We start from the raw sequence: 72089 nt of genomic DNA, 5'->3' as shown, positions 1-72089 counted from the left end.
GCTTCATTAATAGTTGATGAGCATTTCTCCCAAACACTCTCCACAGCAGTAATTTATGCAGACACTTCTCAAAATAGTTTTAAACCCTTTGTCCGCTTCTAAGTGCTGATTGGCACAGAGAGCCTCATAGCATTGTATACACTCTCCTAAATTTGCCACAGCAGTCAGAGTGCCGGTGAGAAACCTAGTAGGCTGTATCTACCAAAATGTCACGGCACAACGAGAGTAAATCTAGCCTGACCTGATGCTGTGTGAACAGCTTCTGATCGCTACATGTTCACTGGAGCTAATTTGAAATGAATAAGATTTAACAGAATACAGCGGGAAAAAAGTGAGATTATCTCGCCTACCCACAACACACTACGTTTTGGGCAAACAGGGCTGTCAAAGCCACTGTGAACATAATCAAAACGTAGATTAAGATAAGATACACTGTTAAGCAGAGCCTCTGTTTTCTTGTTCAAACTGGCAAATGACAGCAAACTTGTGAATACATATACAGGAAGAAGATGGTGAAGTACAGAACTCACTTTAGAAGGTAAGCCGCAACCACAAAGAACAAGTAGAAAGCAGAATATTGAATCCTTGCACCCATTTCATCCTGAAAGTGAGAAAAAACAAACATATTATTTAATAAAAACAACTAAGATCAGACTTAGCTTTAGAAATCGATCTTGTTACAGGAGTGCTGCAAAAACACATCAAATGTTATTAAAAGCCCTCTAATGCTCACATCATAGAGATCATCACAAGAGTATTATGAATGACAAACATGGGCTCAACAGTAAAGAGAGAGAAAAAACAAAACCAAAAACAAAGAAAAATTTCTGCGAACAGTATTCTTTTGACGCCTTTACAAAAGCAGATCAAACATTACTATTTTAACAATATTCTCCTCTTTTTTTTTTTTGAATTTTGACAAGTCGAGTGCTAATCGCAAAGAAAGACAACAAACAAACATGTATCTACTCTGATCTTGACATGAAAGTGATATATGCGCCCAAACGTGTACTGGTATGCAGTACATTTACCACAAGTCAAGTGATAACACTGTGTACTCCATGAACATGAATTTAACCAGTTGGAAAATTGTCAGCAAGTCCCGACTCACAAAGACTAATAATACTCGCTAAATATATGGCATATACCAGCGCTTTTCAACCGATGGGCTGCAAAGCTCGAACAGGTGGGATGCGATGTCCGCCAAATACAAAATGAAAAGAGATTGACATCTGATCTACCTGGGCCTCAAAGAAATTTAGTGGGAGCCAAAGCTGGCCTTGGGTTGACAAAGGTTGAGAAGTACGGATGCATACAATACATGTACTTGAGGGACTCTGTCCACCGTATGTGCATTTTGAACAGCAAACTGAGTGATTTCCTTAACTTCACATATCAAATCACACATAAAATGATTGACCAACATCTGCAATAAAAAAATGATGGATTTGTGGCTCTCATTTTGCTGTTGACTGTTAAAACAATAGGTGATCATTGCAGTCAGTGAGCCCAATCAAAGGATATAATATTCTTACACAATCATGAAAGCACTCACCTTTTTAACTTTCTGAAAATATAATTCGGGAAAAGCGTGGATCCAGTAGGCAATCTAAGGGGGAATGAATGACACATTGGGATTCATGATAATAAATTTTATCAAACATCACAGCAGATCCTCTCCTGTCCACAAATTCATCATTTTATCATTTGAAAAAAAAAATATATGAATAACGAAAGCAGTACACTGTCAAAAGGGCAGTGTTCAAAACATTACATCCATTTTTTTTTTTGGCCATATGTCCATCTACATTGTATCAACATATTGTTCTTTAACTTTTGAATGAAACTGAAGAATCTGAGAAATGTCTGCATCTTGCCCTCGTCACAGAAACAAAAAGAAAAAGAAATGACTCTAAAAAATGCTGTTTGATTTCTGTATCTTAATGCTTCCTGTTTCTACAACTTCATGTGTACCTTCAAAAAAAAAAAAGGAAAAAATGGTCTGCAAGCACACATAAGCTTGCAGCTCAGCAAAGAGGATAAATGAAGAAAGCAGGAAAATCCAATAAAAGAAAATCTTGCAATGCTGGTTGTCCATGGGGCAGTTTTAACACACTCATAAATGTACATCCTTTCAAGCACATCTCTCTCTCTCTCTCTCTCTCTCTCTCTCTCTCTTTGTTGCGCTAAAGGTTGTACAGCGCTTTTGCGAACATCACATAATTTTGCATAGTGGAAGAATAATGTCTCCCAACATCGTAAATGAAATTTCATGCAATACTAGAAAACTAGCCCCACGTCATTTGAGAATATGCCTCCTTTTTGTACCCACAATAGCATTTGGAACACTATTGTTTTCGGGGTCTGAATAAATTCACTTGAAATATGTAGCACATGCATTTATTTCCCCATCATCATCAAGAAGTTTCCCATTTCTATTATTTTGCGGAAAGGTGTGAATAACCTACCTCTACAATAAACAAGTTAATAATTAAAGGCATTTTTTTTTTTATGGGGCTGTAAAAGAGACAAACAAACTTTAAAGAATGATACAACTAGAGAACATTCACCCCCAGAAGAGCATCCTCAAGTAAACCTCCCCTTGGTCCAGAAGAAAGGAGAAAAACAATGGGTAATCTTATCACAAACTGTCGTTGCAATATTCTCTCCTCGAGATGATGTGTCTTTTGAGAGGAGCAGTAATGAATCATTGGAAAAACAAGTGTAAAAAAACTGAAATTATATAAAAACTTAATAGCGAAACGCAACTACTGTACATGATAGAGATCCCCAGGGAAATTTACAACTCTTTACAACTTTGATAAATTGCTCATGCCGCTATAAATAGTGGTCATTAAATCATCAGCATACAAAAAAAAACAACAACTATAAAATAAAACAACTTTATGCTGCCATCTACAGACTGTACATGTCTATTAAAGCTGAAGTAAAAGAAGAGAGAGAGAGAGAGAGAGAGAGAGAGAGAGAGAGAGTGCCGAGACAGTAAATCAACAACCTTAAAATGGCATAAAGAAGGTGGTTGGTTTTTCTTGTTTTTGTCGCTTACCTGAATTATGAAGTAGAATTTTGATCGGAAGGAGAGAAGCGTGTGAGGGTAGCCTTCCCACAGATGAGACAGGTTCTGTGTGAAACCCTCCTGCAAAGAATAACAGCAAGACAGACTTGGAGAGAGTGTGTGTGTGTGTGTGTGTGTGTGTGTGTGTGTGACCTCTGACCCCTAATGCAAAGGTTTCCTCTAGCAGGACTCACTCACAGCTCTATTCCCAAAGGGTCTCGCGCACAGATTGATACCAGATTTGTCCCTGGCTATTACGCTATTATCGCTATCGTCTCGCCTTCACGGTTGGGGTGTGAGCTTGCAATTACTGCAGCCATGTCTCATAAATTTAGATAGGTTTCTTTGCAATATATGTGAGATGTGCAGTGGTTGACGAGTGAACACAGCACACATCTGCCCAAAGTCTTTAGACTTGACAATTGAGAGTGCCTGATCCTTTCAAAAGTTTTCTTATTATCTTGGGCCCTATCCTTTGTAGGGCCAAGCGCCCGTTTAGCCCACTTGCCAGAAGTGAGTTTTCTTTGTCCAGGGCAGGCACATGAGTGGGTTATTAAACCATTAATAAACATTTTCAAAATACAGCCAATGAAATATACAAAACATCTACAATGTACCAAATGAAAAAGACTTGAACTCACAGGAGATTATTTCACATGGGTAGTCACATTATGTTCATACACAAGCTAAGTGAACAATGAAGAATTGATATGTCATCCATTGCTACAATTGTATATCTTTGTTTCCCATATCATGCCAGAGGCTATCACAGAATCAGCTTAGGAACAAGACGACTCACATTGGCAGAATAAAACACTACGAACCCTTCAGCGCTGCTATGCAAAATCTCTTTTCCTAATAAATTTCTCTTTTACTTCATCCAAGTGACTTAAAGGGATGATATCGTATTGGTTGAGCTGAGGATTCAGCTTTTAACTTTTTTCGAGACACTGACAAACCACTCCATAAAATGTTAAAGAACATGCAATTCTAAGAGGAATTCAAAGTTTATCTGATGAAAATCGGTTTTGAAATGGCAGAGATATCCAAAAACAAAGTAAACCAAAGCGACCCTAATAAAAGGTGGGACATAGGATCTCTTTTTTTTTGACATCTCAGCCATTTCAAAACCAATTTTCATCAAAGAAACTATGAATTCCTCTTCGAATTATATGCTCTTTCATATTTCATAGGAGGTTTCTAATTATTTCAAAAAATTATCATCAAAAAAACGTTAAAAACCTGAAGCCCCACCTCCACCGAAACTGTACCATTCCTTTAAAGCAACTTTACATTAATATTTATAAACATTTGTTGTTTTTTTTCAATGTTCACAACAGAAAATAAATCAGACATTTCATGTCCATTGTTACACAGAAATCAACTGAGTAATTCAGAGGAATTGATGAATATCCAACACATCAAGACAAAACACTGAATGAAACATACTGCAAAAGTGAAAACCTCCCCCTCCCCCTTCACATCTTCCCTCCCACTGCCCCACCCACCTTACAAATTCTTATCCATGTACACGTAATCACATGTGGGACTTCATCATACACACAAACACACACACACACACACACACACACAAACACTCACACTTTTTTGTCAATCTTTTATTTTTCTTTCGTTTTCATATAAACAATAATATACAAATTAGTTAATTACAAAACAATACAAATTTCATTATGACAACATACAATGTAAACATGCACACACACACACACACACACACACACACACACACACACCTCACTGACCTTCATCATGATGTCACTGCCCCACAGGATGGAGAAGAGGTAAAAGGTCACCAGCTGACCCGACTCGTTGAACTTTGAGTGCTTGACCTTGGAGAGGTGCAGCTTGCGATTCAGTTTCTGCAGAGTCAGGAGCAAGCACAGTATGAAAAGGAGGGGGATAAAACATTGATTCAATTTGTACTCTCACACAACCAGGCTACACGCTATGCTAATATTTTGAAAGAGAAAATGCTGTTTTCTGTACTTTTTAAAGCTGTAGAAGACAAAAATCTGATGTGAGCTCCAACTATAAACATCCTACAGAATATTGTTTAATTGGAAATTGAACACAGACAGGTCTCGCTAAATTCCTATCAAGTCTTTGGTCATCGATATATGGTGTCTTTACTGCAGAGAAAATCAGTCATTCTTTTCACAACATCAAAATTACATGGTAACCTCAAAGGGAATGCTGTGTTGAAAAAAAAAATACTGATGTGATGAAATAAGCAGTCTGATATTACAGATCACACTTCCTATGATGTAATATCATTGCATGGCAATTCCAAAATGCGACATTTCCCCTGATTTATTCTACATCTCTCACAATAGCAAATAAAAAAAACTCATTCTTTGGTCTGTGCATCTGCCCAAACTTCCAGAATTGAAATACATGTTCAACAGCTAACATACTGGGAAACATTTCTGCACCCCATATTGCGATGAAAAGAAAGTTTCAGGAAATGTTTTCCCATAAATAATTGCACTACATTGATGGGAAAGCGATATCACATAGTATGCTACAATGAGAGAGGTCCCATACTGGGACGGCCTATTTGGTTTCTACTTTTGCCGCAACAGAATGCTGTAGGCCTATAAAAGAGTACTATCCAATTAAAAGCCTCTTCTTGGTCTACATTGTACAATAACAAAAGCCGGTAGGCAGTCTGCATTCATGTTTACAGACTGCATTCATGTTTATAATGTATCACCGGCTCAGGTCTACATAAAAACATCTACAGCCTTGTGTCTCAAACTATTACAGTGTACCAATAACAATCGAGACATCTGCGGAGGAAGACACAACAATATCCATACCACGCAGTGGGGGCGGATCAGTTTATACAGTAAACACAAAGTCTCCCGAGGACCATGCACAGGCAATTTCATCCTATCGATAGCAGCAACTCTTTGCTGATTAATGTAGCACATGCCGCCCACTTACACTTTCCATGGGCATTCTCAAAATTCTGTCAGTGATGGTATAATAATCTGATTCTTCAAGGAAGTACATGTACACTGTACACAATGTACCTGTAGTGTTTGCATGATATTAAACTATACAATATGACTTTTCACGTACAAATGTAACTTGAGCATTGTAATGGTACATCAAAGCCAATGAGAGAGAGCAAAATACATTAAAAGTTTGAAAATATTGCTCAGGAGTTTGTTGTAAAAGGTACTGTTTACCAGTCAGAGCAGTGATTTATAAAATGTTCGGGTTATCACATTTGATGCATACGTGTATGTGTAGGTTAGTTGTATCGCAAAATATCCTACCATACATTTTGCATTAAAACCTAGAAAAAGGAGATATCACTATTTTTCTGAGTAAGCCATAACTGCAGATGATTTAGACGAGAAACAATTTTATTAGAACTACTGTTCACATTTTGTATATTTAATTAACACTGACTATAGTGAGTAACATTTTTATATTGGTTGTTTCTATCCCTAATTCACAATTCTCCCTATCGCACATAGCCGATATCAAGCGATATCACCTTGCGATACCGATATCTGATCGATCGCTCTTGGGACGTACAAAATTGTGTACACTTCTGGTTTTGTGGTTTACCCACGTCACGTCCTTCATCTATAGATATTTTACATAATTTCGTTGTTTTGCATCATCGGCCCAGCATTCATGGGCCGCTTTGCAGAAGAATCCCATTCATCAAATGTAAAGTTACAGATAAGAAAATAACTCTATTATTCGACAGACTATAAGACAGAATTTAATACGAACTGTGAATACTAGTACTTCGGCGTTCAATGTGCATAAAAGCGTACATGTACATTTACACATCGCGCGTTCATATTAAACCGGAAGTTTATATCCCAAGAATTAAAGGTAAAAAAATTAGAGCGCCACACGTGTTCAGATTTGGAGAGCTATAAATGCGATAGGGAGAATTTAGAACAATTCTGAAGCACCAAAGCTGGGTTTTTGTTTCATCCGCAAATGCTACATTGTAACTAATGCCTTTCAGGGAGCTTACCCGAGGTGAGATGTTGCACAAGGTATTCTGTCATAAAATGCTTCAAATAGATATTGCTATTATCTGGGATGCTTGTGGATAACAAATATTTTTTACAGATATTATACAACTGTACTCTTCACCACAAAGGTGGAGGTAAAATTAATGGTCTGCAGACGTCATGGCAACAAAAAACTGCACAGAAGACATAGCGAATGACGCAATATTACAACGATGTGAATGTTGATAGATGACACCATAAACAATACATGCACAATTTTGTATGTACACTGTACATCTTTCCCCTTTTGTATTATAATGCAATAGACAGCATTCTAATCTGAAAGCAAAAATGAAATTTAAGTAACATCTTGGAGAATTAAATTTTCACTTTCTTTTATTGTCCCGCAAATTACCTCAGAAAATCTTGCAGCTTTCTAATCCAGTGAAAGCTGCACCAATACTTATAAACATTTCTAACTTTTGAACAAACAGTCTGATTATCCTCAAACTTTTCAGACATGTTCTCCGCTAAGGTAATACACTGTATTGTTGCATTCACTCAATCCACATACACAGTACATATTTGGGTGAGATTTGAACATTCTTTCAATGAACATGCAGCTCTCAGTTTTTGTATCAACCTCTGGGGACAATGACCTTACAATATCATTGGCGGTTCCATGACATTTGCTCCTGCGACAATTGCTCCCATTGTTTTTCGACCTTTTGTTTTTCTTTTTTTTTTCCCCACAAAGTTTATTACAGAACCTATTTTAAGCATAATTATGCTAAAATCAATTGATCTGCACACTAAGCCAAGCATAAATTCTACCCCAAAATATAACCCTAACCCTAATCCTAATCCTCACATGAAATTAAACCTAAAACCCTATCATAAACCTGACCCTAACCCAAAGTCCTTGGAGAGTACAAGACTTGAGCAATTGTCGCAGAAGCAAATGTCGTGTCACTGATATTGGCACGGTACATTGAAAATTTGCTGATGGTATTTACATTTAACCCATTTCGTACGGGAACCTGGTGGCCTGTGTATAAAGTCTATGGGCATTTCAGAATTTAGTTATGGAACGGGTCAAAAGGGGTTAAACAGGAACTGAACGGGAGTGCCTTACATCAAGGATGTACTCCTGAACCACGGCGTGGAGGACGATGCTGATGAGGAAGTAGAAGATGATGCAGAACGAGTCCCTGGCTCCGTACATGTAGCGTGTCTCCTCCTCTCCGCTCTCTGTGATGGGGAGAGAGACAAATACCCCATTCTTCACTGCGCACCTATCAGGGCACACACAACCACTGTGAAACCAGCTCGAAACATTCGCGGCATGAAACTTTTGCAAATTGCCACTGGCATTTAATGCTTTGTGTAGACAAGAAATTTTGTGTGCTATTTTACTTTCCCATATCTTGGCTCCTCACAAAATTTGTGAAAGATTCATGCACACAAAAATGTTTGGTTTATCTGACAGAATATCAAAATTTCACAATAAAGTAAAAATTCGGGTAAAAAAGATAATCATTTTCATATTTCTATATACTTCATTTCTTCGGATATGAATAAAAATTAACAAAATTATGATCTACACATCTTTACAATACTCATATAAATACTTTAATTGTTGTTCAGCTCAAATAAAATTTTGATATATTGAAAGACTAGAAATGTCGCTATGGCGACTGATGCCTCCGCCATAATGCATGATTCTCCCAATAGGTGTATAGTACAATGTCTTCACAATGTGTGATGACAGTTTCACATAACTGGCAAAATATTGAAATGACAGGTTTGTCAGAAATATCTTGAATGTTCACTTTCCTTGAACTGGGTTTGCTATAATTGTCTAAGAGTGCAGGTACACACATTTGGGGACTTGAGAATTTTTACGTGACTTCTGACCGACCCTTTTATAAGTTTATGCATTGAGTAATTTTGAAGGTATGAAGAAAGAGTGTAATTACAGTACAAAATAGATTTTTTTTTTTTTTGCATGTAAACCTGGCCTTTGACCCTTAACCTTTGACCTTTGACCTTCTGGCTGGAAATTTCCCAGAGAATCTCCATTAGGTAATACATGTATATATTAAGTTTTAAAACTAATAATGCAAGCATTGCACATACTAGTATATGAGGGAAATAGCAAAATTTTGAGGAGTTGACCTTGACCTCTGACCCCTGACTATTGACCCATGACTCCTTAATTCCCTAGATAATCCCTGCCAGTCAGTACATGCGCATGTACCAAGTTCCATGAAGATACACTGAACCATTTGCGAGAAAAGTGATATTGCAACATTTTCACCTAACCTTTGACCTTTTGACCTTTTGCCTTATGACATGAAACTCTCTCTGGAGAATATTTATGCAGTAGTACATGTCCACACTAAGTTTCAAGAAAATACCTTCAGGCATTGCATAGATATGGGGGAAAAAGCAACATTTTTAGCATTTGACCTTGACCTTTTGACCTTTGACCTCTTTCCAATGTCACTAAAATCTACTCAACTAATTGCCCCATCATACAACATCCTTGGACCAAGTTTGGCGAAAGCTGCTTCATCCAGTTTTGAGTTATCACGTAAACAAATACATTTTAGGATTTGACCTTGATCTTTGACCTTTGACCTCTGTCCGATTTCACTAAAAAACTAATCAAGTAATTGTCCCATCATACATCATCCTCAGACAAAGTTTGGTGAAATTTGCTCGATCCAGTCTTGAGTTATCGCGTAAACGGATACAATTTCATGATCTGACCTTGACCTTTGACCTTTGGCCTTTGGCCGATTTCACCCAAAATCTAATCAAGTAATTGCCCCATCATACTTTATACTAGGACCAACTTTGGTAAAATTCCAGTCAATATTACTCAAGTTATCGCGTAAACGAATGCGGACGGACGGACGTACAGACGGACGGACAACCCGAAAACATAATGCCTCCGGCACCACTTCGTGGCGGAGGCATAAAAACTGCATTTCAGTCCAGTTTAAAGTTAGTCTGAAAAAGAAAGAGTAAAATTTTATAAGCACAACAATAAAAATTTGATTAAAATCAAATAAAAATAAGACGAGTTATGAAATAGTCACTAAACTGTTCAAGGACTATTTTGTGAACATTTTATAAGCAAATCTTCATAACTTCATAACATCACACTTTTCACTATTGCGCTTGTAAAATTGTACTCTTTCTTCTCAGATTAATTCCCCTCAAAGGTTACCAGCTTCCAGCTCTGTTTTCCTACCTTTGGTTTCCTCACCTTCGGTACTGTTGCTTGTTATGTTGTATTGCATCATGACAAACATTGAAGCCAGTGGAGTCGTCACCTGTATGAGAAAACAAACAAACAATCAGCACATGCTCAGTTTTGCCAAACTTTTCTTCTTGTACAATGCACTACATACATGTAGGTCTGTATTTGACACACAGCTCGAAACTTTTTTTGCAGAGATGGCAACAGGTGCAAGTACTCCATTGTTGTTCAGCCAAACTACATGTATGCACATGTATGGATACTATGATGAAACACATTGGAGGTAATAACATCATACAGTTGTACATTAGAAGAAAGCTATAATGTAAACAATTTGGATTTCGCACGTACATGCTGTAGTTAAAAAGAAGCATGTGACATTTGAAAAGTACTCACTTAACTCAACCATGTGTGCCACGGTTAAGGTATCAAATTATGGCTAGAAATTGTGTGGGTGTTACCATGCTGGGAAATCTTCTTTTGCATACATTGAAGGTGGGCAGATAAAATATATTTGATGACATAATGCTCTCTATTAGGTACTTGTATAGTGTATCACAGTGATGACATCACAGTCTTTTGTTATAGCTTTTAATGTTGGAACTACTATAGGTGCAATCATGATTAGCAACACAAATGTTCACAAATATTCAGTCCAAGTGAGGTTGTTTAGAGCAAGTTTCTATGGTAATGAATGGCGATGACATACTGTGGTATTTTTGAATGTAGTCTATCAAATTAATGCATTTAACAAATTCGAATTTGTTAACATTGGGATGTGTTAAAAGATGGGCATATTTATTGGCCCATGAATGAGGCAATAATTATTCAAGATACATTTAATAATGCTTTTGTTTGTGTTGGTGTTTATGTATTCTTGTTTATTTTGTTTTTATATGATAATTAATACACCTACACTTGGTGTACATTTTCAAGTGGCTTCTCTCTGGCTTTAACAAAGACTACTCAAAGCAGAAGAAAGCACAACAACAACAACAACAATGAGTGCTATAGAGCCAGATCTCCCAACGATATTAATAGAACTTTATGACCATTCGCGACCATCACCTCGGGGTAGACAATGTACTACTAGAGTACAATGAAACTTGAAACCTCTCTCAGATCATGCAAGGCAATTCAAGTCTTTTGATAGTGTCGAGAGTACAGTATGCTGCTAAAAATCAGAAATGCAATGCATTGACAAAGAGACTGAAGCATTTATCATGATAAATTTGAGGTTTCCTTCAGTTTGTTTTTGAATTAATTTTACGCAGTCCCCCACCCCCAGCCCAAAGCACAGCTCTTGAAATAAAATACATATGTATGATAATTAAATGGAACTGGAATTACCTGTGGAACTGGAATTACCTGTGGAACTGGAATTACCTGTCGTCAGAAATTGTTTCAGCGCCATCTGTGGGATCATTTCGAAACCGTCTAACGGTTGATCACAGTGGCTAGTATTTTCGTCAAATTGTCTATGTGCTTGTAAATATCTGTAAATAAATTGTATTATAATGTAAATAGCACCAGTCTGCAAGAATCTTCAGTCTATTGAAGGAGGCAGACTTAATCAGAAGAAGAAGAAGAAGAAATGAGCATGTGAGAGGTGTGCTTGTGATCGATCTTGTAGCCTGTAGACCATTTAAACTGACTCTGAGAATTCCGCCAATAAGTCTAGAGCATTGATCCACCCTACAACACGCAGCATTCTGCATGATAGTACACCAATACAACTGCACACACAGTTGTGCAAAAGGTTGTTATTTGGCCCCACTCACAATAGCTGTAGATGCTTGCTATGATGTTCTACAAGTACATGTACATGGTACAATGTATATCATTACATGTACCTCCACAGAGGGAGGTTGTTTTCATTACCGTTTGTTTGTTTGTCTGTGCGCAAAATAACTCTAAAAGTAGTTAACGGATTTGGATGAAACTTTACAGGAAAGGTTGAAAATGACACAAGTAACAGATGATTAAATTTTGGTAGTGATCTGAGAATTTTTAGGGAATTTATGAAGGATTTTTGATATTTTGGCAGGTAGGGTCAATGAACTTGGGAGTTCAGGCTGCACGTACTACAATTTGTAGTATTTGAGGTTTTCATGCACGCACTAAAGTGCGTGCTCTAGTTTCTAGGGCGAGGCGCGCCGCGCAGCTGAGCGCTTATGACGTAACAAAGGCTTCTACAATTGGGAAATCAGGCGATTTTTCAGTGGGTGGAAATCCCTGATCTCTATGGAAGAGCAAGATCATCGGTGGAAAATAGCTGCTTCGCGGAGGTCTGCGCTCTCAGAGTGCTTTTCTAGTCTGGTCATGGTTTTGTGACCCACTTTGCTTAAAAAATGGAAATTCCCAGTTTCTAAATTCCACAACAAACGACAAGCATTTACAGTGTACATGTACATTGTAACACCAGATCTCCCCTTGGGAGACAAAAGTGCACTTAGCCTCAGCCTATGATAACCCATTTCCTACGAGATTCTAAAATCTGTGTATAGACTTTCTTATAGCACAAAGACCCATTACCACTAAGCTTGCAGAAAGCAAATGGGTTCAGATTGCCCTCCAGCACACAGCAAATCATATTTACTCAAATACATTCATAAGGCAAATGTAAATAAATGTGCATGTACGCAACAATATATAACTTCATTATAAAAACACAGCTATAATCATAAAATATCAAATCTTCATTTCAGTGCAAGAAATGGATCTTATGTACACTTTCTAAAAACAAAAGGAAGTATCAAATTTGCTGGGGTTTTAAAGGGGAATTTACCCCCAATTACACTTGTACATGTGGATTCGATAACAGAAAAAACAAGGAAAAGTAGAAATTACAAACGGAATCAAAATCGGGTTAGAAATGGCGAAGGAGTAGCATTTTGAAGCAAAATGTACAATATAGGTCAAAGGTCAAGGTCAAAGGTCACAATTGAAATTCTGTATAGAAATTTCAAAGCTCCCATGTAGTGCTATCATATAAAGCAAACAGAATCAAAATCGGGTTAGAAATGGCGAAGGAGTAGCATTTTGAACATTTTGATCACACACGGACGGACACACGGACGGACACACACACATACGGAGCCCGTTTCATAGTCCCCTGCTCGAACTCGTTCGGCGGGGACAAAAAATGTCAGTGGTACGTACTGTACATCAATGTATTAAGTGAAGTTTGAGAAAAACCTGACAATTCATTCAAAAGTTGTACATTTTCAAAGTTTTTGTGAAATCCATGTGCCGTCAGTGCTGGACAACTTGCACATTGTATGTGTGGAAAAAAAAAACATGAAGGAAATCGAACATATTACTTCCTACTTGGATTTCTATTTCTCACTCATCTGATTTTCAATTATTCTTACTGCTTCTGTAGAATAGAAAAAAGGAATTGTTTTCAAGGTCAATACACAAAATGTGTGTGTATAATCATGAACACAAAACTCTGATCCAGACAGTATAGAACCTACATTGTAGAGATGTTTTGTAAATTGTTTTCGACATACAAACTGTTGGCCTACCTGTACAGCTGTATCCTGACCTGTTTCTCATCATACAGATTGTGTACCCCTCATTTAATATTGCAATAACACAAAGGACTGAGCAATTTACACACCATCAGTACTGTCTGGTACATGGCTGATGGGTATGGCTTACGCCATAACCTGGTAGTACTGCATGTCTAGTTTGTAGAATGTACACAGAGATGCCAAGTTCAAAACATTTTTATGAGTGAGATTTTCACGACTCGGCGTCTTGACGCACGCACATGCGCGGAAGCGAGGCGACCAAGCAGGGGAAGGGTGTGGGAGGGGGTTGTTCCCCCTCCCACGGTAGGGAGCTTTTTCAATTTTTAGCTCTCACAATGGTGCGATCTGCATCTGGTGCATACTTAAGTGACTATTCTTAACTTATTTTGAAAGACAAAAGGGAAATATACCTTCAATTGCAACCACCACTTTAATCCTCTGAGCTATGGTCCCGATGCGAGAGAAAAATGGGTGCCATGAGTGAGATCGTGAGACGGACCCTAAATGTGTGAGTCTCATACTCTCACGCAGCATGCGTGAGACTTGGTACAGTGTAGCTCTGTGTACAGACTAGTACAGGATATTCAATTGGATACATGTATGGAATACATGTACAGCACAATTATTGAACAATGTGCAATGTAGACCTAACTGCGACCAGCAGCCCCATACGCATAGCGTAATGGGGCTGCGCACTGTAGCATTCAGGATCATGACAGATGAGTGTAGCGGACAAATTTCAACTTAAAATCTAAAAATTTCTTCAATTTGAAGACTTATGCACTTGTCAATGTAATGACGCACCCCACTACCCCCGGACATGGGTGCGTCATGGTCATTTTTTGACTGACCACACGGGGTTTTTGACGGACACCACAGTCACTTTTTTGACGGACATAACGCTGCAAGTGACGAACACCACAGTCACTTTTTTGACGGACAACTCGTTGAAAGTGACGCACACCTCGGTCACTTTTGTGACGGACATCCTCGGTACATTTGACGCACCCCCGTAAATACCGAAACGATTTTTGCATCCGTTTTATTCAAGCAATTTCATTTTCTTTTGGTTCGTACACATAATTTGTAAAAGTTTCGGCAAGTTTCCCTTACCATGTAAGCACCGTATTGTCATTCACCGTACATCACGCTGCTGCTACGATATTCCGAACAGTAGTATGTATTCTGTGCATGCAATCCATATTATGACAATCACATACAATTTGTACTACAATGTAGTATGTGCAGAATGCGCTGTGTGTGCGCGGCCATTGCTAGTGCGGTGGATGCATACTGCTGCAGCGCAGGTAGGTACACCACGCCACGGCATTCATATTCCCGCTCGAGTACTGCGTAACTACAGCCTAGTCGCGGTACGTAGAGATTCGCACAGCTAACAGCGTCGCGCGCGCGTCTGGCCAGCTGGTCGGGCTATCCCGCGAGCAGAAAATACATTTGTAGCATGCGGCAGGCAGTTCTTCTACTGCCGTTTCGACAGGAAAGATTGAACTAAGTTGTTACATCGCTGAACAGTCCCTGGTTTGAGATTGAGTATGCATGATTTCATGGGTTTGTTGGAGGGAAAATGTAAGGAGAAAGGGTGGCTTTTAAATTCTTTGCTTGCCAGATTCTGGCAAGCATTTTTTCCTCTTATTCCAAAACGCTTCCCGACTTTGATTTTCACTTGCCGCGGGAAAGCGCTCACTGTAATTTCACTCGCGGTACGTACGTGTATCCGGCGGGACCGGTAGCGTGCAAAAATGCGTGCAGTTTTCCATAGCCAAGTAACGTACCATGACGCACCCACAGAACTCTGTGTAAGAGTTCTGTGGACGCACCCCTCGGTTCAAAATAATGCGTGTTATTTTCCATAGCCAAGTGACGTACCATGACGCACCCCTCGGTCAAAATTTTGACCGACAATGATGGGATTTTGACGCACCCCTCGGTCAAAAATTTGACGGACAAAGCTGGTAAAATGACGAACACCTGGGTCACAAATTTGACGGACCAAACGAGGAAATGACGCACCCATGTCCGGGGGTAGTGGGGTGAGTCATTACATTGACAAGTGCATTACCAGTGAAGTTGAAGTATTGACAACAGGGTTCGTGCAACGTTTAGTTCTGCCAATAGTCCCTTTCTGTTCAAATTGATGACTTAATGTGACTTGATCCAGAGGAACCTGGGAGAACTACACTGAATTGACGGCCAGCGCATGCTCACACAGACATCTTATCCAGTCAATGGATTTGGGTTTGTGCGCATGTGATGTGTGCGCATGCGCTGGCAGTCAATTCAGTGTAGCTCTCCCAGGTTCCTCTGGATCGAGTCACATTAAGTCATCAATTTGAACAGAAAGGGACTATTGTATTGGCAGAACTAAACGTTGCACGAACCCTGTTGTCAATACTTCAACTTCACTGGTAAGTCTTCAAATTGAAGAAATTTTTAGATTTTAAGTTGATATTTGTCCGCTACACTCATCTGTCATGATCCTGAATGCTACAGTGCGCAGCCCCATTACGCTATGCGTATGGGGCTGCTGGTAATTAATGTAGACCCTACATTTGAGCAAATGCTGAGACAAGACCCCCTCCCCCCATCCCAGTCCTGGGCATCCAGTTCCCTCATTAACTAACCCAAAATATCAGTTTCATTTTGAGGTCAAAACTGTTCATTTTGAGGTCAAAACTGTTTGTGGTCCCTGCTAAACCCCTGGATTTCCCTAGTCCACTCTGGCACTGCACTGTCGAACATATTATCATATTAACATTTATTGCTGCATAAACAACCAGAGGCAGAGCAGAGGAACTATAAAAATTCCCTACAACTGGAACAGGGTAGTTGTAGCTACAATAGACACACACCACTCTGGTTCACCACCACTTAACGTTACAGTTACACTCAGGCCAGCCAGGACAAGTAAAATTAACCGTTAAATTTTAAAATCTAACGTTAGTGGAGAGTCTAATTTTACCTCTGTCCTTACATCTGTGTCCTGACAATATTCTAGAACTGATTCATGCTACGAGATAGATTAAGTCAGAAGAACAGGGAATTAAATGTATCTTTATAACCAGCACCTGAAAGTTGTCATGAGACAGCTGCTGCAAAAAACGCACAGTTACAGACACAGGACTCAGTACAAGCAAACATGCACAATGTGCAATGTGTAGCATGCCTGTTGCTGGTGTTGTAGTGCAGTATAAACTGTGGTGGTATGGTGTAGCCACCTCGCCACACATCACAGACTTTACCTGAAACATAAGGCCAACGAGAATGACCATTGCGACACACGAAACGATGTCGGCATGGTTTTGGATGATGAATTCATGGCTGAAGATAGGAGGATTCTTGGTGCTGCCTGGTCGTCGACGAATTGCCATGATTTTCCTGACGGTATGAGCTCAGTAAAAGCAGCCACGTAACCCAGTTGCAGATTATCACAGACGTGTGAGCGCATGCAGTGGTGATACTCCGTACGTTTACACACAATACACACAACACACTTGCTGTGCACGCTGAGAATTGGGTTTTCAACGTGGACCTGCTGCTTGTTGAGTCAGGTACGCTAGACGATCGGGGACTTTTCTCGATCAGCAGTGCATGCATGCAGCGAGCGCAGTAGCACGGGAGGCAGTACAGTGCGTGCATGGGCAGTTCGTTATCACACGTCGACTTTTTCCACTGATGATAACTAGCGCGGCTCTTCTCTATGTACATGTACGTACCCGTACTAGTTATCCTATGTACGCACGCACGGCTGAACTGTGACACACACCTCTGTCTAATCCCACACAGCTTTAGCTCCGCGCGCTCCCGATTCCCCATTGGCAAGCACGTTATCTAAATTTCCGTCTTCAGTCATCCTGGCTGGGCCCACAGAACTCTGTGGCTGGGCCCCGTTACATAAAAGGATGCTATCAAACATAACTCAGAAAATAAAATTGGATAAGTCCTGTATTATCAGCCAATCAGAATGGAGTATACGAAGACTTATGTTTGATTTTCTGACTTATGTTTGATACTAAAAATAGGATGATATATAGTATTGGATGAGGTGAGGATTCTGCCTTTAACTTTTTGCAAGATAAGTAGAAACCACTTGAATATGAAATGTTGGAGCTTACAATAGAAGAATAGAGGAACAGTTCATTCGATGAAAATCCGTTTTGATATGGCTGTGGTATCCAAAAAACAAAGTAAAACAAAGCGATCCTATAAAAGGTGGGTTCCACCTGTTATTAGGATCACTTTGTTTTGGATATCTCAGCCATTTCGCAAAACCAATTTTCATCAAATAAACTTAAATTCCTCTTAAAAATGCTCTTTCATATTCCATAAGAGGTATTATCTTATTAACTGAAAAAAAAAGTCATCATCAAAAAGCGTTGGAAACATGAAGCCCCATCAACCGAAACTGTACCACCCCTTTAACTTTCAGGCAACAGGGCTCGCAGGAGACATAATAAAAGTGGCGTATAGGGAAAACGGCGCCTGGGGCAAGCGCGAAAATTGCTCCCCTAAAATTTCTGAAAAAGTGTTCAACTCCAACCCCATCCCGGTATATAGGGACAAAAAAAAAAGTCCACAGGATATGCTTTTTCAAGCACTTAAAAGGGGTCTTTGGAGGGTGATTCAAATGTAATACATTTTTTGTAATTCAGCTTACAAAACATGGAATTCTTGTCATTTTTTGGTTATCAAATCTTAAAATTCTAATCAAGATATAGTGACGGCTTTATAGATAACGATTTATACCAACAAACTGAGGACTTGAAAAAATAGTCTAAATTAGTACGAGCGAGTGAGCCGAAATTTGCATATTTCTGTGTATCATAGGACACATTGCACTTATCTCATACATGTAGTTCGTTTTACTTGTAAATCATACAATACTGGCACACTGTTATAGTACGGTGGCTTGCCCTGTATATATAGATCATGCCACAATCATTGAATCCGAAAGCTTGCTAAAACTTAGATCAGTGTGAGCATTTTGTTCAATATGGTCGATAATTCAAGTAATTATTAACATTATGATGGCTGGTCCGGATGGATTTATGAATGTTATAGATATACTGACAAACTGAAAAAAAAAAATCACAAAGCATAAGAGTTATGTAGTGCAAGCGAGCGCAGAGAGTGAGCTCCTTTTATTTTTCACTTATTAGGTTGGCAAATAGTTATATCGTATAATTCTCAATAATGATAATATGGTGGCTTATTGATAAAAGGCATAATAAGTTGGAGAGAGGCATATATATTATAAGTTGTAGAGAGTCAAATTCGTGTATTATTGCAAAGGAAACGCTGGAGTTTTTTTTTTTCAGTACATAAATTTGGTTGTGAATCACGTTTTTCCTAGATGCGCCACTGCTAAAACTGCGCCCTTATATAGACCCTTTTTGTGATCATCGCATATAAGGCAACTGAATGTACCTTAAATTTGGCAGAACTGCAGAAAAAAGTGGAATAATTAAGCACCCTATATAAGTCGTCAAACATGAAACTTGTACTTTAAATTTCCCATAATGTGTCGCCCCCTTGTGTCCAAAAAATGGGTATTCAGCTGTAAACATTGTGTTTACTGATTGTTGCTGTTCTTGAAGAGTTTGTTCGCCTAAACTGATAAGTCCATATTTATAAAGGTCAAGAAAGAGAGAATAATAAGAATTTTTTTGCTTCTTTTAACCATAACTTCAAAAATGTACCTTTATGTAGTGACCAATATTTTCATTTAAAAGGTATTATTTTGTACTTTATGACAGAGACCGTACTTCAAAATCTTCAAAAATGGACTTATCGGTTTTTGCGAACAAACTCTTCACTTGTTGTTTTCAATGAGGAAATGTCTATGATGACTTTACGATTTGGAGGTAGCATATTGAATTGCTCATGAAGTTTATGGAAAAACTTGGAGGTTTTGTTTGTTTATCTTTGTCATGCATTTATTTGTGATTATGTATATTCAATTTTTCATCATCATCTTAAGTTCTTATAGATATTATTTGATTTGGTTTTTCTGCGCCCCCCCCCCCCATGTTCGAAAACCGTTGGCGCCCTCTTTTGATCCAATCGGCGATAGCTTCAGAACGAAAGAAATAATATATCATTGCAGCCGCTGCTCCGTGTAACATTATTTTTGCCTGCTAAATATAAAATGACATGTGTGAACACAATAAACATTGCCATTTTGTCCGCGTAATCATCATGTTTTGTCCTTATCATGTTCGATTTGGTTTTCTAGCCCCCATCCCCACCCAATCCCCCGTCCGGGGGAGGTTTTTTTTTTTTCTTCCTTTTTTTTTTTCGTTTTTGGTGCCCCCAAGAAGGGGTGGCGCCCAGGGCACGTGCCCCCCCCCCCCCCCCTTGCCGCCCCCCCCCCCCCCCCCCAGATACGCCACTGGACATACGCAAGGAGGAATACCTCTTTAAGTAGGCTCCTACTTGGTTTGAAATCTTATAGCAAGGAGCTCGTGTAACCTTCTTTTTTTTTCTAACGTCGTATCAAATTGTAATAAGTTACCGGTATGAAATCTTGATAGGCCTATCCTATGATAGACATAGTTAGACCTTCATTCCCCCCCCCCCCATACTGGACAAACCTGTGTTTGAATAAAAGTTCAAAGTGCAAAATATGGTTTCCAGAGACTTTCACAAGTTTCGAGATAAATAATAATGCAAGAGAGAGTGAGGGAGAGAGAGAGAGAGAGAGAGAGAGCTGCCGTGAGTTTACCTCACACGTCCTCATGATCGGTCGCAATGTATATCCTAGTAATGATCATAGGCCTACTGCTAGGCCTAAGCTGGGTAGGTTAACGGAACTGGTGGATACAGCTGATGTAGGCCTACTTTCGTTAATGTACTTGTAGGCCTATACACACTCAGCTGCAGCAGGGTATCGGTGTGATCAAGGGTGTGAACGATGCATATAGGCTTAATCTAGTAAAACCATGCGCAATTATAACTTTATTTATGAATACGTATAGGTTTACCGTTTGCCGGATTTATTGAGCAACATATAATAATATCCCGCTGGCCTCAAGTTGAGCAGTTGTTTTTGCCTGCCTTCTCACGACTTCGGTTTTACTCATTGTATAAAACAGTACTATTTTCGAGTGTTTTTTTTCAAGTTCATTCGGTCAAAATGGCAAAGAGTTATATCAAGGGCGGATCCACGAATTTTGTAGAGGGAGGAGGGCGCCTTAAAAAAAAAATGAAATCAAAATTCGCTTATATGCACCTCTGCCATGCAGCTCTAAGCTTATATATGATATTTTCAATAATGATTTGGATCAAAAATTTAATCCCCTGGTCTGGTGATAGTTGAGAGAGCCAAGTTATGTGATTTAATATTTTCAACTACGTGTACATTGTATTTCAGAATGTTAGCTTCTTTGACATTCCATGGTATTAACTATTTGAAAAATGACGTCACTTTTTGACATTTTTCAAATAGTACACTATCAGTTTGTAAAGTGATGTCACAATACTTTGAATTGTGAATTGAAAGGAAGTTTGTGTGACATCACTGGCTGGCGCGTTTCGTTTACGGTCGTACTTTGTGAAATAAAAATGTACTAAATAATGTCACAAAGCAACGGTGAATTCTGACATCGCAAGGCACACGCTTAGCACTTCGTAGTGACATGTCACAAATAAACTGTGACATCGTGCGACTTTTCGCCGCACATTTTACCCTTCTTTCGTTTAGATTTGTTATTCAAAATAGTACTTTAAAAATATATAGTGCCTAGTTTCGTGTTTCTGGGTTTTACAGGGCTGGCCTCGGTGCCTCACGGCCAATTATTATAGGGGATAAAATTCTGGGCAGCGCCCCCAGTGTATCTGTACTATTTGGAGTCACTGTCTTCTGCCTCTGGTTTTAAAACTCGCAGGGAAAAGGATACTATTAATTGTGCAAACATTGTATCTTCATTTTAGGTAGTGAGTTTTTTTTTTTCATTATTTTCTCGTGTGTGTCTGTGAATCTGTGTATAGCTGTATGGCGTTGATTGTGGTGGTACTGATATTAGCCACGGGTCAAAAAAACTAACTTATTTATGAACAGTATAAAGAAACGTGTAAATGAATACTAACATCCATAACTATAATAGTGATATTAATTATCATAAAACGACCTATTAGTATTTACCATCATACTAGTATATTACAATTTAGGGGCGCCTATCACCTGATAATGGAAATTGATAGGCCCTACACTAAAAACCCGTCTTGTATGAGACAAAAAAAATAAATAAATAAAAAGGACAATGATTGTGTGCCCCCGGCTAAATGCTGGTTAGTGATATAATGACGTGAGAGTAAAGATTAAGGTTAGGTTTAGGATTACAGTTAGGATTAGGTTCAGGATTAGGATTAGGGTTAGGGGAAGGTGAAGGGGAAAGGTTTGGGGTATTGTTCAGGGGATAATTGCCATAAACCCAAAATTTTATTACCATTATTGGACACGTGACTTGTTGGATAGACAGGTGTCACACTCAGTGGATGCATGCGATGGTATTCATAATACAGCGCAGCTCAACACTACCCTGCCTGACTCGACTGCTCAGGTCAACTCAAGCATGCATGCATGCAGAGCTCAAGGTGCTATAGCGCCATCTTGCGACATTATACGCTTACTGATCCACCGGCTAGAGATTACTACACGTGCGTTGTTATGTTAGCGATCGAGCAGCGATAACAACCTTTGCAGCTTTGTTCATTTTATGAAAACTCAAAAAGAACATTACCTGACCATGACGGAGTATGGTAAATGTTATTAAGTATATGGGGCATGCCGTATATGGGAGGCCAGTATATGCCGAGGCAGTGTGTCGTGATATTTTGGATGAGCCTTGAACCAACGCTTTTTCAGTCGCTTCTTCAGTTGAATCGCCCAAGCCCAGCGCTCAGCAATACACATTGACATACTAGTAGCAGACGATAATGCACATTATGAAGCGGGATTTCGACAAGGGTTCGGGTACCGTCCGGCGGGCGCCAACGGGACACCGACACATGAATGCACGCAGCTAGCTAGCTAGCTAGCTGCAGCTAGTGCGTGTGGAATTGGAAATGGCAATCAATGAGCATTGATGGGAGGGAACTGCAACTGCCCTGCAAGTGATCATTATTTGACATTTATTGGTAATATAGACCATCTATCTTTGTCCTATCTATTTAAAATGTTGTCAAGTGGACAAGTCAGTATTACTGTGTAGAATATCTAACGTTAGATGAGAATTGAATGAGATCTCTGCCTGCCTCTAAAAAAAGAAAAGAAATAAAGTCAGGCGTGTTGTACTGCATAGTAACAGGTAACAGTTCGTTCTAACGTGTACTATCTAGTATTAAGTACTAGAAATAGGTCTAACAAAGTGAGTACTAACGTTACTGTAAATATGTAACGTATATTAATATTAACAAATAAGCAAAGTCTACTTCGTACTTATTTGATAGAAATTCCTTGTCCTTGGTGTAATGTAAATTCTATGCCAATGCCAATATGCAATAATGCCAATGATCCTGATGTGATAGCCGAATTCCGAACTAAAATAGATCATGGTCTAACGTTAGATATTATAAAAAATTTAGTATGTTGTAACCTTAGGAGTAACATTTGACCTACTTAACTTAATTGCGTAAATAGCTACCCCGAGTTAGAGTTTCTAACTATTTGTTAGATCTAACCGTTACTAGCGTTAGACCTAGCCTGACCAGACCACTGTGTCTTCGCGACAGCGGCTGCGTGTAGTTAGCGTTAAACGTTAGAAGAATGTAGATCTCAGTACCATAATGTTCAACTGAAGAAGCGACTGAAAAAGCGTTGGTTCAAGGCTCATCCAAAATAATGGACTCCTGATCCTGGAGATGTGTAACGTTAGGCCTACCAAGTAACGTTAAGAGTTTTGTGTTCTAACATGTTATACAGTATAATGAAAATACATCTTAGGCCTAACTTTAATGTTACTTAGACTTTGTAGAATCTACTTCTGTTGCTATTCAAGGAGGCCCAATCCTATCAATTGTAGTAACGTTAGACTCTATATAGCCTAGGGCTAGGGCAGGGGTTCGACTCGTGTAGTACTAGTAGAGCTTAACTGCGACCAGCCCCAACGCGAACCGTGTACAAGGAGCGCCCCAGGGTAAAAAAATAGGGATTCTAGTAGGGGCCCTAGGGGTTGAATCTAATTCTTACTACAACTACCGGTACCACAGGTACCAGTTATTGTGAGTTAGCTCTAATTGAATATGTCAAAGCCAGACTTTCAAGCATTTTTTTTTTCCTGAGGTCTATCTGTAAAGTTTCAAATTAGATGTAATGGACTCCTGGAGATGACAATTATAACCTCACCTCCCTGGTGTAGACGTAGGTAGGTCTAAAGATGTTTAAACAACCATCTATAAGTTAGATCTTAGGTCTGTATTTAATGTTTAACTCTAAAAAGTTAGACAAAACTTCGTTCAATTTCGAATTGACCAGACCAGAGAGTTTAAGTACATGTATGACATCATCTCCGATTTGCATTTTGGCCCGTTCCTCCTGCAATTCTCGAAGATCGAGCCTTCAATGCCCTAAAATGAGATTCTTTTTGCAGGTCGACAGAGAACGGACAGGTTGGTAATCTACTGTGCGAAAGCAGTCAAGCAGTTCTAACCATTAATGTATCCCCTTTGTACGGTCAACTACACATGTGCCATCAAACAAAGAAAATATTGATCGGTCGCAATGCATGAATAGAAGAATGTGCACTGATGGGCTCAAAAAGACTTGTTCTACACAAAGTAGGCACCTGAATGGGGTCAGCGAAAGAAAATTCCTACTGAGCTCAGCTGTGATTAATGTACATCTTCAAATGAGTTTTACGACAAAATATATAAAGCGTGCACTACCATGGTACATTGGAAGAAAGGTAAATATTAAATACATTGCACTCCCATTACAACGAACACGGTTATAACGAAATTTCGTTATAACGAAGTAAATCTTCTGGTCCCAAAATTGTCACCATTAAAGTCTATGGTACAAAATTCGCTTATAACGAACACGGTTATAGCGAAATTCCCGTTATAACGAAGTCTTTTCCGAGCGCCACAGACAAAGAAAAACAAAAGAAATGTGCTCCGTTATAACGAAATGCGAATTGCTTTCGAAAATACGTAGCAGAACAAGCGTATAGCGTCTCTGCATGGGTGAACGCTTCACACCACTGTGCGTCACGCACAGTTTCTGAGGGGAACTTGCGTTTATTATTGTAATACAGTTACAGTTGAACCTCTCGTATCCGGACAAGTCGGGACCGGGGCTCATCCGGATAAGGGATTTGGCCGGATACGGGAGACTCAATGCTTTATACATGTACATATATATACATATATGTACTGATGTAGCCCATTGTAGTACCACATGTAGTAATGTGTATACTGCAACCTTTTCATTGTTACACTCAGTAACAGACTCCAAAATAGAGGTTTGTGTTTGCAAGAATGAAATCATTTTCTTTTATAAATTCTTGGGAAGATTTACCTAAATAATTATTAAGAAATTTATCAAGTATATGTAATTCATGTGTGTTTGTGTAGGAGTTCTCAAGGAGTTGGGAATCCCCCTTTCCTCCCGTAATTATTAAAAAAAAAAAATCACGGCGAGATTGCGTCCGTATAATAGAGAGATCCGGATAAAGGGAGGCCGGATAATGAAAGAGAGGTTCAACTGTATCCCATCAAATTTCACATACCGGTAGCTTTCCAGTGTATGATGAGTATTCAGCAAACTGAATATGATGATACGTGGTTTCCTTGTTTTCGTTATATACCGGTAGTGTATTTGTTCGGTTCTAACGAAATTTCGTTATAATGAAAGAAAACTGCCGGTCCCGAGCATTTCGTTATAACGGGAGTGCACTGTAGTGCCATACACACGGTTTTCATACAAAAAGAAAACTGATATACAATGTGTGGTGTATATTGATAGAAGAAACTCCAACCTTTTTATCAAAGCCATCTGGTCAGCTTAACACAAATAAACATGTTTTATTTACACCACAAATGCAGTCACTCGATCTTGTCTAGATTTTGAGAACCTGGTATGTATACCAGGTTCCCTTGCTAAGGAGTGGGCTAAAATGGCTCCTTGTATTTTCACTCTAGTTACAATAATTCAACTAGACACTAGACTATAGTTCTGCATTAAAATGTGCATATAGACCTATCAGTACATGTATCGCTATTTCTCGGAAATGTAAATTAATTAAGAGTAACATTCTAGGTCTTAATTCTCTTATAATTTCAGGTCCGATTTTATTGAAATCATTGCCATTTTTATCCTCTCAGCATTACTCTATAAACTATGAAAGTTGGCTTGATCATGGTATTATGGAATTGCACACCATGATCAGATGTATGTTATGTACAATGCACCTCTACCACAGTACAAGTCATATAACCATTGATGTACAATATTAGATCAATGTTTGAATAGTTGAGACCATAAGATGAATTTTGGTCTACATCTTGTATGATCGGTGTTGGGCCTACAATACATTGCTGCGTCAGGACCATGAAATATCCAAGAAATGTCATTCAGTGATCATTAATTTCAGTCAAACTATCCCAACTGAGTAATGTGGGACAGAAAGATAGTCTTGTAGTCAGACTACCAATAGGCAAATATACCGGTAGTGCAAATATTCTTTAATGGGAATAACAAACACCGAATATAGTGTCATATTGGAATGTCAAGGATGATGAGTTTTTTTACAAATCTAGATGGGTAATGTAATGATATTGTGTTTGGAAGTAAAGGTATGATGAGCTGAATGAACATTACACAGTTCATACCATGGAACAATTTTCAGTGTTCAAAAATTTTGTGTATAATTTTCTAAAAATGTAATGAAATTCAGTGCAAAAAATTACATGAATATTAGTAAGCAATGCGAATATTTTGTTTTCTTTTGTCAGAAAAAAATAAATAGAATATATTTGTTTTATGTTACTTGTCAAATGTCTGTAAATTTTATTGCAAATTTCATCACCGCAAAGGGATCTAGATACATTTTACTTGATTAATTTCTCTTGAAATATATGGGGGAACTTTGCAATGTAACATTGTATCTCGGTTATTTAAAGGACAAGTTCACCTTCATAAACATTTATAAGGATTGAGAAAATGCAACAATATTAATAGAACACATCAGTGAAAGTTTGAGGAAAATTGCACAATCGATGCAAAAGTTATGAATTTTTTAAATTTTTGTGTTGGAACCGCTGGATGAGGAGACTACTACAGCTTGTGAGTCATGCGTACAACAGTATAAAGAAAATGTAAAAGAAAATTCAACATATTTTCACTTTTTTAACATAATAAAAGTGCACTTGACTTGCCTCTTTCTAAAGGCAGGGGGAATCATATTACCCATAACATTTGTCGGTAACGAGTCAGGGGAATGTGTACTTTTTTCAAAAGAAGGAATTTTGTGAAATTCTCTTTGTATTTTCCTTATATTGTTGTATGCATGTGACATCTAAGTTATTCATACACTGCAGTAGTCTTCTCATCCAGCGGGTACTGCACAAAAACTTCAAAAATTCATAACTTTTGAACGGATTGTCTGATTTTCCTCAAACTTTCAATGATGTGTTCTACTAATATTGCTACATTCTCTCAATTCTTATGTTTATGAAGGTGAACTTGTCCTTTAACCTGTTGAGGAAGGACTGACTTTGCCACAACACACATTTCCCATAGACACCACCTGCCCGAATATCCTTGGGACTCGTCCTCAACGGGTTTCGGTCAGTGTTGTTCATCTACCGTAATACAATAACAGGCCTACAGTATACGTCACCATTTTTTTTTTTGGGGGGGGGGGGGGAAAGGGGGATTGGGTGGAAAAAAAAAATGGTATTAAAGTTTCCAATCATTTGGCAATCATGGAATGTCCTTTATATGATGCAAACATAATCAGAAGGGAGAGACATATTTCTAGAAAATGTAGTTCAAAATTAAAATAATTTCACAGGACATTGAGTATTATGTCCTGTAGTATGACTGAATAGTCTCACAAGTGAGTTTAAATTCCGCATGGAATGCCATGCTAAACATCAATATAGGGTAGTTGAAATTACGAATCGGCCAATTGATAGCTCAAAAAATTGTGTAGATCTGTGTCTATTCAATATTTTTTAAAACATGGTGCATTCTCGAGTTAAAATTGTATTGTGAGCGCATTATAAGGTACAGTAATTGTCCACTGTGAAATTTAGCCATAAGCATCAAAACATAATTAACATTTAAAAAGACTTTTAAGCTATGCTATACACATCTGACATTCAGAAGAGTTTCTCTTTGCTGGCAAAATTTATCAGCATTGAGTATGTACTCATAAAAGAGAGTAATGAAAAGCGCCCTCTACTGTTTCCTTTCCACCCATTTGGACCTCACATGCAAATGATGCATGAATGACCTATGGCCCTGTGCTGTAGTGTCTTTTGCACACTGCACGCTTATGATGTGCTACAGTGTAATACAGGCCTGTAATGCATTGTCAGTGAATATGTGGCACATGGCTGCTCTATTTACATGCTGATTTCATCCTATGTGGTTCCAAGAATGACATTAGTCTTTTCCTCATCCCACCTGAATTTCCTTTCCTGTCCATGTCTCTGAAGACGGAGCGACAAGGCGCAGCCGAAGTTCCAATATTTTCGCCTCAAGTTTGCAGAGCCGCCATCATTGGTTGAGTTCGACGCAGCAAATTTTTTAAGGTACATGTATTTCAATGTTTGCAAACATTTTGGTAGACAATGCTAAAGATTTAGACAATGAAGTTGCAAGTAATAATATCCTAGATGTTGTGTTGATGTGAATTAATAAAACCCGGCTTTAACCCATGTAATGTGTCGGATTGTAAAATTTTAAGCTGTGTACATTTTTTATGCTGACGCACTAGTAGCACATCATGGCTACAATGACAAATGGCTATATGGTGCCTTTGCTTTAGCACCAGAAAATATTGAGAATCAGAAATAATCTTCATTATTCCTTGTGACTGAATGTAATGTGGAGATTGACAACTACTGTGTAAACGTCAATATTTTTTTGTGCGGTTAATTTTTTTGCGCTGAGTAGCTCAAAAACATATTATGGATTTTTCACTTTGAAATGTGCAATTGGCAACCCGTTCAAAATGCGCAGAGAAAATTGTGAGGATATTTTAGCGGCCGGGTTTTAGAATTTGCGCTAGCCGTCAAAGTAGCATGACATACATGTACCCACAATGGTGTGAAAATGTCAACATTTACAGAACACTAGCTATTACACAACACTGCTCTAATTAAAAAAAAAAGAATCATCATCATCATCACAAAGCAATCTGTAATTTTTTATAGTCATGTAATTTCCATGTTGGTTGTCCTTTAATAAGTAGTTTGATTTATCAGTTTACACATACAGAATGCAGCAACTTAGATACTGCTTGATTGTGCTTTAAAATTAAAACCTGTTTTCAGAGGCTCTCCTCTTGTAGCTTGTTCCCACCCTGTACTTTTATTCTCATGCAATGAAAGAGAAAAACATTTGGAATTCCAGTTATAAAATAAATGATAGTATTTTGCAGATTAAAACCTCCAAGTGATGAAGTGAAAAGTGGGATAATATAGAAGAATGAGTGAACCCCCAAGTAGAGTCCTGTTGAATGTGAACAAACCCTAATTTTAAAGGCTCTTGTGCAATACTGTAAAAGTGGAATGTTTCATTGTGCGGAAATTTTTGTGCAACATATGAAACTATAAGAGAAAATTAATGCACACAAGTATTTGTGCTTGTATTATGTGTTAATATTTCATGTCTTTGATTCTGCAAGATTCATTTTACCAATTGAGTGAAAAAAACTACCCTTTAGAAAATTTCTGCTTAGCTGAAAATGAAGTTAGTAAGTTAGAGCCATTTTTAGATAAATGTTTAATTTTCCTACATCCATCTCCTTTGTCCCCCTCCTTTCCCCTCCTCCAGCCCAGCTCTCCCCCACCTTCACCCTGCTGCATGGACACAATATTCTGCCTTAAGAGCTTGCATATTTCTCTCAGGAGGGAGTAGCATCCATCGACATGTATGATCTATTGTCCTAGATTACTAGGACATTCCCAACATACTGTAAAAGTGCAAAGTTTTAGCAGTTTGAAAATTTCTGTGCATTTTGCATGTCCAGAAACTAACACAAAAAATAAACAAACAAACAAACAAACAAACAAGCAAATATTTTTGCTTACAAGTTGTATATAATTATGTACCAGTAATTAAAGGACAACTTCACCTTGATACTGGTGATACATGTCTGGATTGAGTGAATGCAGCAATATCAATAGAACACATAATACATTATTAGTTAACGTTTGAATAAAATTTGACAATCTATTTAAAAGTTCAAATGAATTTTCAATGTTTCTGAGCAGTCACTAATGGATGAGAAGCCTACCACAGTTTGTGATGTCATACACATTATAGAATATTTGTAAAAGAAGATTAAAGAGAATTCCACAAAATTTCATTTTGTGAAAAAAATACACATTCCCTCAACATGTTACTTCCATGTGTGCTAAGGGTAATATTTTATCCCCCCTGCCTTCTGAAAGAGGCATTTCAAGTGACCTTTTATTATGTGAGAAAAGTAAAAATAATATTATGTTGAATTTCTTTATATCATTCTATGCATGTGACATCAGAAGCTGTCAGTAGTCTTCTCATTCCACTGTGATGATGGCACTTAAACTTCAGAAATTCAAAACTTTTGAATGAATTGTCCAATTTTGCTCAAACTTTCACTGATGTGTTATGCTGCGTTCATTCAAACCACATGTATGGTACTAGGGTAACGTGTCCTTTAATATCTCACTGCAGAATTAAAAACAAAATTAAAAGCAAAATTCATCTTCTCCGCCAAGCCTGAAAAATTACTTAAGAGCAAAAATCACCACTTTTACAGTATTATGGACAGGGATATCTTTGCAAACAAAATTTTGAACACGTGGGACTGTTGTTAGAAATATGCTCCCTTACCAATACAATATGTGTTCTGCTGTCCATTTTGCTTTTTTACATTTGGATGCCACTTTATGTTCGTACTTACATCCAATATTTTAAAGTATCACGGTAAGGAAAAAAAGAGGAAATTTTGTAAACATATGATAGACATGAAATATGTCAGCTACAAAATCCAAACTTTCAAGTTTCATGTTTTCACTAAAGCACCTCGATGATCAATAGTCAGGCTTATTAATATGCAATTTGTGAATTTGAGGTTACAAGTATCATTACCGGTAAGTTACTTAACCCTTTCCAGACGGGAACCTTTAGGCCTGTGTATTGTATCTATATAGGAATTTCAGAATTCAGTATGGAACAGGTTAATTAGTCATCTAAACGGTAGGCCTAAGTTTGACATCGATATACGATGATTTGTACATGTACACAAGTTGCAATGAAATTCCCTTTTTAGTGAGCGAGTTGTCTGAGAATGATATCCTAACCGTGAACTCGTTTTGGAATCATAACTCAACAACTAGACAACTTTTAAGCACTGGGATGAGCTTTTGATTGTGAAGCTACAAATCTACAACCATGATTTCTGTAAAGTTTGAAACTCAGTTCAGGTTGTTTGTTGTGATTTACATACATCGTTGCCTTATTGGATTTGAATAATGTTTGTGACCGATTCAGGGGCGGATCCAGGAATTCCATAAAGAGGGGGTGCCTTTACAATATTAAAGGGGGGTGCATGCACCCCTCCCCCAATTTTTTCTTTTATTTCTTTTGTTTTAACCAAAAACAAGGTGGGGGGGGGGGGCGCCCGGTGCACTCCCCCTGGATCCGCCCCTGTGATGAATTATTTAACTCGTCGAGGACGGACTAATTTTGCCACAACACGCATTTCCCATAGACACCTGCGTGAATATACTTGGGACTCATCCTCAACGGGTTAATTTTGATCATTTCCTTTTAAAAAGAACAACTGTACACTATGCCCCAATGTTACAAGAAATTACTAATATTCTGTCTTTTATGTATTTTATTGTTAAAAAAGTTACTTCAAATGTGCAGTGATATTTCACACAAAGTCAGCTCAGTACAAGATAATATATCTATAAATTACGTCTGTTGTGATTTCACCATGAATGTTTCAAAACCAGCAGCTACTTTTTGAATCAATTTGATACTTTTACGTATAAATGCATTATTGTATTCATATATATGCCATCTCTTGATTACTGTTTATAAATACTGTATTTTCATAAATTCAGTGAGTTAGTTGCTATGTTTATCAATATCCTTTTAATAGATACCGGTATTTGTGCTATTTAAATACTGTATTAACTTTAATCTCAAAATGAATGTGACATGCCCCACACATCTCTCTGTTCATTACCCTACTCCACGATCGCAAATTAAACCACCTGCAAAATTGTTGGGAAGTCTCGATTTGCCCCCCAAAAAATAGAAAAGAAAAAAAGAGTGGAAATGTATGAAGAGTTTGTTCGCAAAAACTGATAAGTCCATTTTTGAAGATTTTGAAGTACGGTCTCTGTCATAAAGTACAAAATAATACCTTGTAAATGATATATTGGTCACTACATATAAAGGTACATTTTTGAAGTTGCGGTCAAAAGAAGCCAAAATATTCTTATTATTTTCTTTATTTTTCTTGACCTTTAATCGCAAATATCTCCATTTGGCAAATATGGACTTATCGGTTTTTGCGAACAAACTCTTCATATGGTGTGTATACAATATCAAGCAGTTTGGTTTTTAATATGGGCCTGATGAGCATTAATGGCAACACAGTTTTGATTTAATAGCCTTTTATACTGAATGGAACAGGTTTACTCTGAAAGCTACCAGCGTAATCCACTACATGTATGCACATGGATTGCAATACACATTATGGTTTCTAGCAAGTTGATCATGACATACAGTAGGGTCACACAATTCTAATGCATTGTAAAGACCTGAACCCGTCATGCTCTATATATTGGAGACCTAGTTCTGTTTAACATATTAGTCCTGCCTACTGCAGAGCATGGGATTTCCACGTGGTGTCTTTTATTTGTAGCCCAATGTTGGTAGCTTCCAAAGATATTGTCTGCCTAGTTGATAGAGATCTAAATTCTCACACTGGACTAGCTACAATGGAGGCAGCAGCCTGCCCTGGCCCTAGCTTTCACAATGCTCGATGCACTCAAGCCCCTAGTATACTATGTGATGCTGCTCAGTGTGCACACAATGCGCTCACTGGGCAAGTGTTTATATGCTAATTAGTTGCGACCTTTCACCCCTACATGTGTGTCTGTGTGTTGGTGCATGCGTAGTGGGAGTGAGCTGTTCCTTTACAGCCATGCATGCATCCTGAGAAATATACAATGCATGGATCACCCATGTGTAGTTTGAGCTGAAGTTCTCTGTATACAGATTCAAATCTTCTGTATGGCTTAAATATCTGAAATGAGAATTCTTATTGGCATTTTCTTCGGGTGGATGCTTAGAAAGTGCGATTTGAAGGACTGGTTGGAAGGCCGGGGAGGGTTTCGTTGAAATTTGTGGCTCAAATACGGTACCTTAGTTTGCAAAAGTTTTCGCTCTGTGTGTACTGCATGAGAGGCATGGCCTGAAAGGATGGTGCATGTAATGTGTGAGTAGCCATCTTTGTTTACAGCGCAGGGCCTCTAATTTCCAGGCCCATGTGGCGATAATGTGTCTTTGTTGATGCATGTAGTACCGGTAACATGTCTTGCAAATGCGAAGTTCTCTGTCAGTACGTCAGATAAAACCCAGTCAAAAAACTGACTAATTTGTCTTCAGTAAGGCAATTTTACAGTAGGAACCCCCTTTATCTTGAGTCTAGCTGAGGCATCTACATGATTTATAATTTTGGTCGTAGTGTTTAATAGTGAGAAATGTAGCACCATAATGGGTATTGGATTATAAAACTAAAAGAATTTTATATAATAATATAAGAATTTCTTAAAAAGCAAATACAAACTCAGGCATTCATTCATCAGCTCAGCTTGGGCTTTAAAACTACAAAATATTTACAGATTATTGAATACATGTATGGTACTTCTTTGAGCATAATGTGTAATTTAGACGTACAATGTACCGGTACTATGGCTAGGATACTCTTTAGGTGCACAGCACGAATAGACACGGTCCTGTGAATGAGCTTTTGTGCTAAATTTCAAGCAAGTCGGAGAGACTGCAAGAATTTATTACATGCCAACAGCATGCCTATTGTATAAGCTGCAGCGTAAATACAGTGCATTAATGTGGATTAGTTTCCAGTGTGGAATTGTTCTTGTATTTTGCAGAATTTACTGCATGGGAATATTTGTTTGTTTGTTTTTTTCTTAGAAAGTAGAATGTACATGGAAATATGCTCTAATCGATGAAATTTGATAAATGAAATTTACTTTAAAAAAAAGGTCAGTCATGGGAAAGAAATCACATTTTAATACGAGCAAGGTATTACTATCCACTTTTACTGTTCAGATGTGACTTTTCTTGAGTTCACTAGTTTAATCAGAAATTGGGCAAACCACTACAACAGGGCAAAGAAGTTCTTTTGAATTTTTGTATGTGGCTGAGATCATATATGTTTGCACTCTTCTATACTATATAATTGGCTGACATCTGGTAGTATACACATTATTAACGTTTTCTCAAGTGCTGTCAAAATTATGAGATATACAATTTATATGTTTGAATGACAATTCAGTCCTTTGTGTTCCACTTTATGTTTCCCACTGCACCATTAATTAACTTTTTTTATGCTACACGGAGCAGTTTCGGATGAGTGTGATCTCTCATATTTAAGATTATTATATGCTTTTTCATAAAACAAATATGAAGTGGAACATTATATTTCAAGCTGCTGATAATATGGGCACTTTTTGGTTGTGTATCAATGTCTTTTCAGTGATTTAGGTAATTATTTGAAGAGAGCATTCATGGGATTTGGAATACAATTAGTACCCCTTTAAGGTGTCGAAAGTAGGCTATGATCTACACAAAAGATTGTTTTTGTTCAAAGAAGTAATATTAACCTGAGTTTGAAAGGAGAGCCAGGACTTCGATGTAGAGTGAGAAATATAAATTTCACCAAAGTTGTCAATCCTTCAAAACCAGAGTAACGGCCACCCCCCCCCCCCCCCCCCAGAGATCTTATTCCTTCTATTTCTCCATCACAGGAATTTTTCCTCAAAATGAATTCGGAGCTGGGTCAATCGTGTTCACATGGATGTGTATCGTTGAGCTGCCAAATGGTTGCTAGTGGTTACGACACGCCCATGAAGTGATGAGACGGATGCCTCCTCTCCTTGGATACTAGTCATTCAGCCTCTTACCACAGACCACGGTACAGGGCGGGAAGTCAGAATAAAGTGCGACTTCTGGTCAAAGGTCACAGAGGACTGTGAGGTGGCAGGTCACACGAAGGGTCAAAGGACAAGGGAGGACTGATCAACCATGGAGGGTGGGATGAACATGAACGTGAACGTGAACGTGAACGTGGTCCCCCTAGCCCTGCGGAGAACACACCGTGCCAATGCCGGGTGAGTGTTTGATGCTTGCATGTAATTGTGCTTTAATAATCTCTAGGATCAGTTTTCAAGAGCAAAACACACTGTGAAAACACAGGATGAGCGTCAAATACCAACTTGGTTGTGAGCACAGCTTTGAGATCATCTTTCAAACTGAAGCCTCCATTGTGAGAATTCAAATGCCATTGAAAATATTCTTAGGTCCCCCCCCCCCCCCCACCATGGGCTGTTGTTAGTGTACACACATGAATTATGTATCTAGAGAAAGTAGTCTACATTCAACATCCTTTATATACATTGTACCTGGTTAAAAACACCTGAAAATAAAAATTCGCCACAATGATTGAATGATTGAATAACAGTACAGTGTATATTTCTAAACCTAATTCTACAAGAACACTCTTACGGCATTCTACATATCAAGTCATAAAGTCCTGTATTTCATGTTTTACAAAGACAGCTGAAATGTGAGAAAATGATTAACTTTCCTTTAATACAGAATTTGATTGTCGGCAGTAATTTTGATGATCATTATGATTGAACCGCATAAAAGTCTAACACCTTTGTTGAGTGCCGGTTGTGGCTTGTGGTTTAATTATGGGAAGACATGTAATTTCAAATCAAGCTTTTCTCTCCTGTATGTACTCTTACTCTCTCTTTGCTTAATATTCAATTTCAAAGTAAACTTTTCTTTTTTGATATTGATCTCTTTTTGTTTCTTCACTTTTAATACCTGTACATCGGGTTTGATATCTGCATTTTGTTTTGTGACTGTTGAAATGATGTTGCACAGAATCGCTGTTCATGAATTCTCTTGATGAGCACTCTGCACATTACTGATCAACAGTTCTATTCCTCAGGTATTAAGTGGATTGGTCGAGATAGAGTGACAGAATTATCATTGCACAGAGTTTTTTTTTTTTTCTTTTCTTGTAACTATCTGTTTGTTTGAGGGGAATTTGTAGACTTTGTGTTTCCTTCATAATGCTATCTGTATATGAGAGTAGAAAAAGGGATATAAAGAGAGAGAGAGAGAGAGAGAGAGAGAGAGAGAGAGAGAAGAGGAAAAAGTAAACAGAGATAATTAGATTATAGTCCAGGCTAGGCTCCATAGAAAGTGCACCTAACCTTGTTTTTTTGATATATACAATGTTTTTTGATGGTTTCTTGTCAATTCGAGGGTGCTGATTCCAAATCCGATTGATGCCACTCGCGTAACCTTGAGCATTTTCGGCAAACTGCAAAAATCCAAAATGGCCGCCAAATATGCTAATTTGGCCGTGATAATCACAATCATGTGCATTCTGTGACCAATTATTCCACCGAAATTTGTACATTTTTGTTCCGAGAGCTACTTTAAGTGCATTTACAAGAGAATTTTAATTTCATATAGTTTCATTTGGCATTTAAAGCTCATTTCCCATTCAAAATGGCCGCCATTCCTATGCTCATGTACAATATGAATGGCAAAAAGTATGCATGGAAATATATACCAAATTAACTGTATTTCCAGTTCCGTACCTATGCTGTTATGAAGTGTTGCATGTGCAATGCAAATCTGATGAGTGCCACTAGCAAAACAAGCAAGCAAGCAAACAAACAAACAAACAGAAAATATATTGTTTTTAGGCTTATATATTCTTCTTAAAAGAAAACTTCAAAATGGATGCCACTAATATTCCTCTGTACAATATGAACGGCAAAATGCACATGGCAATAAACATTTTTTTTTTTTTAGTTTTCTGTCACGCAGCTACACTTGTTATCAATTTGGGTGCTGATTATAAATCAGAAGGTTGTTACTAACATAACAAAAAGCTGTTTTAGTTGTGATGCAAACATCCAAATTTGCTACATTGTATCTCAATCTGGTTATCCCCCAGGAATTGGGGAAAAACCCACCAAAACTTAAATTGACGCCAACATCAAGATCTTTTATCAGAAATTATTAGATATGAACATTTGATACTTATTTGCCTTGAGATGTTCAACATCATAATATTCACTGTGTTTATTGAATTAAAAGGCTAAATCTTAGATGATGACACAAATGAAATTTCGAAATAACTTTTCTGTTCTACATTATCTAAAAGCGATATTACACAAACTTTTCAACCCCCTTATCCGAGAAAGAACATGAGGCAGAGGAAAGTGGAACAAAGGGACCACCTCACTTCCTTTCGTCAAATCTCTGAAATAAAAAAAAAAAGCCTCACAATTTGCCATGTTAACCCAGAATATGATTTGCTTGAAAACGCAAATGACAAATGACCTTCTGTCTTATCTGTATATCGTAGATAAGATTTACCACTGGTTCTGTGCTTGCATGATTTTCCCTACTTGCTCAAGGCTGGTTAAAATGTAACAGCACGGACAAGTGTGTTTGGAGGATTACAAAGAGTTTAGTAAAGTATTGCTAGTGGTACAACTATATTTTTTATATTTTATTATAGTGAACAGAAAGTCCATCACACCTCAGTATAGTCCTATTTTGAAATATCCAAGAATGATTTTGTATTTTCTCTAGGAATGCAATCACTTAAGATGTACTGGAATTGACGCATATGACTTGTATGATGCTGCCACTGTAAAAGGGACTAATTTTCTGTCTGGAGATGAGTACTTTGCTCACACCTTTCCTTCAATGATGAGTTTTGGAATCACGGAATATTCACCAATGTTTAACGCAGAAGATTCATGATGAATATACGTGTAATGGGTCCATTTCAGTCAAGGGGCTTGTTTTACACATGCTTGCCCCCACCTCTGTTGCTGCCCAACCCTCGGTTCCGCGACCCCTGCGATCCTGCAATTGCTTTACAAGGGGAAACGTTTTGTCTGAAAAGTTTGTCTGACAAATTTGCTCTCAGCCAATCAGATACAACGATTTTAGTAGCTTATAACAGCTTGTTAAAAAAAACTGACAAAACGCTTCATGGCATGCCCCCCGAACAACCTGCCATCAATGCGTTTAAAATCCCACAAGCCAACCTACAGATTTCTCTCCTTCGCTTCAAAGCTTTGACCCCAAAACAGGGTGGTGCAGATGCTGGGCTGATGTCATCTCTGATACCACCCAAGTTACCTACAACACTGTCTCTTGCCTGGCGACAAAGCCAAAGGGCTTCAAAGGGTGGTGAAGCAAGTCTTTGATGTCTTCATCCTGTTTCTATGCCCCCCCCCCCCCCCCAAAAAAAAAAAAAAAAAATCACCCTCTGACCACTGAGGAAGTACTGAACATAATCAGATGTGGTTGTAATTAAGGCAATTGCAGGACTGATATGTATCTTTAGCCTGAGAATCTTGCAAATTCGGGGCTGATGTCGCCTGCTGCCAAATATCCAATTAAAGAGATCTTTAAAGACAATGAGGAAAATCAAGTTTGCTCGATAATATCAAGGCGTTACTCCTAAATCATATCATAACAAAGCGATGGAGGTTATTATCCATTTAAAACTTGCCTCAGGACTCCCCCTCCCCCAACTTCTAACTAGAAAAACAAAAGCTACATTGTGAAGGGCTGAAAGTTTTGTCATTAATGTTTTTGTCCGCTATCATGTATTTCTACAGATCTTTCTGTACCTTATTGATAATGGTTTTAGGGGAATGCATAGAAGCTTTGCTTTTTTAACACTTGATGAATGATATGCATCTAGGCTTTTTAATATGTTTTGTTAGTATTACACTTTTATAATTATATGCAAGCTGCTTGTAGAATATGATGGTACATTATTCAATTTTTGCGTGGTGTTTGGTGCACCTGGTATATATTCTTTGTTGAAACAAAATAAAAGATTTGAAGTTGTGTTAAACATCGCAAGGTTTATGATTGTTAAATGCTCGAAACTCCATCCGTAATTCCTGGTGAAAATCCTAATCTATGTGGTAAATTGGTACTTTTGCATCACAAAAGAAAAAATTTCTGTTAAGAACATCCTTCAGACAATGATCAGCACTAAATCTTAACAAATTATGTAGCTGCATGTCAGAAAAAAACAGCAAATTAGTTTTCTATTTCCACGTATATTTTTGCTATTCATATTGTACAGGAGAATAAGAGTGGCGACCATTTTGAATTTTTGCATGTAGAAGAATAAAAATGCTTGTCGGCCCCCTATACTGTAAGTGGCACCCATATTATTAGTATTGCACATGCAACATTTTATAACAGCATAGGTACGGAACTGGAAATACAGTAAATTTGGTATATACATGTATTTCCATGCATAGGCTTTTTGCCATTCATATTGTACATGAGCATAGGAATGGCGGCCATTTTGAATTGAAAATGATCTTTAAATACCAAATGAAACTATATGAAATGAAAATTTTCTTGCAAATGCACATGGAGTAACTCTAGGAACAGAAATGTACAAAGTTTGGTGGAATAATTGGTCACAGAATGCACATGATTGTGATTATCACGGCCAAATTATCATATCTGGCGGCCATTTTGGATTTTTGCATTTTGCCGAAAATGCTCAAGGTTACGCGAGTGGCATCAATCGGATTTGGAATCAGCACCCTCGAATTGACAAGAAACCATAAAAAAACATTGTATATATCAAAAAACAAGGTTAGGTGCCTTCTAGCCTGGACTATTATGTGCACTATAAAATCGTCTGCAATGCACCAAACTCTTTGTACTTTTTGTTTAGTGGGATTTACATAGTGATGTTTTAAAACATGGCTTTCATTTTCTGTTGAGTTGAAAATGAAAAACAGTGTCTAATGGAAAAAAAAACACCCCAAAAACAGACAAATGATGGCCATATGAATGTAAGGGACACACAATTCCATGTGAGTTATTATATGCCTGAATTGTGAGGAGCGAAGGGCAATATTTTACTGTTGGACCTCCTCAGGCACCCGTACCAATCCTTGATTTTGGTGATTACTATCCTTGTATAATGCAGAGCCAAGAGGAAGCAGGCAATGCGAGAAGCAGAGGAGTCTCCCAACCCAACCAAGCAAAGAGGTGAACTGTTTGACAAGAATCTCTAAATTACACACTCTTCTCAAGTCATTGTTGGAACTCCCAACTAATTCAGTTCAGAAATACAATGTATGTTACATACTTCCAACATATACACACTATGTTTGTTCACAGCAAAAAAAAAAAAAAAAAATTAAACTGATCAAGTGTTTTTAAAGATTGGCATTATATTGTTGCAATCTACTATGTGGCAATTTCTCATCCTTTTTAAGAAGTGTAATAGAAAATCGTAGCAAATGAGGCTGCATTTTCTTTTGTTGATTTAAATTTGAACTGACTTTCAGAATATTAACTTGTATGCATTCTAGGTTGTTGTTTTTTTCCCACAGTGCTTGTATTAGTCATCTTTTTACAACTTACGTACGATACATCATGCAGTGTGTGTGTATGGCTAATGCTCTTCTTTCATTGTGTCCTGACAAATTTTGAGAACAAATTTGATGGACAATCATTCATGTAATGGGAGGAGAGTCGGATAGGAGCGAAGAGGGATGAAACCAATAAAGAGAAAGAATTGAGACAAGCACACCTGTGTTCAACTGTGGGCACAAGCCTTGGTAGTATTAATGAACTGAGGACAGCCATGATGTTAGATCGACAGGTTTGGAGGTGCAACTTTGTTTATGGAACCGGAGATGGCATAGGCTGAAGCTAATACATGTCCTCGAACTCCTTGTAGTAGCAGTAGTAGTAGTAGTGATGGTAGTAGTAGTAGTAGTAGTAGTAGTAGTAGTAGTAGTAGTAGTAGTAGTAGTAGTAGTAGTAGTAGTAGTAGTACACCTGTGTATCAAATGTCATTCTCTTTGCTTTCTCCCCCCCCCCCCCCCTCTCTCTCTCTCTGTTTCTCGATCAGTAGACAGGAGCAGGGAGAGTGCAAAGAAGAAGCGGAAGAAGCAGGTGGCACAGGGAGTGGGCGCGGCGGCAAAGTCGCCGGGGAAGAAACCCAAGGCGGACTTCAAAGCCGCAGAGGCTGTGCCCCCAGCGAGACTGAAGAGGCCCGTCTCGCACTCCATCAAGAAACTGGTGAGTCATTTCATTTCAAAAGTCAGCCCGTCCTCAAGGGGTTAAGATGCTTCCCCATACAGAAATATGGATTTAGCATAAATTCAGATGAGAGAGATAAGTAAAGCACTTGCTGAAATTTGTGAGAAAATTTGGCTATCTGTTCAAAGGGTTCAATTTTTAGAGTTTTTGATGATTCCATGTTCAGCCTTCTCTGGATGGGGTCACAAGGACAACTTTTACATTGTATTGTTAAATGATATGAAAGAAGGACACTTCACTTTTTTTTTTCCAGGACATCAAAGATAAATTTTAACCCAGATTAAGGCATGGTGAATAATATTTGCCTCAATATCTTGGTGCCAGGTCAGTCGGAGTGTGTAAACTTAATGAAAACACACACACAAAAAAACTCTTACTGATTGATCTCAAAATCGCATTGCACTACCCCATTACCACTGCCTGTTGGGCCTGTTTCATGATAATATGACATGTCCAGAATGGAAGCCGTTGCCATTTGCTTTATGTTTTGTTTTTTGTTTGTTTGTTTGCTTTTTGTTTTATGTGCCATGATTGCTCCAAACTTGAAAATATCCCTGAGTTGTTTCTGTCTGTGTTTTTCGATTTACCCCACAGCACCCGAACCATGACTTCTACTGCTGGCAGTGCCACAGGCAGGAAGACAGTGACAGGTTCCTCTACTGCAACCTGTGTCCGAGGGTCTACCACTTGACCTGTGCCAAAGTGGGTCAGGTCGTCGTCGACTGGGTGTGTCCGGAGTGTGAGGTCAGTCAAGGAAGAGGGTGGACGTAGAATGCTGTAAAACCAGAAACATAGGAGGCATGAAACTTGGCCAATGGCCTTTTTTCATCAGGTCTGGCTGAAGGAGGGGGGGACTTTTTTTGAACAATACGGAATACATAAGGTGTAACCCCAATTTTTTTTTAATCCATGAGTGACACCTCCCCCCCAAAAAAAAAAAAAAAACAAAAACAAAAACAAAAACAAAAACAAAAACAAAAACAAAAACAAAATGTAGAATGTGGTTCAGCTTTTGCCGAAAATAAAGAAAATATAAGGGGAATTCCACAAAAATTCACTTTTCATGAAAATTTCACATTCCATCAACTTTATACTGACATATGTTAAGGGTAGCAATTATTCCCCCTGCTTTCTGAAAGTGGTTAGTCAAGTATGCTAGAAATGTGAATTTTTGTGGAATTTATATTTTCTTTATATTGTTGTCCACACATACGTCAGAACCTCGAATAGTCTCCTCATGCAGTGGTTCCAGCACCAAAACTTTAAAAATTCATAACTTTTGCATCAACTGTCTGATTTTCCTCAAACTTTCACTAATGTGTTCTACTAATGTTGCTGCTTTTTATACTCAATCCACATTGCTCTTTGGGTTTGGGTTTCCTTTAAGTGTGTGTCAAATTTACCATAATTTACTGTCAAATGTAATATTCATACAACGATATGCAAATTTCCAGTTGTCATTTTTATGCCTCCGCCACGAAGTGGTGCCGGAGGCATTATGTTTTCGGGTTGTCCGTCCGTCCGTCCGTCCGTCCGTCCGTCCGTCCGTCCGTCCTTCCGTCCGTCCGTCCGTCCGTCCTTCCGTCCGTCCGTCCGTCTTTCCGTCCGTCCGTAATGAATTTTGTGGACAAGGTAACTATCAAAAGCTGTTGAGGTATCCTAATGAAACTTGGCATGTATGTGTATTTGGGGGTGAAGTTGTGCCTATCAACTTTTGGGTGCACGTGCTCAAGGTCAAATACATAAAATTTCACTATTTCCACCATATCTATGCGATGCCTGAAGATATTTTCTTGAAACTTAGTGCATACATGTATTACCCAATTTAGATTCTCTGGTGAAAGTTTGGGTCATGAGGTCAAAGGTCAAAGGTCAAAAGGTCGAGTAAAAGTATTAAAACTTTTTTTTTTTCTCTGTAAATTGGAAAATTGTTCAAGGTATCTTCATGGAACATAGTATATACATGTACTGACTGGCAGTGATTATCTAGAGAATGTAGGGTTCATGGGGTCAAAGGTCAGGGGTCAAAGGTCAAGTGCAACACTTCAAAATTTTACTATTTCCCTCATGTTCATGCAATGCCAGCAGGATTATTATTTTTTTTACACTTGGTGTATGCATGTGTAACCTAATAGAAATTCTCTGGAGAGTTTTTTTTTTCTTTTCTTTTTTTTGCCTCAAAGGTCAAAAGGTCAAAGATCAAGTGAAAGTGCTGAACTATCATTTGTAACTTTTTCCTCCATATTTCGGAAGTGGCTCAATTTATCTTGAAACTTACTGCATATTTATGCATGTTCTACCTGAAAGTGATTATCTTATGAATTTTAGGGTCAAAGGCCAGATGAACATGGTAACAATTTACTATTCAGTACAGAAATTGCACTTTTTCTCCATACTGGTACCATGAAAATTACTCAATGCATAAATGTATGAATGGGTCAAAGTCAAGTTAAAGTCCTTAAATCCCCAAATACATGCTCTCCTATTCATCCAATTAAACCAAGGTCAAGGAAGGTGAACATTCAACACATTTGTGACAAACTTGTCATTTCAATATTTTGCCAGTTTTGTGAAAATGTAATCACACATTGTCCACATGTACTATCTAGACCTATTAGGAGAATCATGCATTATGGCGGAGGCATACCAGTCGCCATAGCGACATTTCTAGTTCCAGGTTAATAGTGATGTGCAATTTTTGAGATGACAAACTGTGGATGATTGTAGAATATATAAGCAAGGTGAATTTCTGTGTTCTTGAGTACACTGTGTTTGGGAAGCAATTTGAACAGTCAAGCCACATTGTTGTCTGTTCCTTTGCAGAAAATGACGGAAGCAGAGTGTATGGACACGCAATCGAGTGCCATGTCGCTCCTCAACCTCGATCAGATCGCCAAAGTTCTTCGCTGCGCCCTGGAGAAGGTTAAGCTCTTCAGCCACGTGAGTTTCTCTGCCTCATGTTGCTTCTTTGTGTGGCTCAATATAGTGCCTGACTGATATTGTTTGTTGACTGATATTAGGGAGTTTTCGCTGCACGACGGGAAGACCGATAATACGCGGAAGCAATCAGCTGTGAGAGTCCCCGTACTCCGACTCCCGTCCCAAAATCAAAGTTTCGCTTTCATGTTAGGACAGAGGCGTAGGAACAAGATTGCTGATTGGCTGGCTGGCTCACTCCTGCCCAGCATCGGGACCGAACGCTATTTTTGCCAAGTACTGGACTTATTTTCCCAAGGACGGGACGTTTCTCGGATTTGATCATGCGCAGGAGCAAATTTTGCACATGGCACGCTCAATTCTTGGCCAGGTCGTGCTTGCGAAAACTCCCTATTGCTACGTGTAGTCACCCCGGGAGAAACATATGGGGTTGACATCTTTAGTTTCACCCTTTTCTGGTGTGGATACGGTATGTGGGTGGACCATTTCACTGTGTTAGCACTGTGCTCTTTCACCATATATCTCGACCCCTACTCATATCTTTACAACCGCCTCAATTTCGATGTCCTTGTATTGGTAGCCGAGTATATTACCAGGAAGATGAAAGCATTAAAAGCAGAAATATAACCAGGCACCTGCCATGATAATCCTGTTGTATGTGGAGATTTGTTGCTGAGAACCAAATCCTGCGTATGGGTATCGTATACCTGCAGTTTTATGTTTGTTTTAAATGTATGGGATAATGTTCAGATGGGCTAGAGGGAACACAGTGTGATGGATTTGCTGTTTTATTAATTTTTCTTCTTTTTTTTTTCACCCCACTTTTGCGTGACTGTTGAAATGATGTTGCACAGAATCGCTGTTCATGAATCCTCTTGATGAGCACTTTGCACATTACTGATCAACAGTTCTTTTTCGATGAAATGTTTTGTATGGATGACTAGCAAGGAGGGATATGATAAAAAGCACTGCACACTATTTATGCGTGTTTGTTTCCCAGTTGGCTTTTGGGTTTGTACTTCCAAACACAGCCCACCCAAACCATCCCTGGAAAACATGAACTGTCCTGAAACCATTTAACAAAATGTTCTCCTTTTAGTGTGTAAATTGTGTAGCATATGTTCAAATGTATTGGATCATGGGAAGCACCATACATGTATACCTGCAGCAGGTATGCTGAAGCAGTTCCATGACATTTGCTCCTGCGACAATTGCTCCCAGGAAATGATCTGCACACTAAAAGCCAAGCATAAATTCTACCCACAAATGTAACCCTAACCCTAGTCCTAATCTTCACATCAAACTGAACCTAAAACCCTATCACAACCCTATAACCGCGACCCCAAGTCCTTGGAGAAAATAATACTGGAGCAATTGTCGCATGAGCAAATGTTGTGTCGCGGTATGGAGCAAGTTTGCAATATCATCGTTGTGTCCGTAGTTTGAAAAAAACAACAACAAAAAGTTACATTGTATTTCCAATTGTTGATTACATGAAGTTTTATCTGTTCTGAATCTTGTGAACTGCCAAAACAGGATTAAAATGACCAAACCATATCCATTGTTGGATTGTATAAAACATTTGACTCACCAGCATTTGCTGTGTTTTTTGCCCGTTTCTGTCATTTGCAGTCGTCTATGTTCTTGAAGCCTGTGGATACATCAGAGTATTCAGACTATCGCCGCTATGTCTTTATCCCCATGGATCTCTCTGTGGTTGAGAAGGTATGGTGTAATGGATCTGTGATTTGTTTGTTTGTTTGTTTGTTTGTTTGTTTGTTTTTTTAAAGATATATTCCAGCCAACTTGTTTCTTAGTACTCACTAGTGATATCATTTACTGAGATGCCAAATGACTTTATGCAGTATTTTGTGTTTAATTTTGCCAAAATACTGCAGATTTCATGGAAAAAAAGATTGATTTTTACTAAATTGTATTACTAAACATGTCTCTTGCAGGAAAGGAAAGAATACTGTTTTTTCACCAAACATATGCCTTTTTGGCCCTTGGAATACTGCAAAGCCGTTTTCCTAGGTTTTCGTTGTCATTGCCAATGTTCCTTTTACATTTGAAGAGTTTGTTCGCAAAAACCGATAAGTCCATTTTTGAAAATTTTGAAGTAAGATCTCTGTCATAAAGTACAAAATAATACTTTTTAAATGATATATTGGTCACTACATATAAAGGTACATTTTTGAAGTTATGGTCAAAAGAAGCCAAATTTTTTTTAAATTAAATTCTCTTTATTTTTCTTGACCTTTAATGGCAAATATCTCCATTTGGCAAATATGGAGTGATCGGTTTTTGCGAACAAACTCTTCATTTGTAGTTCCTGTTCATTATTTCATAGGTGTGGCATTCCAACGGTTTGTTATTCCCAAATTCCAGAATGAAATAAGATTTGTTATTCCGAAGGTTCATTTGTATGCACCTTTCTGTTTTCTTTTGTTCTTTTTTTTCTTGATTAATGAACCTTATTTCATTCTCTAATTAACAAACTTTCGGAATAACAAGCCCTTTCTTTTTTCATTTTTGGATGAACTAATCTTCAATACAAAGGACCTTTGGAACAATGCCACAAAATAATGTTCAGATTAGCAAACCTTATTTTAACAAAAATGTAGGCAGGGTTTAACATTCATTCTTTCATTTGTTTACTTGTTGATTAATTGATTTATTCTTTTATATTCATTCAGTGTGTGTGTTTAAGTGTGTGTTTGTGTGTTTGTGTGTTTGTGTGTTTGTGTGAGTATGCCTGTGCATTGCCACATTGATGATTGAATAATACTTTATTTGCTATATTTCTCTTTCCCCCAGAACATCCAGAAACGATATTATGGCTCCACGGAGGCTTTCATGGCGAGCATAGGTTGGATCCATCATAATGCTCTCGTGTATTTTGGATGTAAGTGTTTCTTTATTATTTACTGATAGATAGATAGATGGATGAAAGAAAGGTAGAGAGGGGGAGAAAAGGAATGAGAGAAAGAGATAGGAAAACTGAAGAAAATGGCTCCTAATAGCTATTAAAGGACATCACATCTCGTCTTTAAAATGTGTGTGTGTTTGTGGGGGATGATAAGGGTCTCTTGCTCAGAAGTGACCTCAGTTAAATACTGTATAATTATGCCATATATTTAGCGAGTCTAATCTTTTGTGAATCGGGACTTCCTGACAGTTTTGTGAGTTGTTGAATTTGCGATCATGGATGCAGCACTGAATGGAGAAATGTACATGTATCCTTCCACGTCGCATTCGTGTCAGGATCAGGGTCAATATTTTGATGTGTTCTTAAATTTGCGAATAGCGCCTTACTCACAAAATTTGCAAATAGAGCCCCACTCACAAAATTCGCAAAAAATGAAGCCTTGCAAAATATTTGTCATTATATATACAGAATTAACTTATTTTCACCTGTCATGATGGTTGTTTCGTTGTGACAGTTTGACACTGTGACTGCTTCTCACCTCCTTAATTTTTTGTCAAACAGGAGCATGTAAATCTCTTAAAAACCAAATCGCTATAATGCCCCCAGCAGTGACGGGCAAACAACTGATTGTAATTCCCCGAATCCATATACCCATATGCGTCATTTGCCTGATCTTGCCCCCCCCCCCTCAAAAAAAAACAAAAAAACCCCCAAAAAACAACACACAACAACAACAAAACAAAAACAAAACAAAACCCCCCTGACTGTTCTTACCTACCATGCATTTTGAAACCTCTATTGTGGCGTGCAAAGCAGTCAAGTGAAATGATACCTGTATGGACACAAAACTTTGCTGCTGTAAAGAGAAATGAGAAATCAAAGACATTATAGTCCCTATATCAAGTTGTCTTTATTGTTGAATGTATTTCATCTTTATTTCCCCCAAGCTGGATCAAGAGTTGGCAATGCAGGCAAGGCACTGTACAAGACATTTCAAAATGAGGTAAAGAAAGTTTCATCATTATCAACTTTACTTATATTCCCAGAAAGCTTGAGATTTAATGAGGGTCAAAATTTTTAACCCTGATCATGAATACAGGTACTTTTTAGTCATAACATGAAAACCTCGTCAGCTATAAGCTTATAACTTTTCAGTTCCTGAAAGAAAAATAATCAGGTTAAAGTACAGTACCATGCTCTTGATTTTTTTTTTTCAATTTTGACAGACATTTGAGATGTAGTAATGTTCCGGAGTTATTTTTTGTTACCGAGTTTTTGTCAATTAATTGAACTAATATAATCTTACCATGCATGTATTTCCCGGCCTGCACATCATGGATATCTTGAGCAGAGTACTCTAGAAGTGGAAATTTTTGTGGTGTTGAAATTTTTGCGCATTTCGGTGCAACCAGAAACTAGAGCAAAAAGCACAACTAGAAACTAGAGCAAAGATAAAAGCACGCAGATATTTTTGCAGACCATATGTTTCAGTAGTTGATGTCATGATTCCATGGAAATAAAAACAAGCGAAACTCATCTTACCCAGCTGAGTGCAAAAAATTACTCACACAAACATATCCACTTTTTATACAGTAATGCTGATTCAAGGATATGATAAATGTCTTTTCTGCCTCCATTGCATATCTTCAGTGATGAGCTGTTGTGTGAAAAGGGACAAAATCAGTACCCAAATACCCAGAATAATTAGTCAACTATAGGTAAAATACATTGCGGAAATACAACGAAAATTTAGCCATTGAGGTACAGTCTTTCAGAAAGAAGGTTATGTTGTGCAAATTCTGTCTCTCTGCATATGACCAAGCATGAATACAAAGTAACAAATGAGATACAGTCAATAGATATTGCCATTGCTGAGACTCATTTGTTTTACCTGCTTACCTTGTGTTTGCAAGACATAATGATATGGACTCTCACTTTCAAGCCAAAACTGACCATTTGCCACTTGACATTGTTGCTTTTTGCTTGAATCCAACACAATTTTAGATTGATATTTGTGAACAAACATATTTTTTTCTTTCAAAAAGAAAGGTGGAATTTGAAAATAGCCTGTTCATTCATTTATTCATTTCTAGATCAAAGCACAATAACATTTACAAAATTCAAAGTACATTTTTCATACTAAACATCTTAACGTGTAAATGTTAACTTTTGAGAATCGATTCTGCAATCACCGTAAAATGTTTCATTTTTCTCTAGATGAACGAAGTGGAAACATGCCCTGACTGCTATGTCACAAGCATCAACAAACGGACGAACTGGTTCGCCGAAGTCTGTGTAAGTTTGGCCTTTCCAAGTGCAAGTTAATTGTTTCTTACACCCTTACTTTACCATTCCTCGGCTACCCTGCGTATGATGATAGTGGTATTTTAAGATCTTGGTTATGAAAAACAAAAAGGATTCTTCAGTCACAGTTGTTCTTTTGTTTTGTTTCAGTTTTCATGGAGTTCCATTGATTTGTACAACAACCTGTGTATTGTTTATGGTAGCAGGTACTAAAATGTACTTCACTGGCTTTTTTTATCATCAGTTATTCACAGGATGTACTTAAATTCATAGTTCATGAATTCACAGCAAAAGTGAATTGTTAGCAGTTGGCTAGGTCACACTTGATACTGCTTGTTGAATCAGTTAAAGAGAGAGAGAGAAAAAAAAATGCAGACAATCATCATGATAACGATGATGATGATTTTAATTGATGAAGTTTATAGATGTTGGCCCTTTAAAAGCAAGTTCTGACTGATGCTTGGTCTGACAGTAATGAGATGCAGGGGCGGATCCAGGAATTCTGTAAAGGGGGGGGGGGGCGTGACTAATATTTCTGGTGCCACTTCCGGGTTTCATTTCATTGTTTTTCTTTTTATTCCTTTTGTTTTTTATGAAAAATAAAGTGGGGGGGGGGGGGGTGCGCCGGTTGCGCCCTCCTCTGGATCCGCCACTGGGATGTGTGCATCAACACAGCACAAAAGTGCACAGTACAAAAGTGCACAGCACACATCATTTTAAGACATTTGCACATTTTGTAATGTGATGGTTTACTTCTTTTGAACAACTCCTTTTAGCTTTATTGTATCATTTTTGATCCCGCAAGCTCATGAATATCTGAAGTCCATGCCTGTTCTTCATCTTGTTTTATCGACTGAAATATCAAACGTCAGCTGCATATGGTGACTATATTTTGTAGCCAAAGATTTATGTTACTGTATGCTTGAAAATCTTACTTCAGCAAATGAAAGGAATTGGATACATATCTGATGCATCATTGTACATTGTGTTTGTTTTCTGCAGACTAAACCCCACACTCTGATTTGGGCTAAACTTCAGGGATTTCCCTTCTGGCCGGCAAAGGTAAGAGAGACAAGATTTCAGGCAGCATGAAGTCTGAAGTAGCATGGATAAAACAGCCAGCACTTTGAACTTATAGTAAAACGATCCCACTTCATTTCTGTGTGAAGAGCTACATGTATTTACAGATCATGTATGTAGGATGATCCATCACACACAAACCCTTGAATATGACCCGCTACAACAAAAGGATCTGAAAGTCGAGGGACGTCGTTTTTCTGAAATGACATGGCATTATTTCCTTACTCTTCTGCTTTAATTTGATATATACATTGTAACACAACTCATAAAAGTGCTTGGTTGAGGCGGTATTGATGATTTTATGAGACCATGTCGAGTGGTCTAGGAAATGAACATTTTGAGAAAACTGCTTCAATCATGATCAAGAGGAGGTAAGACAGTTTCCACCTCTTGACATGAGAAAGTCTGCTCATAGCAACCTCCACGGTGTTCATCAAAGCTTAGTGCCTGCGGTCTATGCACAACCAATCAATAACCAGGATGCCACGCACTGACCAATAAGATCACTGCCTCGTTGCTAGGGGCGGAGTCTATCTGTGGCGCTAAATCCAAATCTTTGGACACGTTGCAGTTCCATTGATAGTGGAAAATCATGGCCCCGAAAAACACTACTTTCTTGCCTCTCTTTTGATCGGTAGCTTCAAAATTTCGGTAGATGATAGAGGAAACATTAGACTACAACATCATGCCAAAAACAGAAATTTGATGGTTTAGACCTTTTGATGATCTGACTTCAAACTTGATTTTCTCGGCTCATCCGTTAGGGACTTTCAGGTCCTTTTGTCGTGGCGGGTCACATATATTAACCCAAATCGGGCCAACGCACATGTGTAAACAAATACCGCAGTGGCCCAGCACCGTTTGCGCACACACGCCGACAGGCAAACAACTCTCCAAACAATCGCTCTTCATTAGCAAGCAATGAACAAAACATAGACAAGTTATATGTCATTTGAAAGATGATAGAATTCCCTTTAAAATGGTATATGACATGCTGCCATTTGATTCACAGTGCAGTCATAGTACTCAGCAGAAGTGAAGTACAGTCATCCAAAAATTACGAAATCAATTCATTTGTTTGCTTTCATTCATGGATTAAAAATAGCAAATGTTGTAATTTTACACATCCAGTACCAGAAATGAAATGATCAGAGTGTCAGCTTTCTGGACATATAAGTATAATGACCATTGATACAATGATTGCAGATTTATGTTTATGTTTATGACGATGAAGCCATTGCGAGTGCATGGGAAATCGATAGTATAATGTGTGCATACTATAGTTTGTTGAAGCGAAACTCGTCACGATGATACACTTCTACAGCTTTTCAGTTCCGACTGAATTATACAATTGTTGTACATACATGTGGATGTACATGTGGGACTATTATCACAGTGGAATCATTGACCGGCAAGTGTCCAAACCTACTCAAAAACTGCGGCAGAAAATCCAAAATCGACCATTCTGTACAGCTGTAGATAGCACCCATTGATGCTTCGTGGTCATTCGCGTTATTCCATGTAAACACACATTTTTTTTTCGATGATTTTTACGATATTGTTGGGGTTCGACTGACAAATCCTTGAATTATCGCAGACAGTGTAGCAAAGCATTCTGGGATATGTTGTCAAAGGTTAGAAGGTGAAAGAACTTTGGAATGGCGTCGTTTATATGTCATTTCTTTCACAACGGGATATTCCGTATATGGCCCCTGCGGCGTTTGGACGAACTACGGAATATCCCGTAGATGGCCCGATATGGGTTAATACTACCTCCCTGGTTTGCCCCAAGTGACCTAGCTATATTGACTTGTCAGTAAATGATTTCAAGCAGGCCCTCATGTGCAGCATGTATGAATGAATCTGTGCTCTCTTCTGCTTGTAGAAGACCTGACTCTACAAAATGTTTTATATTATTATAAGGAATATTTTTGAAAATTCAGGATGGTGTATACATATCATTTGTTGCCAAACTTTAGGGTCCGAATTCACAAAGATGGATTAGATTTAGACCATGGTTTATGCACTTTTCTCCTGCATGAATACAACTGACAGATAGTATATGCCAACAGACGTCCAGTAACAAACTCGCGTTGATACGCATGTGTCAAAGGTACGCTTAATTCACGCTTATTTCAGACCATGGTACAAGTTAAAACCATGGTCTAAATCCAAACCACCTTCGTGAATTCAAACCTAGATGTTTAAGTGTCACCGAATTTTCATGCCGGCTCCATGTCGTAATGAGATGTGATGGACTGTTGGACTCATAGAACAGCCGCAAGGGCCATTTCTTTGCAGATGTATTTATAAATGATTTTTGTGTTTCTCTTTTTGGTTGATGTCTGTAGGCTATGAAGGAGAAAGATGGATTGGTCGAGGCCCGTTTCTTCGGCCAGCACGACCGCGCCATGATCCCCGTTCACAACTGCTTCCTGTACTCCAACCAGATCCCGTTCCCGCCCTCCAAGAAGCGGCTGAACGGCCTCAACAACGCCCTCAAGGAAGTGAAGGTCCACATCCAGAACCTGATGGAGAAGCTGGGCACCTACCAGCTGGCGGCCCACCTGACGCCCTACGACCCCAACCGGCGCTACACCACCAACTCCCTGGCCGTCATGCCCGACGGGAAGGTCAAGGGGCTGACCGAGGCCAGTCGATACGCCATGATGAGGTCAAAGGTGGTGGAGAACGGGAAGGAGGGGTCGACACAGAAGAGTTCGGATGGTCAGTTGGTGTTGTCTTCAAAGAGCAGCGAGACCCCTGGTGGTGCACAAGAAACTGCGGAGATTGACGTCGAAGGCTCCGATGGAGCGAGCCAAGACAGTAGTCTCCAGGAAGAAAACAACAGCGAGAATGAGACGGCACCCATCAAGTCAGAACCTGATGATAGTAATGCAGAGACTGAGATGAAGGGCACCTGCTTCCGATCTAGTTCAAATGAAAGTGAAGCTGGAAGGAGTTCAGTTGATGGGCGTGTTGCAGAGGGTATAACTGAGGATGATGGTGACAGAAATATGGAAGCTACTGATAGACTATCTGTGAACGATGTTGATGTGCCAGTTAAAGAGGAAGCGGACAATTTACCTTCATCTGAGAGTGACAGGAAACGAAAATTGTCTGAGGTTAGTGACTCTGGGGATCATCAGGGCAAGGTCCTGAAGAAGTCATCAAGTGATGATGATGACGATGATGGTGGTGGTGGTGGTGGCGATGGAGGAGGGGGTGAAACACAGGATGAGGTTGAACTTGGGAGAGGAAAAGAAGATACATTAGAAGAGGGTGATGCCTCGGACCAAAGCTGCAAAGAAACAGATGAATCTCTCCCGTCTGAGGGTCTCGGAAGCCTCCAGAATGATGTTTCCGAGGATGCATCCAGCGCTTCTGCTCTGCAGACACCTCACAAAGACGATCCTTCCCTAGAGAATAGTGCTGAAGCAAGGGAAAGCAAAGAGAATGGTGTTGACAGTGGTACCTCCTCTGATGGGATTGCGAGCGGTGATGACGACGTTGAGAAATGTGAGGATTCTTGCGAATTGCCTGCAAGCCCTCCTCCATCCCAAACAAAGACAGCACAGTCTACGCCAAAGAAAGATGCCTTCCTCGAGAACCTCAGCAAGACCATCGACACCTGCAAGGCATCATTGGGTATCGATTCCGAGCCGGCAGAGGATGACGAAGATGAAGACGATGATGAAGAGGAGGATGGGGAGGAGGAAGAGGAGGAAGAAGAAGAAGAAGAGGATGAGGAGGAAGATGAAGAGGAGGAGGAAGAGGAGGAGGAGGATCTAAACTCCACAGAGGACGAGACTCTGGACAGTGAAGAGGAGGCTGATGAGGAAGGAATGGAGGATGTTGCAGAGACTACTGCAACCAATGCGACGGCGGAAGTAGAAAGTACGGAAGATGTTGCAGAGACTAACACACCTAATGCGACAACGGAAGTGGAAGGTGCAGAGGACGCCCTTCAGGTCGAGAGAGAAGCAGAAGAGCATGCAGCAGAGAGAACTATTGACACCAGTGAATTATTGGACGAGGAATCAAATGGAGAAAATATTGCAGATGACAGAGATGAAACAATACCACCTGATGCAGAACAAATTGGTGGAGAGCAGCAGGTGGCTGATACCACAGGAGAGGATGATGGAATGGTGTGTGATGATGTTGCCATGGATATGGAGGGAGCAGATAGAGAAACACCAATGGATGTTGATGATGGCCTCAATGAAGAAGACCAAGAAAACAGTCGGAGCGAAAGCACGGGTGACATTCCTCCCACTCCGCAAGCAGCTGAGACACCTCCAGTAGACAGTGAAACCAGTGAAAGCAGGGCAAGTCAGGAGGAAGCAGCATCAAATGCGGGAGAAGATTCTACCGATGGCAATGCTGTCTCTGATAGAGACACGGAGAAGAAGGAGGAGGATGCAGTTGTTGCCAGCGATGATGAGGACAATGACATCGGCATGTATGGAGGCGATAGTGCGAGTGATGGAGAGTTGCACATTGATGAAGGAAAAGTGGAAGAGACCGTGGAAAAGAACGGAAGGGGGGAACATGGTGACAGCGAAAAAACTGAATCGCAAGACTCTGCAAGCAGTGAACCAAAGAGCGATGTACCTGATTTAAAGGAAGGTGCCACGGAAGATGAGGGGGTGTCGGCTGAGCAGAGCGCCTCAAATCAGGACACTGGAGTGGCAGGACCAACTCCGGAAGTAGAGACCGACAAAGTGGCGAGCAAGGATGACATAAGTGCGGAGGCTGATGGTAGATCACCCCCTGTGTTGAGGGGAGATTCGTGCAAGGATGAAGGTGCAGCACCACGTCCGAGCAGCGATGGAAGCGACAAAGACCAGAAATCCTCAGAGGATGCTGAGAGTGGTGTCAGCAGTGTGCCCAAGCCAGGAGAGAACGACCCGGAGAATGGAAAGCTTGTGAATAAGGTATGATGAGACGACACTTTCCCGAACATTTCTGCATTTCATTTGCACAGCATGAAAATACATAGTGAATTTTACAAGGTCCCATTGAACAATGTTTCCAAATTGAAATGAATATGAGCTGCATGTTTCTATTAAAATGTCACCGGTGTCTCTCTTGAGTGGAAATGCATGTAAAAAAAAAAAGAAGAGTTGGCAATCAACATTAATACTCCAAAAACGTGAAAAAAATAGAAGAAAAAACCTGGGAGCTGCTGGATGTGTCATGCACTATACAGCTCCATCAGCAGAGTATGAAAATTTGTACAATTGTGCCATGGCAGAGTTTATTTGTGTCTTTAATATTTTCTTTCCACATGTATGTATCATATTTTTCCATACTTTGATAAAATTTTGATAGCAGTTTCGACTGAGAGATTCTCATAATAAAACTAAACTGTTGGATTTTTCTGTAGGTAAGAGCAAAGACCAAAGTATACAAGGTCTGTAGTTTCATTATTGCCATAGACGTTACAGTTTCATGCCAGATAAAGCCAAGTACAATGTAGTACATTTTGTGGGACCAATCAATTTAGTAACACCTAGCAATAATGCCAAGGTTGCAAAATCTGTAGCATACGCTTGAAAGAAAATTTGACAAGACTACTCATTGTAGATAATACTTCCCGAAAGTTTGTTGTAAATGTGTACTGTTGGTACCATATTTGTAAACTAAGTTGATACTGATATTCTGAAAAAGTAATTTAAAAAAAGTAACATCCATACAGAATCTCAGCAAATTCTTGAGACATTTTTTTCTCCAATACATTGAAGTATTTGCATCATATTTTCCTGTGTTGGCAATGCAGAACAGTAGTGATTGAAAAGTGACAAGATGATTTCTAAAATGACATGTGTCCCAGATTGTGGAAGCTGCCATGAGATCCTACACTGAGCTGGAAGACAAGTTGTCAACGGCCAGTGGAGACCTCAAGTCACTCGTGCTGAAGCTCCAGAGGGAGGTGATTGCGTTGAAGGCACAGCGGGAACTGCAAATGGAGGAGATGCAGCACTGCAACAGTGAGTATTGCATTTCTGCTACCTCCTCCCTCTGTTATATAGGAAGCAGCATTCATAGATACTCTACTTGTTTACCTTTTCTTCTTTTTTTTTAAACTCTTTCTTTGTCATGGTGGAAATCCCCTGTGTGCCACGTTATTCTGACACACGAAGTTTTTTCCAATCTATTTAACATCTACAAATTTCTGTTAAGCTGGACATAATAGTGAGCAAAGTTGTAGAGGAATGCCAAGCTTTGCTTTGATGTAAATTGTATGACAAATCTATTTCTATTCATTTTTTTTAGTGACCAGTTGCTACATTACTGTAAAGGCATGACTTTTGCACATGAAACTGTGAGAGAAACTTAGAATTTACACGCAAAATTTAGTTGGGAATGCCGCTTGATAGTCAATCACCACATTGAATGCAAGCTGTATGTAAAAGGAACAAAAGCGCGAGAAAAGCTATCATTGTACCGCGGGATTAGGCAATTTATCGATCGGTTTAAGCGGATTAGTGTGTTTGAGCGGAATATGCGAAGTTGGCTCGCCGTCGACTGAGTGGGACGTGCGAACATGACACATAAAGAGTTAATGGGGCTGAAATTTACTTTTGCTGTACATTATTTGCTCATATCTCTTGTCTTATATTCCTGATAGCTTTGATTACCACCTGATAGAAACTTGTAATCTGTCTTGTATACCATGTATACCATTGTTATGGCGGCCTTGAGATGGCAAAACAATGTATGTCAAAAATTCATGAAAATTGACTCAGTCACATATTTCAGCTTATTTTAGTATAATCTAACTCTTGACCAAATCTTTAAATCAGAACCCATTCCGTTACTAAGATGTGACGCTCCCTCCCAGTGGGAATTGTTCAAATTTTGTTGGCAAAACAACGTAAGCGGCGATACGCTTGCCCCTGCTCAACACACGTCGATCATGGACTTGGCAAAACAACGTATCTACATGTGATACGTTGTTTTGCCATCTACACGTTAACGCAGTAAAAGGCTGCACGCGGCTGCAGAAGCACGCACATATTGACATTGCAATACATTATATGTGTGCCAGTGATCGAGACTTAACATTGTTTTGCCATATCAGTGGCGATAGCGTGGTTATGTTGAAACGGCAAAAATACGTATATTTGGATTAAATGCAAATTGTTCTAAAAATAAAGGGTCTTGTGAAATCAATTTGCATGCACTGTATTACTGATACTGTTGGTCCTTCTAGGGTAAGATATGAAGTGTTGAATGAAAACAGAAAAAGAGCTGCAGGTTTGCGAAACGTCAAGCTCGATTTACTGGAATTGAGGTTGGATGTAGATACATTGTTTTGCCATCTCAAGGCCGATGGAAAATTGTGCAGCGCTACTCCATGTGCACCTCCTCCTCCTCCTCTCCTTTCCTTTCCCTAATCTTCCTCTTCTTCACCCTCCTTATTCTCCTCCTCCTGCTCCTAGCCCTTCTCCCCTCCTCTCCCCCCTCCTCCTCCTCCTCCTCCTCCTACTCTTCTTTCATGTCATCATTGTCAACATCAGCATCTCTTGGATGTCATCGTGGTTGTGTTCATTGTGATGATAAGCACCAATGTCATATCTGTTTTTACCATACCACCCTATCAACCGATGTGTCTTAAATAATGCTCATCCTGTATTGCATTCTTTCTTGTCAGTACTCTTTTGTTGTTGTTTTTCCCCCTGTGTGTAGGGCTTACAGCAGCTGAGATCTCGCTGGTGGCAGAATACAACAAGAATATGAAGTTGAATAATGTGAGGAAGGAGTGTGACTGGAACCAGCAAAATGCAGTCAAGAAAGCCAAGTCCACTCAGTGGGTAAGTCACTTGCAGTTTAGACCGCCACCTGTTGTAGATTCGCCATGTACAGTACGTATCAAAAAAAAAAAAAAAAAGGGCTTCCAACTTTGGAGGGCTGCTACACTGTATTTCATGATTGTCTGTGATGGAGAGCACAATTTTGGTTGTAAGGAAAGAAGAATTCTTCCTCTTTCCATTGGCACCCAATTATGTTGACAAATGTCATGCATGACTGAGCACATCAAACTTTTAATACAACAATGACAAATTGCACTTTTTCCAAGTTTGAGTGTCACAAGAAGGAACTATGAATGTCTCACTGAGTGGATGAGATCTGTCAGTGAAAGTGGCTAAATAAATAGACTAGCCGATACGGATGCAGGTTTGTGTTTAAGGTTTCTTCCAACCTTTTATATGGTCCATAACCTTCAACATGGCCATGGCCGTGGCAAATGAACGATATTACTTTTCATGTGTGAAATGGTCGGACACCAATTAGTGTCTCCCTTTGGGTTTTTTTTAATGTCCTCCCAGTGTGCTTCCTGTGGCCTGGAGGCCAACTACTTCTGCTGCTGGAACACCAGCTACTGCAACTACCGCTGCCAGGAGCAGCACTGGCCTGTGCATGAGAAGATGTGCCAGCAGAAGACCGGCCACTTTCCCTTCATGATGGATCTGGTAAGACGCCCTCTTCTGATAGCTCTCACACCTGTAAATTAATCTCCTGTTGAGACACTCATTCTGAGGATGAAACCAAAATAATTTTTCAAAGTTTGCAAAAGACCCACTGGCTGCCGAGTTTGAACTCAAGGTTCGCCTTATTGTTGCACTTCAGTCCTAAAATTAGCATTGTAGGGCAGTGCCCACTCTCTCTCCATCTATTGTGCGTTACATGTTTTCTGCTGTTTACTTATTTTGTAGAAATAAATTCAGCACTCAGCACAGCATTGTCTTGTAGATGGCTTCCTCTAAACTCTTTATGTGCCACATTCGCATGACTGACTCGGTCGACGGCGTGCCAAGTTTGCACATTTTGCTCAAGTGCACAGACCAATCAATAAATCATCAAATTCCACTGACAGTACAATGAAAGGTTCAGTCACGATCCTGTTCCTCTCACAGGTTGCTTGCATTGTGCGGTGATTGAATACCAAGCGGTGTTCCCCATTGGATTTTCACATAAATTTTAAGTTTTTGTCATTGTTTTGTGTGCAAAAGTCATGCCTGTTTAACAAATTAGCCCTTGGTCATTTGAAAGAAAAATAATCATAAGTTTGTCATTAAATTTACATCACAGGAGAGCCTTGGATTTTCTCCACAACTCTGATCATTGCATGTCCAGCATAACAAAAAATTACCCGGTATAAAAAGATTGGATTTGAAAAACAGAATGTTTTCCCAAAGCATGCCTGCATTGCAGTCTCAGAATGCTGGAAAACATGATATTTTCGCGGCATGAAAATTTCGAGAATTGGAACCGACGGCCTTTTTTATGGCATGAAATTTTCGCAAGGTGCCTCTAGAGTCTAACGCTCAATGCATATAGTGTAAACAAGAACTTTCGCATGCATTTTATTTTTGTAAACACTGTGAATATCATGTTGTATTATTGCTCTGTTTCATCAAATTAGTTTCTTTGTCTTCTCCTTTTTCTTGTTCTTATTGCACCCGTCTTCCTTCTCTTGTAATTCTCCTTTTCCTTCTTCCTCCACCTCATCTTGTTCCTCTTCTTCCTTCACCCCATCCTACCTTTATTCTTCATCTTCTCCCTCATCCTTCCACCTTGCGTCTCATACTCCCTTCTTGCAGGAAGGGGATCCTCACAAGAGGAAGAAGAAGAAGAAGAAGAGAAAGAAGGATTACATGGTGGATTCAGATGGAGACTTCGACAACAGTGATGATGACCCAACCTATGAGCCTGATCCAGAGGTAGGACATCGAAAAATGTAACCCGCCACAACAAAAGGATCCGAAAGTCGCTGACGGCAGAGCCGAGAAAATTGAGTTTGAAGTCAGATCATCAAAATCAGTCAAAACCATTGAATTTCTGTTGTTTGCCTAATGTACATACCAGGTAGTCTAATGTTTTGTCTATCATCTGCCGAAATTTCGAAGCCTAATGATCTAAGGAAAGGCAAGAAATTAGCATTTTTCTGGGCCATAATTTTCTGACTTTTAAGAGAACAGTACCATGTTGGAAGACTTGAATTTAGTGCTACAGATAGGCTCTGCCCCTAGCAACGAGGGAGTGATCTTATTCGTCAGTGCATGGCACCGTGGTTACTGATTGGTTAGGCATAGACCACTGGCGCTGAGCTTGAATGAACATCGCAGAGGTTGCTATGAGCGGACCTCTTGTTGTGGAGAGGTGAAAACTGGAATAGTGTTCTACGTAGGCCTAAAACGTACTAGAACTCTCAAACTAGATCGTCTAAGGCGTTAGTGTTACTGTTAGGTCTAATAACATCCAGACATCTACAAGGATGCCAGTTTTCAGGCAAAAGCCTGAATTCAGGCCCTGGCATTTTCAAAGTTCAGGCTTTTTTGTGTACAAAGGAGCTTCATGTAGATGTATTTCAGGCCTTCTCTTTCATTCTAACTGGCATCCCTGCATCTGTATTGGGGCATCATTTATAACAGACTAAAAAAATCAATGAAAATTCGTTTTTAGTCTAGACTCTAGATCTACATCTAGGTAGGGGCTAGACTGTCTATTGGGATCTAGTACTAATGTTATAGTAGATCTAACAACAATGTGAGGCCTAACCTGCCTAATGTCTATAGAAACTAGTAATACTTAATAGAAATAAAGTATAGATCACATATCTAGATCTTTTAGATCTATTTCTAGGGCTAAATGGTTAACCTGTAGATTCTAGATTCTTTATATAAAAGACTTGAATAAAGACTGTTTATGCGCAATTAAATCTAGAAAACTGAGTAAAGACAGAATAACTGGCGATTCGGCCTAAGTTAAATAATGGTAGTATGTTAGAACTCGTAACGTTACCGGGAGTACCGGTACCGGTATAAAAAGTAAACTTGTAAAAGTGTTAGTGTTGGCCAATATCTGACGTCTTTAGGATTGGATCGAAAATGCCATCGTTATGGACGGTATCCTAGATATTCATTAAACTTCTCGAGATCCGTCTCATAGATCCAAGACAACTAACCACTTATTACAATGAAAAACAAAATGAGAAGCTATGGATTACAGATATTGTTGTTCGCGTGATCTACCACACATTACATTGATTTCACGTACACTAACAATGGACAAGTGCTGCAGTACTAAGTAGACCCTAGGCCTAAAGTTGACTGGAGCGTGATGTCAGACAATATGCAAATTTTAACGTTTGTTAGATGTAGAAATGCTCTAGGCTTATAAAACCCTAGCTTGTAACAAAACTTGATAGTAAGGTGTACCGCATATTGACCTGTTTTGAAGCCTGCCAATCTACGAAGGGAAAGAAAGTGGCAATTCCCCCCAAGAGTTGGGGTTGTTGGGGGGGGGGGGGGGTTGTTGAGGGTCATTGCTTTTGGATCCACTGCTTTAGCGTGACTGTCGTCGTACCTTAAGCGTGTAACGTGTACGTGTCTTAGAGATACACTGCAGCTGCATGGTTCACTTCAAAACAGCACGCAGCGCGTTCGTCACTACCAAGGCAGCGCACGCGCGTGTTAGGATATACCATGTCCGTGCGGGATGCAGAAACACCTTGGTCCAAGAATTGTCGTAAGCCGACTTACGCAGTTCTGCCTGATTGACATTGGAAAATTCATTTTGTATCTCGCCTTTTGCAGTTCTGCCAGATTAATCGCCCTCTCTCCTTAGGAATTTTGCCAAAAGTACTATGTCTTTCTAAAATAACTTTCTGTACCGAATCGCAACTTATGTTTTTGGCCCACTTGATAGAGCATGAGAAAAAATACACAAAACTCTCAAAATCTGAAAATCAACCAAAATCGACTTAGGGAGTTCTGCCAGATTACGGCCGACTCGCATTCATTATCAACCTTTATTATTCAGAATGCTCTCTTTCCCAAAGTCCATTTCACATCTGTCACAGTTTTCCCAACAGTGTTACTGAGCTGTTTTCTTTATGTAGAGTATTTGTGACCCTGCATCACAAAACCAACAAAAAGTTGCCAGACCTGGATTTTTAGTTAAGGGCAGATATTGAAAGAGCAGACTTTAAGCTTTAAAATGATGTATCAATTCAAATGGACTCCCCTAACAAGTCTAATTACTGGAAAGAAAGCACACACTCTGGAAAAGTGTGAAGTGAGAAAAGAGGCTCTGAAGTACAGGGTCTATTCAAGCACTTAATCTTTACTAAGCCGTGCTAGCTGTGCAATGAAAGGGACAAAACACAGGATGTAAACCTCTGGGGCAACAACTATGAAGGGATTATCAGATTAAGCTGAAATTGATCATGTTCTATTAACACATTCTGTCCATGATTACTGCCAACTTTCAAAGCAGTAGTGTTATCCTTTCAAAAGTTATTAGACTTGAAAGTGAAGAGTGTGCAAAGGATTTCAAGAAATAAAAAGGGGCCTCTAAGACACACCTGATCATTCTACTCTCCCCCCTCCCCCCCCCCCAAAAAAAAAGGGTTGTGGAAAAACTGCTGAAAATACTCTTTCCCATTGATGTTATGATCCCAAATTAAAGAATAAAGTAGGAGAAGGATAGCTCTTTTAGAAAATATGTAAAACTTGAATTTGACTCGGTTGACCCATTTCACCTTTCTTGAGTCCTCACATAAAATCAAGGGGTGCGACTTTTTGTTGGTCTTGTGATGCAGGGTCATCTTTGTTCTGTTCAAATAGTCCATAACTGTGACTCACAAAGATTGAGAATTATACCAGAAACTGACCAGTCTCATTCAATTGTATGTACGGCCGCAATTGCAGGATTTGCCGACCATGGTCGACCACAGGAGGTCCAAGCAGCAAGAGGTGCGGGAGAGCAAGTTGGGCCGTCCTCGGACGTCGGTCTCCAAAGCCGAGCAGCAGGGACAGTCGAAGGTCAGGGCTCGCAAGCAGACGGTGGCATCCAAGCTGAAGGCCGCCCTCACTCAGCCCCAGCAGAGCAGCCAGAAGGTAAGGAGGGGGGAGGGGGAAATTAGCCTTAGAACTAGACTGATCCAAGTCGGGCAGGGTGCTACAGAAGCACTTGCCCGTTTGCCCATTGCAAGTGAAAATCAAATTTGGGCTAGTATTTTTTAACAATGATAATAAATGATTGCCCAAATTTGGCAAGCAAAAGTTTTGAAGCCATCATTTTTTTTTTTCACTTATTCCCCCAAACAAATCCACAAAGTCAACCATGCAGAAGCCCATGGTTATTTTGTGATGCAACAAACTTTATAATTCATTTCAACAACTTTCAAACACTTAATTGAAGAAGCCCCAATGCCATGCAATGGCAACATTTGATTTGACCAAGTTTGTTACTCCATTGTGATTAAGCATGCAAATCAATGTGTGCTGTTTTTTCAAATGATTGTGTTTTATTAAGCCCTTGACTAACACATGATTTCCTAGATTATTTCCTTGTGCATTAGACTTTCTTTTTGGGCATGTAAAATTAATGTTCGGGCAAGTGTTTTGCAGCAAATTTGAAAATCTGCTTGCCCGACTGGGCAAGTGGTAAAATAAAGTTATGTACCACCCTGTCGGGTACTCTTTTCTATATTTTATGCTTTTGTCCTGAGGGGTGCTAGAAGCATCATGGTTTGGGCTTGTCCATCTATCCGTGTGCCATACCAATCCAGGGCCCAGCTTCATAAAGCTGTTTGTAAAGTTACGAACAACCTACGAGCGACTGGTGATCAGTTCCGATGTGCTACTCATATCAGAATTTCCATAATTCAACACAAGAACTGATCACCAGTTGCTCGTAAGTTGTTCGTAACTTTATGAGCAGCTTTGTGAAACACCCCCAGCCCTTGTTCAGGGATGCCAGTTTCCTGGCAAAAGCCAGAATTCAGGCTCGTTCGTGTACAAAGTGGCTTCGTGTACACATAGGTGTATTTTAGGCCGTCTCTTTCATTTCGGCTGGCATCACTGAGTATTACATCATGATTGAAGGGAAGGTATGGTGACTAGATTCCTTGCCTGCCTTACCAATCCAGACCTTTATTGCATTTTATTTTTCAATTCGATTTGATACCTTTCATAAAATCACATTCAAAATATTTGCAGAGATGTGTGAGTCAAAAGATGAAGTCACACAAAAGCCTGGGGCTTGGAAATGGAGATTTCCTGTACAATACACTTTAAAATCATAGTTTTGAATAAAACATAATATGTCAACATGTACCTACACAATGTAGGACACCATGTATGAGTACAGATAAATCATTTGTGTTCACCATTTAACCCTATTCCAACTGGGGGGGTCAAATTGACCCCCCCTCGACATTTCGCGCCACGATTCCGCAACACGCAAAGATTTTGCCGCGTCGTTTCATGACTTTTTTCATTGAAGTCTCCCGCACATTTTGAGACCAAATTTGCGACGTCCGGGTACACTGTTCTGAAGTTATGTAATGTTTTGCATATGCATATCAACCCCAAAACGGCTCAAATTCATGATATCGTTTGCAAATTCAATTCAAATTGTGTTTTTTTGTTAAAATTGATGTGAATTAGATTATTTCAACTTTAAACCATTGAAATTAATCAATTCTAATGTAGATAAGCTTGAAAAAGTGCCTGCAACAAATTTTGACAAAAAAACAATAGAAAACAAAAGGTCGAAAAAACAATAAAATACATAAGAAATTAACAAAACAATAAAAATCGAAAGAAATTAATTTTGATTTCGCTATTTTTTTACAAGAAAATTGTTTGATTTGTCTTGAGGAACTCTGACACAAAAATTTAGGGATCCTTCAGTCATTTTAATGGAATTATAGATGAAAATATGATTTCATGCATAAATTTGCATAATTAATTTACTAAAAATAGAAACCCAATATTTTTCTTTTGTACGACCATGTAATCTTGTAGTTGACATCCGGCTCTATCTTCAGGCAAAATTTTGCAGCGATCGCGCAATCGGCGGCCGAGATCTGAAAGGGGGGTCAAATTGACCCCCCGAGTAAAAACTTGGTCTCAAATAGCCCAGTTAGAATAGGGTTAACTGAATGAACTACATGTATGTATAAACTAGGTTTGAATTTATGTTGTGAAAACCTTGTTCATCTATTTCAGGTTGCCATTCAAGTTTCCTCTGGGCAAGTGATGAAGGGTAATGTAATTCTGCCCACTCAAGTTGTTACTGCTGGCCAAGCTATGACCATCAATTCCAGCCCGAAACCTGTCCGTTTGGTCCAGTACAGCGGGGGCATCCCGACAAGCATTGTGCCCAAGCCACAGCCCTTTGTTCAGTACGTGGCTGCACCGGGCGTCGCTGCAAACATGAAGACCATCCCGGCACAGCGTCCCGGGGCGGTACCAACGGTCGCGGTACAGGTGTGCCCGAGCAAGCCGGGGGAAGTTTCCTCCATCATGCAGGCGCTGTCGCAGCCGCTGCCGCAGGGGCTGCAGCCTGGCGGCAAGTACGTCATCACCCTGGGCAACGCGCCAGTGACCAACGTTCAAAGCGGCGGCACCGTAAAAGTGGTGCAGCAGCAGCAGCAAGCGCCGGCACCGAAGCTGGCCAATGCCATACCCGTGGTTCTCAACAGCTCGGGCGGGGTCGCACAGGTTGCCACCGTTGCACAGGGAGTGGTACCGGCTAGGGTGTTGCCACAGGTTGTGGCCACATCTCTGCCACAGAGTAGGCGGTAGGTAGGTTCATGGCAGTTCCACCCTGCTGGGAGAGATGTCTGCAAGTGTCACCCAATGTGTGTCCATAGAAGCAAGTTGAGTTGTAGCCTTTCCAGGACAAAAGACTTCAGATGAGTGGCCATCCTTTTTCAACGACAGAGTTGCATGTTGCAGTGCCATAGTTCAACAGTAGATGATAAAATCATTAAGAACCGCACAACGTCCATCCAGTTTGCGCATGGCATACTGGTCCAATATGCAGTGATGACAAATTGGATGCATTCGTAAGTCTTTCTTGCTAGCCAAAGACTTTGCAAGTTGCTGGTACAATAATAATTATAATAATTGCGTCTTCTTCATCCAGGGTAGCCTCTTCAGTGTTGGCACTGTTGTACCAGAGGTCCCTGCCATTATTATAACCCCACTTTTGCCAGATACCCATAATATACAGCTGGGTTGAGGGGGAACTTGGTGGGTAAAAAATCTTGTCCAAGGTCATAAGCTCAAGGCTTGAATCTAACTTGAGTCTTATCCACTGTGCCATAGCACCCCCGCAAAAGAGTCGGCATCACACAACTCAAAAAATTGGCTAAGTACAAAACAAAACCAAAAAATTCCCTGAAGGATATAGATGTATGCTGCTTCAATTGTGCTAGTCAAAATCATGCAAGTTGAAGAATTTTATCTGGTCCCTTTGGATTGGATTTGACTCGGGCAAGGTTGACTTGTCTTTCCAGCGATGACGGATATGTGTCTCTGCCTTGACATCATAAAGTCTTTGTTCTGAGACTAATAAAATGATCAAAGTACTATGTAATATGAATAAATCAAGCTCAGGTTGTGAAAACAGCTACGATATAAATAATGAAGAGAAGAGCCACAGATGAACATCAATCGTTTCCGTTAGCACTTTGCACCTTTCTCTGCATGGCACCATAACATAGATTTTGCATACAGTTGTTTCTGGAGATGCTAGTCTTCAAATTTTCTTTTTTTTTTCTTACTCTCAGAGTGTGATAGTGTTCACATTGTGATGTCATCATTGTCACTGGAATAATTGACGCATTTGTAAATTTTTATCAAGGCATTGTTGACCATAGCAAACAAGTTGGAAATGTCATAGCCAAGGATCTGTTGGCAATGTGTTCAAACTCTGCTTGTTTTGTTGATTTGTGGATCAGGCTTTGCTGGTGTTCATGTTCTGCTGCATGGCCTGTAATTATTCAATTGCTTCAAGAGCTTCCTTCTCGTCCATGTTTTGCCTGCTTTTGGCGTTTCATTGATAGAGGGCAATGCTGATCGTTCCTTAGATTTCATCCTTGAGGTATACGTATGAGAAAAATGTCACCAGCTTCTGAAAACAAGAGTGTAAAACCTTGTCTACAAGGGTGCAGGTTTGCCATGTACAGTTATGTATGGGCTGTGATCACATTATGTGGAGGGCATGGGGTTGATTTTAGAAAAGTAGGGGTTTATTAATCCGCTCCTCCCGCAATTCTCGTTAACCTTTATATGCCCCCAGACGAGATCCTTTTTGCTAGTCAACAAAGAAAGGACAAGTGGGTAATTAGCTGGTGCGAAAGTAGTCAAGTGGTACATGCATCCCCTTTCCACTGTGAACAGCATGTGCCATTGAACAATTGAGGGGGTTGGTGCAATATAGTGCTATCCCACACAATAGTCATTTTGAGATAATCGCTGTTGAATGTTTGGAAAGTCCATACATTGTACATTAATAAAACATGAATGCATGCATATTTTACCATCTTATTGGTTGAATTCAAATATGATATTTTCATGGAGGTTAGAGTGAAAGATAAGGATTATGAAAATGCATGTAACTCAATTTTGACAAAAGTGTGGGTTAGCACTATATTGCACCAACCCCCTCAATTGAAATGTTGATTGGATGTGACATATGAAATTCGGAGCCTGTGTTGATGGGCTTGTGAACTCTTTTGTTACACACTATAAGGGCACCCGAATGGGGTCGGTGAAAGTCAGAATGTAGTGAGCTCAGCCTTGAACAACTATATATGTGTTCATATGAATTTTATAACCAAAAAAGTGCAATTTTACATTAGAAAAAGCTAAATAGTCTAAAAGATATGCAGTTGTGATTTATCTAAATGGCAAGATTTACGACAAAAAAAAGAAGATAAGTGGTGTGTCTTCACATGAAGACGTATCATTAAAACTATTGTCAATTTCTACTCACATCCACTTGGCTTTAAAATGTAGCCCAAATCAAATTCACACATGAAGTCTGGATTATCACTTAGCATTGCACATTGATCTTTACGAGCCCATATTTGGCATGATTCACACACAGTCCACTGTTCTACATTTGTACATTTTAGACACATGGTATCAAGTGGTGAGTGGTATTGTTGATTTACAGACTGTTTCAAATTATTAGAAGGAACATGAAATGGTGGTGCAATGTACTGTAGACTGGGACCCCAGTCTCCAATTAATTCTGCTCTTCCCTATGTACAACGGTACAATGCCAACATCTCTTAACTATACCATAGTCTTGTAACTTCTTAAAAAGAAAAACTGAATATAGTACTGCTAACTGACTAAATGGCAAGTTAAAAAGAAAATAGAGGGAAAAAAGATTGAACAGTTCATCTTCACATGTATAGACATGCCAATGAAACTATCGTGTTCTCAAAGAAATCTTTATTTCTACTCACATCCACTTGGCTTCAAAAAGAATTACTCCAAAGAGAATTCACAGATAAGCTCTAGATCATCACTTGGCATTGTGCAATCTTCATGTGCCCGTAGGCTACTTATGTTTCATACACAATCCGCTGTTCTACATCCCTAGATTCTAGACACAAAGTATCTACTGGTGAGTGGTATTGTCTATTTGATGACTGGACTGATGGTGCAATATTAACAGGGCACCCCCCATACAGTTCTAACTAACTCTGCTCTTCTCTATGTATGATCGTCTTTGTTCAACGACATATCTCTTATGGTTAACAATTTTCGTAGCTTGAAAAACAAATAAAACAAAAGGATTAAGACCAATATGGTGTAGCCAACTGGCTAAAAGGCAAGATTTTATATGACGGCAAGAAAAGAAAGAAGAAAAAAGACTGATGTGTGTTCACCATAGACATATCAATGAAACTATCCTATGCCTTAAAAAACAAAACAAAACAAAAAACAAAACTGGATTTCTGGTTATTCCAAACAGAATTCACAAACGAACGTCAGATCATCACTTGGCAATGCACAATCTTCATGTGCCCATTTTTGGCATGTTACACACATAATCCGCTGCTCTCCACTTCTACATTCAGAGAAAAGGCCTGAACAGTAGATACACTAGAGAGTCCTCATAATTTTCGATTGTTTTTCTACTGGATTTTCCCTTGCCCTTGCCTTTGCCTTTACTTTTTCCCTTGCCCTTTTCCCTTTCCCTTCCAATGTCCTTCCTTTGATTGGTCTTGATGATGAGGAAACAACTGGACCTTTGTTTCCAATTTTCCACTTTTCACTTACTGATCTGCTTTCAACTCATTAAGATATGGACTGCTGGTCAGTATGACAGTCTTTCTTCTTTCTGAGTCCTTGTCTCCTTGGTTGCGCCTGCTGGACTCGAGGAACACCCATGATATCTCCCGGTGTCTGATGTTGTTGATATGGATGTTGTTTCCCACTACATGAAGGGACAGGGGTTGGTGATGTAGTATTTGATGGACCTGCAATTGGTTGGACCTGGTCTTGTGTACCACTAACTGGATGAACATCAAGTGGACTAGTGCAGCATTATCTGGGCCTGCTCTTGGTTGGACCTGGCCATGTGTTCCACTGACTGAAGAAACAATTTGTGATGCAGTATGTGATAGGCCTGCAATTGGTTGGACCTGGTCTTGTGTACCACCAACTGCAAGAATAGCAAGTGGTGGTGCAGCCTTAACTGGGCCTGCACTTGGTTGGACCTGTTCCTGTGCTCCACTGACAGAAGGGACAGGAGTTAGTGGTGCGGAAGTAGCTGGCTCTGCAATCGGTTGGATCTCGAACTGTGTTCCACTAGCTGAAGGAGCAGCAAGTGGTTGCGCAGCGTTAACTGGGTCTGCAGTTGGCTGACGGACCAGGGGGGTGTTTCATCAACATTTGTCAGTGCTGACAATTTCAGCAAAATCCTTGGTTTTGATTGGCTGAGATGCGCTGGTCACTGACTGTTACTATGGTGATTGTCAGCGCTGACAAACGTTGATGAAACACCCCCCTGGTCTACAATGTATTTGTCCGTTGTTTCTGCGGCGGCGAATGCATGATCAGAAAAGATGTTTGGGTTGAGAGGACACATCCCAGTCTTGGCAAAACCACTGATTGCTGTAGATGATGTTTGCAGCCTTCTGGTAGGCAGCCCCAAACAAAGCATCGACTTGGTAGATGGTGACAACTTTCCTTGTGTGGTTTCTGAGCCATGAGCTTACCTCTTGCTCATAGTATTTGCTTAACGGGCCCAGAAAGGAAACGTCCAGAGGTTGCATATGTGACCGTGCACATCAAAACGAACATAAAGTCGCACACACTGATTTTGCGTGAGGACTGAAAATAAGTGAAATGGGTCAACCTAGCCGAACTTGTTTTTTTCATATTTTCTGAAAGAGTGGGTCTTCTTTTACATTATGCTAAAATTTGATATCATAAAACAGGCAGGAAAGTGTGTTTTTTAGCAGTTTATCTCGAACATTTTTGGCAGAATAGTGTGATTAGGTGTGTCTTTTGAATCCCTTTTTCATTTCTGAAAAACCTTGTCCACACTCTTAACTTTCAACTCTAATAACTTTCGGAAGGATGGTGCTACTGCTTTGAAAGTTGGCATTAAATATGGACAGAATGTGTTAATGAGGCATGCTTAATTTCAGTTTAATCTGATAATTCCTTCATTGTTGTTACTCTGGTGGTTTACTTCCTGTTTTTTGTCCCATTCATCGCACAGCCAGCACGGCTTAGTAAAGATTAAGCGCTTGAATAGACACTGCACTTCAGAGCCTCTTTTCTCAGTTCACACTTTTCCTGAGTTTGTACTTTCTTTCCAATATTTAGATAGGTTAGGAGAGTCCATTTGATTTGAGTTATACATCATTTTAAAGCTTAAAGTCTCCTCTTTTAGAACATGGTCTTAACTAAAAATTCATGTCTGGCGACTTTTTGTTTGTTTTGAGGTGCAGTGTCACATATGGTGTGACGTGTGAGGAGGGATGACAAGTACGTGAACATGACTTCCTCCAGCCTTTTCCATGAAGTCGATGTTCTAGGTATGTTTTGCGTGTCCGTCTAGTGTCAAGAGGAGAGGATCTCCAGCTGTTGGTTTGGTGTGGTGAAGGAAATGGTCGAGCCATCTCTCAGGGAAGATATCAGACTGCATCCAGCCAGACTGATGACATGAGATGATGGTCTCTGGCGGTGTTCCAATTTCAAAGAGTGGACTGATCTTCTTCCTAGGGAAGATGAGCAATGGTGGTATGAAGTTTCCCAGCGCACTGAAGCAGATTTCTGCCGTCACAAGGGTGCGTCTTTCTCCTGATGAAAGCGTGCCAACTTCCATTTTCCCTTTGAGAGAAATCGCCTTTGATGCCTTCCTTGGGACAGTCATAACGCCCGTCTCATCCACATTGAATATGTGGCTACTCGGCTTGTTGAAGCCTGCTGGCCTTGCTGCTAATGTTAACTCTGAGTGCGTCAC

At 39.3% G+C, this 72089-nt stretch overlaps 2 protein-coding genes across 3 annotated transcripts in view; one reads left to right on the top strand and one right to left on the bottom strand.

The window, feature by feature from the left end:
- The window catches only part of LOC139737012 (translocating chain-associated membrane protein 1-like), a 21392-nt gene extending 4048 nt beyond the window's left edge, over positions 1-17344 (bottom strand). Inside the window, exons 1-7 of one of the 2 annotated variants that reach the window (XM_071647687.1) lie at positions 17154-17344; positions 10346-10427; positions 8219-8334; positions 4840-4956; positions 3068-3157; positions 1556-1609; positions 531-601 (exon numbers count right to left, since the gene is read on the bottom strand). In XM_071647687.1, coding sequence (XP_071503788.1) covers positions 531-601; positions 1556-1609; positions 3068-3157; positions 4840-4956; positions 8219-8334; positions 10346-10427; positions 17154-17282 — 659 coding nt within the window. In that variant the 5' untranslated portion in view covers positions 17283-17344. The remainder of the gene's footprint in view (positions 1-530; positions 602-1555; positions 1610-3067; positions 3158-4839; positions 4957-8218; positions 8335-10345; positions 10428-17153) is intronic. The other variant, XM_071647688.1, reaches the window with a different exon arrangement.
- Positions 17345-35185: 17841 nt separating this feature from the next.
- On the top strand, positions 35186-66394 carry LOC139736984 (uncharacterized). The gene is made up of 18 exons (XM_071647657.1): positions 35186-35505; positions 40410-40471; positions 41346-41512; positions 42128-42277; positions 44357-44473; positions 46103-46195; positions 47288-47375; positions 48347-48402; positions 49617-49694; positions 50706-50765; positions 53135-54431; positions 54585-55723; positions 56623-56779; positions 58482-58606; positions 59123-59266; positions 60398-60517; positions 63509-63697; positions 65816-66394. Exons 1-18 carry the CDS (start codon positions 35420-35422, stop codon positions 66392-66394), a joined length of 4707 nt encoding a protein of 1568 aa, XP_071503758.1. The 5' UTR covers positions 35186-35419.
- The last annotated feature ends 5695 nt before the right edge of the window (positions 66395-72089 follow it).

Source organism: Diadema antillarum, unplaced genomic scaffold (genome assembly GCF_040938485.1).
Source record: "Diadema antillarum isolate AM-2024a unplaced genomic scaffold, OU_Dant_1.0 seq00000675_RagTag, whole genome shotgun sequence".
Classification (NCBI taxonomy): Eukaryota; Metazoa; Echinodermata; class Echinoidea; order Diadematoida; family Diadematidae; genus Diadema; species Diadema antillarum.
The sequence above is the reverse complement of the archived record's forward strand: the minus strand, read 5'-3'. Positions and strand labels throughout refer to the sequence as shown.

What these genes read in the sequence shown, in the direction of transcription:
- LOC139736984 (XM_071647657.1), top strand. Translation starts at nt 35,420, where the DNA reads ATGGAGGGTGGGATGAACATGAACGTGAACGTGAACGTGAACGTGGTC. An exon ending in ACTGGTTCGCCGAAGTCTGT is followed by an intron (nt 49,695 to 50,705) that starts GTAAGTTTGGCC and finishes TGTTTTCTGCAG; the next exon opens with ACTAAACCCCACACTCTGAT. An exon ending in TTCCCTTCATGATGGATCTG is followed by an intron (nt 59,267 to 60,397) that starts GTAAGACGCCCT and finishes CCCTTCTTGCAG; the next exon opens with GAAGGGGATCCTCACAAGAG.